We start from the raw sequence: 72,089 nt of genomic DNA, 5'->3' as shown, positions 1-72,089 counted from the left end.
GATCGAACATCTCTGGAGAGATCTAAAAATAGCCGTGCAGTGACGCTCCCCATCCAACCAGACAGAGCTTGAGCGGATCTGCAGAAAATAATGGGAGAAAAAAACTCCCCAAATACAGGTATGCCAAGCTTGTAGCATCATACCCAAGAAGACTTGAGGCTGTAATCGCTGCCAAAGGTGCTTCAACATAGAACTGAGTAAAGGGTCTGAATACTTATCTAAATGTGATATTTCTATTTTTTATTTTTTTGGCTTCATTTGCAAAAAACATAATCAACTGTCTTTGCTTTGTAATTATGAGATATTGTGTGTAGATTGATGTTGAGAAAAAAACTATTTAATAGATTTTAGAATAAGGCTGTAACGTAACAATGTGGAAAAAGTCAAGGGATCTGAAAACTTTCCGAATACACTGTATATACAGACATTTCAATGTGGTTTATCTGAGGATCTCAGCTCTCTCCTGGATATGATAATTCTGGAGTACATTTACATTCATTAAGCGAGACAAAGTAATTACCTAAGGCAAGGGACATTTAGTACACAATATCATATCTGCTTTGTCCTGAATATATAGGAACAAACAAAGTTCTATTTTGAAAAATGCATGTGACGGAAAAAAGTATTTGATCCCCTGCTGATTTTGTACGTTTTCCCTCTGACAAAGAAATGATCAGTCTGTATTTTTAATGGTAGGTTTATTTGAACAGTGAGAGACAGAATAACAACAACAAAATCCAGAAAAACGCATGTCAAAAATGTTATAAAATGATTTGCATTTTAATGAGGGAAATAAGTATTTGACCCCTCTGCAAAACATGACTTAGTACTTGGTGGCAAAACCCTTGTTGGCAATCAGAGGTTAGACATTTCTTGTAGATTGCCACCAGGTTTGCACACATCTCAGGAGGGATTTTGTCCCACTCCTCTTTGCAGATCTTCTCCAAGTCATTAAGGTTTTGAGGCTGATGTTTGGCAACTCGAACCTTCAGCTCCCTCCACAGATTTTCTATGGGATTAATGTCTGGAGACTGGCTAGGCCACTCCAGGACCTTAATGTGCTTCTTCTTGAGCCACTCCTTTGTTGCCTTGGCCGTGTGTTTTGGGTCATTGTCATGCTGGAATACCCATCCACGACCCATTTTCAATGCCCTGGCTGAGGGAAAGAGGTTCTCACCCAAGATTTGATGGTACATGGCCCCGTCCATCGTCCCTTTGATGCGGTGAAGTTGTCCTGTCCCCTTAGCAGAAAAACACCCCCAAAGCATAATGTTTCCACCTCCATGTTTGATGGTGAGGATGGTGTTCTTGGGGTCATAGGCAGCATTCCTCCTCCTCCAAACACAGCGAGTTGAGTTGATGCCAAAGAGCTCAATTTTGGTCTCATCTGACCACAAAACTTTCACCAAGTTGTCCTCTGAATCATTCAGATGTTCATTGGCAAACTTCAGACGGGCATGTATATGTGCTTTCTTGAGCAGGGGGACCTTGCGGGCGCTGCAGGATTTCAGTCCTTCACGGCGTAGTGTGTTACCAATTGTTTTCTTGGTGACTATGATCCCAGCTGCCTTGAGATCATTGACAAGATCCTCCCGAGTAGTTCTGGGCTGATTCCTCACCGTTCTCATGATCATTGCAACTCCACGAGGTGAGATCTTGCATGGAGCCCCAGGCCGAGGGAGATTGACAGTTCTTTTGTGTTTTTTTCATTTGCGAATAATCGCACCAACTGTTGTCACCTTCTCACCAAGCTGCTTGGCGATGGTCGTGTAGCCCAATCCAGCCTTGTGTAGGTCTACAATCTTGTCCCTGACATCCTTGGAGAGCTCTTTGGTCTTGGCCATGGTGGAGAGTTTGGAATCTGATTGATTGCTTCTGTGGACAGGTGTCTTTTATACAGGTAACAAACTGAGATTAGGAGCACTCCCTTTAAGAGTGTGCTCTTAATCTCAGCTCGTTACCTGTATAAAAGATACCTGGGAGCCATAAATCTTTCTGATTGAGAGGGGTCAAATACTTATTTCCCTCATTAAAATGCAAATCAATTTATAACATTTTTGCCATGCGTTTTTCTGGATTCTTTTGTTGTTATTCTGTCTCTCACTGTTCAAATAAACCTACCATTAAAATTATAGACTGATCATTTCTTTGTCAGTGGGCAAACGTTGAAAATCAGCAGGGGATCAAATACTTTTTTCCCTCACTGTATATACATGCACACACTTAGCATGGTGCTTGCCTGGATCATAGGTTCGATTCTTCCATTGACCAACCTTCCACCAGACACTGACCTCCCTCCCTCCCTCTCTCACCCCCCCAGGACAGATCACCATCCGTGTAGACGAGTCAGACTGCCTATCGGCCGCAAGCTCCCACGTGGACATGGAGACAGAGCGCTTCCTGTCCACAGGCACCCAGGGTGGCCGCCGCGTCTCTTTCAATGAGGTGGCACTCTTCGACCACGGCAAGAAGGCCCAGGAGAAAGGCCGTAGGTCAGACAGATTCCTCCGCCAGACACCCACTCACTCCCCCGCAGTAGACTACTCTGAATACGCTCATATTCTACAATATAATACAACGATGGCCTTAGCAACAAGCTGTTTGTGTGTTTATAACCGGTGAAAAGATTGGCTCTTACTTTGTTACATTAGAAGACATTATGGAGACACTTTGTAAGAGCCATCTGTGTAATACATTATAAAGGCAGTTGGAAGAGCTGTTATGATGCTTTATTATAGGATAATAATAGGGACTGATGCTCTGAAAATGCATCATACACACATTAATCATAGAAAGGATTTCCAAAATGCAGACATACTTGCATAACATAATTTTGCGGTGTAGCCTACTTTCATAATGTATTATGTATGGTATGGTAACAAAGCTCTGTATGATCCAATGACTGAATATATGAATGGACAAAGCCATTGATCACATGACACCATTCATTCCTATGTGAAGCCTCAATAGCGCATTGAAGCCAAATGTCGGTTATGATGGCTTCTCAGGGAGAAATAAAATCAGAGAGGAAGAGGTGAAGCGAGAGGTTTTACTCAGCCCAAAATCTGTCCACGAAATAAGCCCACGAAGATTCGTTTTTTTTTTTTTTTTTTATGGAGGTGGGATGACTTGGGAGCAATCAGCCAATGAAAAATAAGAAGGCCTGAATGGCACTGTCACAGATGCTATAATGGTGCAGTTACAAAGATGACTCATATATCTATCTCTATGTCCTGCTGTTCATACGCATATCTACCCTGTCATTGGTTAGAATGGTCCCACCTGATCTTGCCTCCTCCTGCTTGCCTTCCATCTTTGAGGACATGTATTTCCATTCTTAGATCGGTCACTTGACTATCTTGTCAATATAATAGACAATCTTTGATAACGTGCAGTTTGAGCTACTCCAGGAAGTGACGTTGCAGGCTAGCACAGTGCTACCCCCTCTCAATGAGTAAATCAAGTTGAAGGGCGACCGGAGTACTACAGGCTGCCATTAGCAAATAAATTATCCTTATTACTACTTCTCTATGCAATTTTTAATTAATTGGTTTAAAGACATACACTACATGACCAGAAGTATGTGGACACCTGCTCGTCAAACATCTCATTCCACAATTATGGGCATTAATATGGAGTTGGTCCCCCCTTTGCCTCCACTCTTCTGGGAAGGCTTTCCACTAAATGTTGGAACATTGCTGCGGGGACTTGCTTCCAGTCAGCCACGTGCATTAGTGAAGTTGGGCTCTGATGTTGGGCAATGAAGCTTGGCTCGCAGTCGGCGTTCCAATTCATCCCAAAGGTGTTCGATGGAGCTGAGGTCAGGGCTCTGTGCAGGCCAGTCAAATTCTTCCACACTGATGTCAACAAACCATTTCTGTATGGATCTCGCTTTGTGCACAGGGGGCATAGTCATGCTTAAACTGGAATGGGCCTTCCTCAAACTGTTGCGACAAAGTTGGAAGCACAGAATTGTCTAGAATGTCATTGTATGCTGTAGCGTTAAGATGTCCCTTCACTGGAACTAAGGGGCCTAGCCCGAACCATGAAAAACAGCCCCAGACCATTATTCCTTTTCCACCAAATTTTACAGTTGGCACTATGCATTGGGGCAGGTAGCGTTTTCCTGGCATCCACCAAACCCAGATTTGTCCATCGGACTGCCAGATGGTGAAGAGTAATTCATCACTCCAGTGAACGTGTTTCCACTGCTCCAGAGTCCAATGGTGGCAAGCTTTACACCACTCCAACCGACGCTTGGCATTGTGCATGGTGATCTTAAGCTTGTGTGCGGCTGCTCGGCCATGGAAACCCATTTCACGGAGCTTGCAATGAACAGTTCTTGTGCTGATGTTGCTTCCAGAGACAGTTTTGAAATTGGTAGTGACTGCTGCAACCGAGGACAGACAATTTTTACACACTTCAGCACTCCGCTGTCCCGTTCTGTGAGCTTGTGTGGCCTACCACGTTGCGTCTGAGCCGTTGTTGCTCCTAGATGTTTCCACTTCACAATAACAGCACTTACAGTTGACCGGGTCAGCTCTAGCAGGGCAGAAATTTTAGGAACTGACTTGTTGGAAAGGTGGCATCCTATGACGGTGATATTTTGAAAGTCACTGAGCTCTTCAGTAAGGCCATTCTACTGTAAATGTTTGTCTATGGAGATTGCATGGCTGTGTGCTCGATTTTATACACCTGTCAGCAACGGGTGTGGCTGAAATAACCAAATCCACTAATGAATGGGTGTCCACATACTTGTGTGTATGTAGTTTATATCTGTTTTTTTAGAAGCAATTATTGGTACCATGATTGTCTTTGAATTTTTATTTATTTACGTACACAAACATTGACCATGAAGATTGCTATTTTTCCATTCACTATAATGGGGGATCCTGTTTTCTGCTAACCATGCCTACGGTACCGAGGTCGGCCTTGAATTTCCGTGGCTTCATTGAGAGGAGGCGGTCCTTCTCCACTCATGTGCTGTCTCTCTCTCCCGCTCTCTAAATCTTTCTCTCTCTCTCTCGCTCTCACTCTCTCTGACTGTCCGAATTCTTTGCTTGAGCCCCACCTCATTCTGATGTGCAAATGAGGTTGAGACAAATTCTGTAGGGCAAAATACACAATACAGCTGAGTCTTGAGTTTGAAGTGAGAATTCCTCAGTGTGTTCCTGCCCAGTACTAAAAGGCTTGATCCAACAAATGAAACACTTGATGATTAGTGAAATCAGGTGTAGTGATAGTTGAGAAGAAAACCCTTCACTCCCTGCAGGTCCCAAGGAGTAGGATAGAATAACATTCCTTGAAAGTGACAGCAGCACTTCTATTGTGTCAGCCTCTAACTCTCTGAACTGTTTGTCATGTTTCTCAACCCCTTTCCACCTCAGGTTTACGTTGACCGAGGGTGACTTCCACCACCTGAAGAATGCGCGACTCACACACCTCCACATTCCGCCACTGGCCCTCAAGATTGTCACCATCCACGAGTGTGAGTCATCCGAGAACAGCATCGCCATGACGACCCGCCCCGCCGCCAAGTCCAGCCTCTCCATCTTCCAGGTGACAGCCGGTCTACTGTGCTGCTATTAGCAGTGATACATCATTAGTCATGACTGGGCCCATTAGGCCATCCATCAATGTGGGGCCCACAACATGTATCAAGCCTATCAAATGCAGCCCATGGATAATTCTGCTTCCTCATTCCAATGGGCCATATACATTGATTTTGCAATTATCTGAGGTTTCTCAGTCATTTTGCAATGGACTTGCTTGAACTTGATTTGTCACTAGCTAGTAGGCTAACGTCCTCTTCCAGTCTCAATATAGAATTCAGTCTGTGTATTTGTATCCTCCTGGCTGTGCCTTGATGGTGTATATTCTGTGTATGTGCATGTGTTTGCGCGTCTGTTTGCATTTGTGTGTGTTGGCGCGTGTGTGTAGCCGGCTTTGTGTGCCCGACGGCCCCTGTGTCCCCTGCCCCAGACAGCATTGACCAGTCTGAGTGTCAGCCCCAGCTCAGCCCTCCCTGGGGACACCCTTAACTCGGTGGTGGACACCAGCTTCAGTGAGGGTCCCCTGGCCCCGGGTCCCAAGGAGCCCAGCACCAGCAGCGTGAGTCACTTACCCCTATCTGTCAATCAACCCAATAATCAACCAATCACATTTTATATTATGTGCAATATTGAACACTACGTTAAGGGACTCGGTTAATCATTCATCATCACATACAAAGTGTCTACCTACATATGACAGGGCTGAATGGCAGTGTTGTTGGGTTGAATCTAAACCTTTATGTTTTAATTAACATTTTACTATGGAATACAGTTAGCCACTAGTCATGTGTATGATGGGTCTGAATAGAGAATATCATTTTTATTTGATTAATTTCTTGGATCAGCTTTGAAATGTGCATATAGAATTGGAGTTAGATCATTTAAATGGAGATTTGACATAATTGCAAATATACAAATGTGTTGCACACACACAATAGCACACACTAAGCTTGAGTGAACATTGAAGCCGAGAGGTTATTATGAAGCCTCTGATGTGTGAGAGGAGAAGTAAGGAGTGTGGATCCACAGTGTCCCTAGTCTCTCTGTCTTAATGACAACAGTGGTGGAGGATGATGGATAAATAAGGGAGAGCCTCTGGAACAGCCTTGTCAAGGGAGATTACAGACACCGCTGCTCCCCACATTTGCTCATCGCTCCTGGCTGCTCACTGGCCCCACTCTCCCTCTCCGTGGTAGATAGAAGAAAGTTAACAGTTGCATGGAAAATTGTATAATTTTTGTTTTTCTTAACCTTGGGAGGAAGGAGAGAGAGATTAAAATCACATATTTATATCAACTTCTATTTGTTCTTAGAGTATCTGTCATATTTTGTTGTCCACACAATATGGACAACTCCCTTATATCCCCTCCCTCTCTCTCCCCCAGATTGAGGTGATGGTGTCTGGCTCCAGGAATGGGGGAAGTCCGTCTTTGAGTGAAGGGGCGTCGGTGACGTCTGTGACGGGTGCATCTCCTGGCGCAGGGGTGAGGCAGGGCCCTGTGCTGCAGTTCTTCACCAAGCTGAGGCGCCATGCCAGCCTGGAGGGAGCCAGCCCATACTTCAAGATCAAGAAGTGGAAGCTAGACAGCAGCCAGCGGGCCTCCAGTCTGGACACCAGAGGTACAGGACACTTGGCTTTTAATATCTATTATTATGTTATGATGATATGCTTATGTACATATTGATGGAGCATCAGCTTGGATTTACATGATCGTTTGTTTTTTGGATTTAGTGTACAAATTCTATTTTGATCTGGGCCTGGTTTAACAAAAGCATCTTAAGGCTAAGTTCATCATTAGAACGACAATGAACTTAACCTTAAGATGCTTTTGGGAAACCGGCTCCTGTTCCCTTGTGGAAAAAGACAATGCCTCCTAAGAATGAGGTCCCACTTTAAGAGGCTTCACCATACTGGCAAGGTGCATAGTGCACAATAACACACAAACATGTACACAGGGCTCTCACACTGTGCTCACACGCTAACAGATGGTTTTATGACGTAGGGCTCTTCTCTTCCAAGGCATTGTGAGTCTAACTGAAGCCTCCCCACAGATCCCCTCATACACAAACACACATACCACTCCCTTTCCCGCTTCCCCTATACTCAGGGAACAACAGAGCACACAGGACTAACACCCCCAAAATATCTCAAAGCCTGCTGGGATCTCTTCATGACATCATTGTGACACATATGTCACCTCCAGATCAATTTTGATGCTGTCTTCAGATATGCTGAACATTCACTATGGTGAATGTTTGTGCCAACGTCCTTTTCCATCCCATGTCCCTCTGTACCCTCGGACTAATGTGTAAGGTCCTCTGTCTCTGTGTGTCAGGGTCCCCTAAGAGGAGGCAGTTCCAGCGGCAGCGCGCTGCCAGCGAGAGCATGGACCAGGAGGATAGCGACGCCCACCACATTGACCTCATCCAGTACATTGCCAGCACCCAGGACGCCACCTATCACCCCTGCCGCCCCTCAGCCTCGGCCTGCCTCCTGCCCCCCTCGTACCCCCCCACGCCACCACCCTCCCTCGGCAGGTATCTTTAATTCCCTCACCATCCTTCCACCCCACTGCTTTGCCTCCGTCATCACTACAGTAGATAGTGCCTCTCTCCTTAACGGAAGAATTAGTCACAGTTGCCTCTAGACACTGATAGAAGGTCAGTTTTGCATATTTTTTCCTGTTAAGGTCAGGATTTGGGGAGAGTAAGCTGATCCTAGATCTGTGCCTAATGGCAACTTTTACCCACAGCTGCTTAACAAGCTAGCCCATTCCATCGCTGACTCAGAGTGATGGACAGGAATAGTTGTCAGGGTCAATGGCTGCGTTTCAACTCATGAAAGACACACCCTTGTCCGCTTACACTCGCTTATGCCCTTGGGGGAATCCCCGCGCCATATCTGTCGTCGGTCCAAATGATTAGCCAAGCAAGGGAAGTTTGCAACGTAAGCCCCTCAGCCCTTGTTTTTAATGGAGTTTGCGAATGTACAATTATGTTCACTTTGGGGCCTGAAATGCCTCATAATTCAATTTGCGATGATTGTACATCCTCTAAGAAAAGTCAGTCAAAACTTAAAACCTCAACGTCAATATGGAGTCAACATACAAGTGTAGGTAAAAACGAATGTAAATAAGTTAAATTGTGCTACTAATGCACATGGCGGAACAAACACATCTCGTAAAAGTAATGATGTTTTTGTTTGGTTATCTTTCGGAAATTGTACAAATAAAACATTTTCCTCCTAAATAACCGTGACCAGAAAGATCACAATGTAGGGAAGTTCAACACATTTGCAAAGCACATGACATTGGTGCATTGCAATTCAGTGGTTCGTGGACAACATGCTAATACCATTGCAAGTCATGGTGACCACTTGTAATCACAGCGGCTGCAAACATCAGACATCAGATGTGTGTATGGGCGTCATGAGAGTGCTCTGTGTCTGACTCTTGTACTGTGTGTGTGCGTGTGTGCGTGTGTGCGTGTGTGCGTGTGTGCGTGGTGCGTGCGTGCGTGCGTGCGCCTGTCTTCGTACTTGTGTGTGTCACCACAGGTTAGAGGTAGAGGTGGTGGTGGAACCCAGCTGCAGCAGGGGCCAGGGGCTGGAGGTGATCGGCTTGTCCCCGGAGCCCCAGGACGAGGCAGCGAGCCTGGGGGACTGTAGACAGGAAAGCTCGGCATCAGACCACCAGGCCCTGTACAGAGACATCTGGACGCTCCGGGCCTCCCTGGAGCAGTACGGCTCCTCAGACCAGATCAACAACAACGACAGGGACTCTGTCCGCAGCGATGCTGACAGTGTCTGCTCTCTGAGGGGGCAGACCAAGAGGGGGGGGCTGCCCAGTTACCTCTTCCAGGACATCGGGGATGGGCCCGAGGGGGATGTGGAGCTGCCCATGGATGAAGGGATGGGAGAGAAGGAGAAAGGGGGGAAGCAGGACAGTGTGAAGTCAGAGAGGGGCAGTGACGGGGAGTCAGGGAACCGTAAGTTAATGCAGATGGACAGTGGCTATATGTCTATAGAGGCTCCATCACGGGCGCCAGAGGAGCTGAGACTGTTTGGCAGTAGTGGCAGCAGTGGCAGTATAGACAGGTCGGCCTTGGAGAAGAGACACTACTTCACCAGTGCAGGGCGCACTGGCACGGTGGTCGAGAGCTTCGAGGCCCGCATCTTCGAGGAAGAGCCAGACGAGGAGACGCCGGCGGGTGCAATGGGCGGCATGACCATAGAAACGGCCAGGTCTCCCCTGGGCTGGTCTCCGTACGGTCAGATGTTCACCCCGCGAGAGGTGCAGCCACACCCCCACCCCCCCTTATCAATTCACCACCGTGACTACAGCATCGACGAGAAGACAGACGCGCTCTTCCACGAGTTCCTCCGCCACGACCCCCAGTTTGACCAGCAGGAGACGCCGAAGAAACATCGCTCGCGCATCCACCTCCGCAAGCAGTGGCAGCGCCACAAGCAGTACAGTGACCCAGGCGTTCGCTACCAGTACCACTCCTTTGAGAGGCAGCGGAACCCCCTCCGACGAGGCGATAGCGTCAACTACCCGCTGGACACAGGCTACCACAGCACGCTTCCACGCATCATCAGTGCGCCTGACGAGGAGGCCAGCGAGGGGACCCCCAGCACCCCCCAGACGCCCAAGGCTGAGGCAGTGGTGGCGGGAGGGGCAGAAAGTGCTGAGGCGGAGGAAGGAGACAGGAGAGAGAGTCCCAGCAGTAGCTGTGGCAGTAGCACCGTGACCATCACAGACGACAAAGGGATGGCGTCCTGTTCCCCTCCCCCTGTCCCGGAGAGAGATGGTCTGCTAGGGGAGCAGCCCGACCCCCAGGAGGACACTAGGCAGGCAGAACACCCCCTTGAGCCACCTGATGAGCCCCCCCAGCCCCCTGAGAAGGGCTACGGCCCACAGACCATCACAGCCGAGCTGACGGACAAGCTGAGCGCCACCCTGGACGAGCGGCTGTACACGGGCCTGCGACGGACAAAGGACCCGACTGAGTGTATGGTGACAGTCACTCACGCCTCCCCCGACCACAGCCCAGTGTAGCATGTCTCCAGTCCTCCACCACTCCTCCCTGATCTTTGTGTTTGATTTGATTTCAGTCTGCGCCAGGTAACTGCGATGTCTCTGTATCTGTCTGAATTAGCATGTTCCAGACCCGTAACATGAAAACAGGCTACACTATACAGTATCATGTAGACTAGCTGAAGAATCCACCCCTAGATAGTGTCTACAGTACCGTGGTGTCTCTGACTGCTATGATTCCTTTCTCCTCTGAGAGAAGTGACGATGTTAAAGGGACACGCCACTCAAACTATCTTTTGGTAATTTTTTTTCATTAGTCCACTGTTGATACAGTACCAAAATGTTTAGCATGTCAGCAGTCAGGTTTCCAAGATATTAGACTTTCAAGAAGCAAAGTGTCACTGGCCACATCATCATGATGACACTTTGCTTCTTGAAAGGCCAATAACATTTTGGGACTGTATAAATCATGAATCAGTCGATTAATGGAAAAAAGTTGAATAATTATGGATTCTTTTGGGGGGGGGGGTGGATTTTCCCTTTAAGAGCCAGTATGCCCACTGCTCTAGTCTATCCACTGTGAAACCAGGTGCTATTAAACATCTAAAGATCTGGATACAAACTTTACCTGGGCCCTATAGACCAGTCCTGGCTGAATATCAAAATAGGTTTATCTATGTTTCCATGACTTTTTCATCACTTAATTTGTTACATATGGCTCCGGATATATGTTGTCTTTGGCCATTGACATATGTCATATTCTTTCCATGTGGCATTTTGACTCTTGAAGTCATCATAATTGTTTTACAAATGATTAGGTATCCCTGATATTTTTTTGAAGCCACATTTCACATTGTCCACATATTAGTTTGAACATGTTTCTCGGGACATATGAATATAGTAATCTACTACTTCAGTACCGTATTGGTCATTAATTGAAGCAATTCCGTAAATTGTAATGTATGATTGAATGTTTTCGTACAGATTTCTGTTGAATCTTGATGTAATTGAATCAGAATCTATGGTACTAGGAACAGATGACAGTCCACCATGAATTTGATGGAGAAGATGAATTGTTTCTCATACGCTGTCATTAAATGGATATGACGCGGGCCGAGGCTCTCCTAATTTGGACACTGACTATATTACAGCATTTATATAATTACAGCCTCATCATATCCACTCTGGATCAGAGCATTATCCTTCATCAAATGTCCCTGTCGCTGAATGTCTGGACTCATGTTTCTATTCAAAGATGTTCTTAAAGGGGAAAACTGCTTTCCAGAAAAGTTATGGTTGTTAGGACATGTTGTTCAATGCCATTGTATTTATTGTTGACAGATTTGATTTAAATGTGTCTATGCTCGTTTTATATTTCCTCTGCTTGTGACAATAAGTGGCTTACAGGAGGCCAGGGTGAGAGTTAAATTCCAGGTTTTTGACTAATTTCTGTGTCAGAAAAACCTAGTCTGCAAATAGAGGGATCGCAGTAGTGTTACTGACAACTCTGTTAGGAGCACATATGAAAGGCAGGCTCCCTTGGCCTCCCCCAACAGTGTTGGTTAGTGCAGGTCTATAGCTGTAACAGTTTAAATTAAGGCTTTGAATGGGGCCAATGTTGCTCTCGCAGACATTTGCGTTAATTGAATTTCTTCATGCTTTCTCGTGCATGGGTTCACCGAACAGGCTTTTTTTGTTTGCTTATATTCTGTTGTTTCCCCCTCCTTCTCCTGTGAAAGTAGACAACGCAGCAGCGATCCCCCTGGGCTATAAGGACTGCACTTCCAAACCAGAACAAATTCCACATTTTCTCCTCTGACTTCCTCTGTATAGACTTTGCCACCCAATGCTGCCATTCAAGTATAACTGCATTATCAGATTATGTTTTATGGGCCAAAAGAAGGCAAGGAATGGCATGCCCATTCCAGAATTACCTTGGAAACTATTTTGCACTTAGCTGTGTAATGGCTGGGAGTGTGCTACTTCTCCCACATGCTACAGTCAGCAGCAGCAGCTCTGGCTCCCAGCTCTCTGACCCAAACTGTAAAAAAATCCAGTTGTTTTTACGGTAACTTACTGGCAGCCAGTTACCTGTAAGTTACTGTAATAAAAGGTACAGTATGTTATCGTAAATTCAAAAGAAACTTTGGTTTAACAGTACTGTAAACTTTATCCCCAGTTTCCTCAGAAGCTAGTTATTGCTTTACGTTCAGAGGAAAATGCTGCAGGAAAAGGTGCTGAATATGAATCAAAAAACGAAGGGGAGTCCCCCTCCCTTAGTAGTCCTCTCTGCTTGGTCTCTGGCTGAGGGTGTAACACAATTAAGATTAAGATCGCTTTATTGGTCAATTGTACACAAGGTCCAACCGAAATTTGACTTCTGATTTATCCCAACCCCTCCGAAAGATACGCATACAGATAACTGCCAAAATGATGGATTCAATGTATATTGAAAGCAGGTGCTTCTGAGTTAAACGATTAACATCCAAGCATGCTTAGGGTCATTTATCTGACTTGCCTAGTTAAATAAAGGTTAAATAACAATTTCAAATAAATAAATGTATAAAAGTGCTGGGGAGGCCATTATTTTGGCTACCATGGAAACGCTCCCATAGAATGACAATGCCCCCATCCACAGGGCACGAGTGGTCACTGAATGGTTTGATGAGCAGGAAAACAATGTAAACCATATGCCATGGCCATCTCAGTCACTAGATCTCAACCCAATTTAACTCTTACAGTATGGGAGATTCTGGAGCAGCGCACGAAACAGTGTTTTCCACCACCATCAACAAAACACCAAATGGTGGTATTTCTCATGGAAGAATGGTGTCACATCCCTCCAATAGAGTTTCAGACACTTATAGAATCTATTCCAAGGTGCATTGAAGCTGTTCTGCCTCATGGTGGCCCAACGCCTTATTAAGACACTTTATGTTGGTGTTTCCTATGTTTTGGCAGTTACCTGTACACACACCCATACATACACACACACACACACATATATACATACATATGAATACATATATATATATATATATACACACACACACACAGGTTGGAGCAGGGGGCTGCCACACTGGGCACCTGTGGAGCAGTTGTTGTGGGGGAGTTAAGTGCCTTGGTCAAGGGCACAACGGCAGGCAATGGCATCTAGGATTTGATATTAGCAACCCTTCAGTTGCTAACTCCGTTCCTGACAGATTTTTCCCAGCAGACCTGGGACTCAAACTGGCAACCCTCCAGATGCTGGCTCGCCTCTCTAACGGCTAGGCTACCTGCCATTGCAATAAAGATAGACATTTATGTAATTAGAAAAGAGGGAGATATTTCTAGCTGTCATTTCCCTATGTTTGGGTGTGATTGTGCTACTTCACAGCCCTGGGGAATCAGATCTGTTTCCTCTAACATGGAGATCAGACAGCTCCTTGTTATAGCAGAGTGGACTCACAGGCAGAAGGCACCTTCCCTCATTAGACAAACAATGGTCAAGATGAAAGGTGGTGAGAGGGCTTGAATTTGTCTTCTAGTGTGGAGAGGCTAGTGACTCCTTCACTTAGCCCACACATCAGTGCACATTACGTCACCATGGGAAACCCAGGGGCTTCACGTTTCAGCACCATTTTGTGTCATTACCAGGTGCCTTTATGGAGGTGTTGGAACATCATCAAGGAAGGAAAAAGGCCAATCCTTCAGCCAGTCACCTTAGGAACAAACAAGATCAGATGCCTTTGAGGTTACTGGTTACTTAGCATTCTCTGATTATTGTCAGAAATTAGAGGAATAGTGCATAATTTCTGCCATTTAGTTGAATTGATGGAAGAAAGGGGGTGAAAACTCCAACTTAATGAAAAAGACTAGAGGGGCGAACAAATTAGTACATTTGTACAAAAATTTACTTTGTTGTGAGATACAAGCACAATGTTGGAGGAGCTAATGTAGTCTATGCCTTTTATTAGGTGTAGACGTAACTGGAGGAGATAATGTAGTCTATGTCTTTTATTAGGTGTAGACATAACTGGAGGAGATAATGTAGTCTATGTCTTTTATTAGGTGTAGACGTAACTGGGGACACTGGTCAAATACTTTTTGTATACTAACAAGTAGCCTGTCCAATGCATTGGTGCATAGGTTTGCATGACAATTAACCATTTTAATACATATCGCCATGTTTCTCAGAACTACTGTACCAAATGATTCCATGGTTGTTGGTCGACACTTTGTTTGAGGCAGAACATAGACATTTAAATCAGCACTGGTACTTCTAGAGGTTTTGTATTCTATGACATCTACCTTTGTTTAGGAGTCATGCAATGCTAACTGATATGCTATGATTGTGAGATTTATTTCCATGAAAGAAAAATATATTTCTGTATTCCTGCTTGTTAGTTATTACTGCTCAATTTCTCAAAGAACTAGTTAAAAAAGTAGAGCTTTATAAACAACTTAGCCTTTGTTGACCCAGACCTATTTGAGCCTTGAGGGACCAAACAATTTAAAATGTTATTTTGGGGTTTTCCAATCAGTAAATAAATGAATGAAGCATTAATGATTGTGGTTTGTCTCATTTCAACCTTTTAATGGTACTCAGAGGAAAAAGAAGAGGAGGACGAGAAGAGGAGAAAGGCAAAATGACTGCAACGCTTTCCTTTAACCTCCCTCACTTCTTTCTCCCATCTTTCCTTCCCACTCCAGTGTGTTGTTCCCTCCAGGTGTTGAGGGTCGACACATGTTGTTACGTTACAGCCTTATTGTAAAATTGATTAAAATATCATGTTCTCATCAATCTACACACAATACCCCATAATGACAAAGAGAAAACAGTTTTTTTAGAAATTTCAGCAAATTTAAAAAACAGAAATACCTTATTTACCTAAGTATTCAGACCCTTTGCTATGAGACTCGAAATTGAGCTCAGGTGCATCCTGTTTCCATTGATCATCCATTGAGATGTTTCTACAACTTGGAGTCCACTTGTGGTAAATTCAATTGATTTGACATGATTTGGAAAGGCACACGCCTGTCTATGTAAGGTCCCACAGTTGACAGTGCATGTCAGAGCAAAAACCAAGCCATGAGGTTGAATTGTTCGTAGAGCTCCGAGACAGGATTGTGTCGAGGTACAGATCTGCAACATTGAAGGTCCCCAAGAACACAGTGGCCTCCATCATTCTTCAATGGAAGGAGTTTGGAACCACCAAGAAGACTCTTCCTAGAGCTGGCCACCCGGCCTAACTGAGAAATCGGGGGAGAAGGGCCTTGGTCAGGGAGGTGACCAAGAACCCGATGGTCACTCTGACAGAACTCCAGAGTTCCTATGTGGAGATGGGAGAACCTTCCAGAAGGACAACCATCTCTGCAGCATTCCAACAATCAGGTCTTTATGGTAGAGTGGCCAAACGGAAGCCACCCCTCAGTAAAATGCACATGACAGCCGGCTTGGAGTTTGCCAAAAGGCACCTAAAGGACTCTCAGACCATGAGAAACAAGATTCTCTGGTCTGATGAAACCATGATACAGAGTACAGAGATCCTTGATGAGAACCTATTCCAGAGTGCTCAGGACCTCAGACTGAGCACTCCAACAGGACAATGACCCTAACAGCCAAGATAATGCAGAAGTGGCTTCAGGACAAGTCTCTGAATGTCCTTGAGTGGCCCAGCCAGAGCCTGGACTTGAACCCAACCGAACATCTCTGGAGAGACCTTAAAATAGCTGTGCAGCGACGCTCCCCATCCAATCTTCCAGAGCTTGCGAGGATCTGCAGAAAATAATGGGAGAACCTCCCCAAATACAGGTGTGCCAAGCTTGTAGCGTCATACCCAAGAATACTTGAGGCTGTAATCGCTGCCAAAGGTGCAAAGTACTGAGTAAAGGGTCTGAATACTTATGTAAATGTGTTATTTCATTTTTTTATTTTTTTGTTGACATTTGCAAAAATGTCTAAACCTGTGTTTGGTTTGTCATTATGGGGTATTGTGTGTAGATTGATGAGGAAAAAAAACGATTTAATACATTTTAGAATAAGGGTGTAACGTAACAAAATGTGGAAAAAGTCAAGGGATCTGAAAACTTTCCGAATGCACTGTATGCACCAGAGCCAAAGCACATCAATTAATGATGATTCCACAGTGATAAGGATTCCCTGTCTATAGCAGAGCGGAGGGAAAGTATGGTAGCAGTCTCAGGCAATCAAATTCAGATTTATTTCTCACTAATTGGTCTTTTAACCAATCAGATCAGCTCTGGAAAAGAGCTGATGTGAAAACATCTGATGTGATTGGTCAAAAGACCAATTAGTGGAAAAAAATTGGGCTGCTTGTTTAAACCCAGCCCATAAGAACCTTATAACCATCAATATCAGCAAATATGACAGAATGATAAATGCCAGCATTCAATCAGATTCCCTGATAGGTTATTTTAATCAATGGAGTAAATCTTAGTCACATTATCACTATAATAAATAATAAACCACTAGCACTAGGGTTGCTAAACTACTGGTAATTTACCAATTTACCATTTACCGGAATCTTCAGTAATTAATAGAATCTATGGTAACTTTTAAAACATGTATTCATATATACTATTCATTTATTATATCTGTTTATATTGTCCATGAGTTTCTAGTAGATAAACCATACTGTATGATTTAAGAAAAATAGCCAAATTAATTTAAAAAGCATCTAGTCAACAATGGCATTATTTAAAATTAACACTGGAACTCTTGCAACGGTTGACTTTTTTCACAACTGCCACCAATTTGGCGCCAAAACATTTCAAACAAAGACATATTTCTATAAATAAATAAAAGTGCACAAAAAAAAGGATATTTCATGCTGAGACCCTCATATTTAAACACCAATGGTATTCACTAAGTTGATGGTTTATATTTAGGATAATATTTTACAGCTTTGACATTCTATTTTTTTTTAATTTTAGAATCATCTTATTTGATTATTTTATATATTCTATATTTGATAGAGCCACAGAGGGCCAGAGATAATTACACCACACCTGTTATAATCTGAATAACCCAAAAAGGCCTCTAGATATCTGATAAAATTCCCCAAAAACTTTAAAGTTACCAAAATGATGGTCGTTTACTGGTAAACTTAGAAAGATTTCAGTAATAAACCCTCCCTTTGCAACCCTAGACTAGCACTAATGTGTGGATTTATTTACCACCCTACAGCAAAGCTATAACTTCTGTTCTTTCCATTTTGCTCTTAGTTTTATTGAAAATCTATTGTTGCATAGTTTGAGAAGCATGTTGGGTCTGTGTGAAGATTCCTCTGTTGTGCTCCAGTTCAGGATAAAGTAACACCCTGGATCAATACCTTGGCCAGGCCAGTTCTACTAAAACAAGCCCGTCACAGCAGGAGCCACATATCATCTTATCAAAGTAGGCTGCAGCCAACCCTCCCACCAGCCAATAGACCAGTAAGAATAATACATCAAAGTCAAGGTGAAGCGATCTGCAGTACAGTGCTGTGCCTCTAGAGCAGCCTGCAGGGTTGACTGCAACAGCACACTCATGTAACCAATTACAGCTGTTCTTTAAAGAAGCTGGAGAAGTGAAAAGCAGACCAAATGAATTTATGTCAGTGAAATGTCATAAGGTTTGTAATCTCGCCCATCAGTCAGCTCTCTTTCTCTCTCTCTCTGAACCTAGAAATTGAGCCTGGGGACTAAAGTTTCAAACTGCCTATTGTTTGATTGACCAGATACATTTATAATACAGCCACAAATAAAGAGAAATCACTGAAGAAACACAGCTGGTGAGGTTGGGGTGCGTTTTATATAAATAATAATGATAAACATATTGTGGGGAATAAAACCCTGAAACAAAACCCAGACGCAAAATTAAAAACCAAGCCAAGACATTCCTGAATAGTTATGTATGCTTGGAGTATCTATAGATCCCTTTCTTTTATCCTGCATAGCATGCAGTTTATGCATTTTATATCAATTATCATTATTATTACCAATATTGTAATTTATTGAAATGATCAATGTCATTCAATACACATCACGATGTGCGCTTTAATACAGAGTAACTGTAGGATAAACAGTGTAGTAGTCTAAAACGAGCTACATTAATACAGAGGGATCCCAGAATATGATTTGCAGAGAGGGGGAAGACCTAGTCCTCCTACCCTCTTCTTCATTTCTTTCTGGTGCTTCACTCTTGGATCATCATCATCATCGTTATGTTGTCAGTCTTCAGACAGGCAGATCATGTGAAACAAACCACTGTAGTGCAGCATGTCCTGCTATCGCATCCTGTAGGCCAGGCTGTCAAAACATGAATCTCCCCAACATCAGGGAGCAGGGAATTAGAGACCTACGAGGGAATCAAAACACACAATTAGCTCAAGACTTTTACAGTATTACTCAGTCAGTCATTTAACATTTACACAATACAGTTAGAGATGTCTGAATAATGGAGGATTCACATAGTATTACAGTCTATGACACCAATGGAACCAAGGTTTTATGAATAGTGTCCTGCATCTGTATCTGTCAGCCATTCAGTTGGCGCTGTAAGCCTCCCTGTGGCCACTCTCAGTGAGTGGGATGCCGCCCACACAGAATCAGCCAGCGTGACACGCAGAGACGGATGTGGAGGATTTCCCTCTGTGAACCAACCAGGCAGCAGGCTGTTACCGCTGGACTTTCTGTCAGGCAGCAGGCTGTTACTGCTGGAATCTGCTGGACGTTCTGTCAGGCAGCAGGCTGTTACTGCTGGACCTTTCTGTCAGGCAGCAGGCTGTTACTGCTGGACCTTTCTGTCAGGCAGCAGGCTGTTACTGCTGGACCTTTCTGTCAGGCAGCAGGCTGTTACTGCTGGACCTTTCTGTCAGGCAGCAGGCTGTTACTGCTGGACTTTGTCAGGCAGCAGGCTGTTACTGCTGGACTTTGTCAGGCAGCAGGCTGTTACTGCTGGACTTTGTCAGGCAGCAGGCTGTTACTGCTGGACTTTGTCAGGCAGCAGGCTGTTACTGCTGGAATCTGCTGGACTTTGTCAGAAAGTAAGCTCCAGACTGCAGCCAGGACCTCGATCAGTCCGACTTTTACCAAACACAATATCCTGTCCAGTCCATTACGCCCAGTCTCAGCCGGGCTGTGAGTCATTCATTGCACAAACTAATATAGATTGGATGGTGTCCCCCTCCTCCCCCACGTCCTCCATTCCACCCTTCTCTCCCTTATTGTGAAAAGGCTTCTCAGTATTCTCGGATGTCTCTTGGATGATGCTGTGGAGGAGTGATCACCCTCTCCCCCTCGGCAGACTGCGTGGGAGATGCCTGCATGCCGATGACTCAGAAAGGATGCCGCTCGGCTCGTTGCTGCTATTGGACAGCTATTCCATTTCTCACTGATTAGCTGTGGTCCCAGATCCATCCATGTGACTGACGGCAAAAAACAAGTTGGAGATGATGTCATCTTATCAGTCACACTCAATTACATACAGTACTGTAGATGATGTGGCATTTCAAATATGACAATACAATTAGTTCTCCGGTCTATTTGATTTTAACTCATTATTTTTGAACAAATAGTCAGACAAATCGTTTTTTTCCATATAGCACCATCACAATGTTGTAAACTATGATAAAATGGCCAAAAACATGTGGGTTAGGAAGGAATATTCTTGTCAGAAGTATTCTTCAATCAGCATCAGAATCCCCTATTGGTTCGGGTGATGGTGTGAGGGTATTTGTGTTGGAACACAATGCATTTGTATGATCCTGTTAACCAGGCAGGGGTACAGCAGCACATTTGATGGGATCCTTAATTTCTCCTTCAGAAAGAGGAATGTGAGGCGTGAGGCAGGGGGAGCTTGTTAAAGAGTCAGAGCGCGTACTCAGGAATGACTCATAGAAAGACACTGAGGGAGAGAAAGAAAGGAGTGAGAGAGGAAGAAAGAGAGGAACCCACATGAATAAGCAGGTACCACAGGGAGAACACGGAGAGAGGGAAAGAGAAAAAATAAAAAGGGCCGACAGAGAGAGAAAAATGTATAGAAAAAGAGGGAGAGAAGAGAAAACCCTCGAAAAAGCTGATTATGCTACATCTCCTTTCCACACAGTCCGCCCACACACTCCTCCTCTCCTCTTCGACTCCTCTGCATCCATACAGAGCATCAGCGTCAGTCAGGGCTCTTCCTGCCTCCCCCACCCCTCTCAGTACCCTAAACTGCGTCATCCAGCCCCCATTCAGGCTCTCCACCAAACCAGCCTGCCTCTCCTCTTCTCTCTCCCTGGAGACACCCAGGCAGCACCACTCCACTGTTCTATTTGGCTCCATAATTACACTCACACTCTTCTGGCCTGTTGTTTACATTGAGCGGCTGAGAAGAAAGAAATCAAGGCACTGATGGATAATTACTCCAGGCAGACTAAATCAGAATCTTATTTCCCTGATATGTTGGGTGGGGGCATACATTTTCAATTAGCTGTATGTTTCAGTAGGGGATCAAGGGATCAGTTCATCCTTGTATTTGTATTTATTGAGGATCTCAGAGAAGAGAACATCTCAGATAAGACAACATCTTAGTTGGATTAAGTAGCATCATCATCTCAAGGTCACTGTCACGCCCTGACCATAGAGAGCCCTCGGTTCTCTATGGTGTTTAGGACAGAGCATGACTAGGGGGGTGTTCTAGTCATTCATTTTCTATGTTGCTGGTTTGTATGGTTCCCAATTAGAGGCAGCTGGTAATCGTTGCCTCTAATTGGGGATCATATATAGGAAGCCCTTTCTCCCACCTGCTTTGTGGGATATCGTTTTGTTTAGTGCATTGTGTGCTACGAACGGCACATTCATTTTGGTCTTTGTTGTTTCACTTTGAAATAGAATATGTGGAATACGCTGCGCTTTGGTCCCGTCCTTCCGACGAGCGTGACAGAATATCCCACCAACGCAGGACCAAGCAGCGTGTTATGGAGGTTAAGGAGTTTTGGACATGGGAGGAAATCATGTCCGGATGTGAGACCCTTCCTTGGAAGGAGACACCAAGGAAGGTGGAAAGACAGCGACGATGCTGGGGAGGGGGGGCACGAGGGGTGGTCGGTGGAGCAGCGGAGAGTGGAAGAGCGGGTCATCAGTCCGGTGCCATCTGTGCCAGCTCCCCGCACCCGCCCTGAGGTGCGTGTCACCAGTAAGGTGCCACCTGTGCCGGCTACACGCACCAGGCCTCCAGTGCGCCTCCCCAGTCCCGCTCCAAGGCCGGAGCCTTCCTCTGCGCCGGTGCCCAGTCCAGGCACGGCGTTCAGCCCGGCGCCATGGCCGGATCCGGGACGGCGACCCGCACCGGAGTCACCACCGACACTAGTCACCCCCCCTACCCTCCCCATTTGGTTTCAGGTTTTGCGGCCGGAGTCCGCACCTTTGGGGGGGGTTCTCTATGGTGTTGTAGGTCTGGCCGTGACTAGGGGGTGTTCTAGTCAATTATATTTCTATGTTTGGGTTTGAGTATGGTTCCCAATAGAGGCAGCTGATTATCGTTGTCTCTAATTGGGGATCATACTTAAGGAGTCCCTGTTCACACCTGCATTGTGGGATATTGTTTTTGTGTTAGTGTGTTGAGCGCTACGACTTCACGTTCATTGCATGTTTGTTATTTTCTTAGTTTCACTGTATATTAAAGAACTCAACTCACGCTGCGCCTTGGTCCGTCCTTTCCGACGAGCGTGACAGTCACAGAATCAGTCCCAAAGGGTGTCTCCATACCCTTAAGTAATAAGGCACGAGGGGGTGTGATATATGGCCAATATACCACGGCTAAGGGCTGTTCTTATGCACAACACGGAGTGCGTGGATATATTGGCCATATACCACAAACCCCCGAGGTGCCTTATTGCTATTATAAACTGGTTACCAACAATTAGAGCAGTAACAAGAAATGTTTTGTCACACCTGTGGTATACGCGCTGATATACCACGGTTGTCAGCCAATCAGCATTCAGGGCTCGAACCACCCAATTTATAATTAGATGTAGACCACAACATTGTACAGGTGTCCTGTATGACTACTCCTTCTCCTCACCTGTCCAGTGTGTGTTCAGGGCTGGGGGTCTCGGGGCTGCTCTCACTGCTGCTTACAGTTGGACAGCTTGCGGATGTGGCTGTAGGTGGACACTCCTTTGCGTGAGGGGTTGGAGGAGGAGCTGGAGAGGCGTTCTGATCGGGACCTGGTTCTGCTGGTGGTTGGGTAGTGGTCCTGGTCTGTCTCTGTGCCGCTCACACACAGGGTCCTGAGCCCCAGGCCCGGCCCCACACACCCACCCTGGTACCCGTTCTGCTCCAGCCCGTCCTCATGCACCCGTCCTGGGGAGAAGACACAGAGAGGCAGGGGTTAGAGGTCAGCGGTCTGAGATGGCTCACTAGAGAAACATACAGTATGCTGTCAGCCATCTTGTTAAGACTCCGGGTAGAAGTCGGCTTTATGCACAAATCTAGGATCAGCTTACTCCCCCAAACCATTAGGGGGAAATGACAAATTGACATTAGATCTGTGTCAGATACTGTAAGTGTCTAGTAGGAGAAACTTTTCCTTCTCACCTCCACACACTGTTAGAAACAGGTCAGAGTAATCAAGATAATGTGGGAGGTGAGCACAGAGCAGCATTGAACAACAGTTTGTAGACAGACAGAAAGTCCTGGGAGACTTGCTAAATGTAAGCCTATTTTTACTGTGTGCTTTTACAAAATGTAGGCTTATTTTTAACTTGTGCTTCTGTGGTTTGCATTTTTACAGAGATGGTTGATGACAGGCACTTTTGACTAACTGGCTAATTTCTAAGATTCTTTTATTAGGACATTTTGCATACAGATAAAACGCTGCATTCACAAACACAAGAAAAAGCACATTCACACATTAACTGTCGATGAAAATTAAAATGTCTCGCCTACAGAGAATATATTTAATTTCAAAGTGTTTCATGCTATTTTTGTGCTCTTCACTGTGTGAAAGCACAACCCAAAACAGCCCGCTTCATTTACAGCTGATATAGTTCTTCTGGAGTAAAAAAACTAAATAAAAACCCACTTGCCAAATCAAACCCTCCAGTAGCAAACAGTTTTTCCACTAGCACAGAGCACAGCTATCTACATATAGGGCCAGTTTCTCCTGACACAGATTAACACTAGTCCTAAACTAAAAATCATGTTCAATTGAGATTTTTCATTGAAAAAGTGTTTTATTGGCCAAGACTAGACTTGTGTCCTAGTAAACCGTCCCCTAGTGTAGAGTAGCTGATCCAAACTGAAGTTGTTCAACAACAGAACTTCAGACAGGAAACCCACGTATTAGATGACAATACATGTGGTCTTGGCATTAGGCTCTGCTCCTTCAGGGGAGCTTACTGCCAGAGCAATGCATCAATTATTACCATTATTAATCAACTACAGGCAGTGATTGAGATATATACCAATCCCCCTCTGAGAAGAAAAGCAGCCAAACAGGAGCAGGCTGGGGTACAGGTGAGCTAACAGAAAACAGACTAGTATAGAGAGTAGCAGTAGTTAACAGCAGCAGCAATAAGCAGCTGGTTTCACTTCATTATAGAGAGCAGAACATGTTACATCTGTCAGTCATCTGTTGCTTGAGGAACCAAGATTACAAAGTGTCTAACAGGTAAGTAAAATATGCCAAGTAGAAATAGGAAAATAAAACTCAAACTACATGACATTAATAATGATGAGTCATGATTTTTCATGAATTGGGCGATGAGTTGGCCTGATGTGAACACAAAGCACCAGATGACTAAAGCCACACGCATAACAACAATCATCCCCTTAATTAATCAAAATGTACATCCACACATTATTAGACTTGTTCAATCAGAAATCCAAGCACTCTGGGCATTCTCAGCAAATGAAGACCAGCTAAATGAAGTCAGTCTGGGCGCGCTCTCTCTTCCTTTATCCCCGTGAAGCTGTCGACACTGGGATTACTGATTAGCCTGGGCCATAAATAAGTAATCAAAGGCAGCACAGTGACACTCGGGTTGTCCTCATCAAACTCCCCGTCACAGCGCCTCTCTACCATCCTTGACTCACGACTCTAACAGTGGCTGACCTGTAAAGACCTGCATCTGCCACCCCCTCTTTGACGACAGCAAAGGTGACAAAAGAAAAGGTAGAATCATACAGTGTCAGAGCGAGAGGGAGGAAAGGAGGGAGAGAAGGAAGAGGGAGGGATATACAGTGCAAGTGTGACTAAACTGACCGCAGCGGGATGACTCACCCAGTTGCCATGGCAACTTAAACACTTGCTACTCTCTAATCGGCAATTTCAAACTGCTGCTTCTGGAGCCGGCGAGCGGAGGGAGGAGGGGGGGTGTATGTTTGCGGAAATCATTGAAATAAGTGGTGGTGGTGTTGTGTGTGGGCACAAACTGAGCAAGAAAGGCTTATACGGGGGTCACAAACCAGGACGTTTGACGTCAAATACACCACAGGCCATATGCACACCTCCCTCTCTTTCTCAAAAACACCTCACCGCTCTAATGTAGTCAAGCTATGGCTCCCTCTATAGTGGGATGCATTGTTGCACAGTAAGAGTTGGTGTTCCTGGGGTGGTTTTTAGTCTCTAGATAAGCAGCGGTGGTATACTGAGCTTCCCTACACACATATAAACCCCTTAGGAATTCTAAAACCTCTTAATGCTTCAGCCTTCAGCGGAATGACAAAGAGAGAGAGAGCGAGAGAGAGATACAGAGATAGACAGATATGGATTAATGGAGGAATGATGAAGAATACTGTGTGTTGTGCAGTATAGGAGGCTCAGACTGGGGAGGAGTTGGGCTGGAAAATAGATTACTATATGAACAAATTTAAACTCAATTGAATTTGCACATTTCTATCACACTTCTACATACTCACATTGTAGTTCTTCTTTCTCCCAAATCAGCCTCCCAACAGGCATTGCCCTACAAAGCCACGCTAGTACAAATTATTGTGATTCCAGTTATTTTTAAGCTCTATTCTACATGTTTTAACAGCCACAGCATGGCACAGAGAGCAAACACAACAGACTGACGGCAGCAAGGGAAAATGAAAGTATAGTGGGTATAATTTCACAAATACCTTCCACAGGCCGGCCAACAGCGGAAGCAGCGGTGAATCAAATCGAAAATACAAATAATCTTTTTGTGCTTCCCTTTGAAGGGGAGAGGTGGGAATGACATTTTCCCCCAACATAAACAAGATTCAGGTTTAAATGGGCTTAACTTTGAATAATTGGCAACACATAATGCACAAGAAACCCCAGCAGACAAATGACAAAATAAAAGACTGCTGTGTAGGGGAGGAAAGGTAATTGAGGGAAAGAAGAAATACGTGATGGATAGTCTCTCTCCATGTTGTCCTCATGTAATTGGGTAAGGCCAGATTGGACACGTTATCACAGTTCAAACAAGCTCATAAAACTCTATTGTGGAAAGATGAATAATGTCATCTACTTGAAAGCTAATATAATAAAACAATTTCCATCACTTCTTATCTCTAATATAAGACAAGAAAGAAAAACTAGGAATGATTGAATGAGTTTTGATTTTGAAATTCACTGTTATCAGAGAGGAGGCAGTTTGGGCAGTCTTTTATATGGTTTGGGCAGTCTTTTATATGGTTTGGGCAGTCTTTTACTTTTATGGGTGACAGCGTAGCCTAGTGGTTAGAGCATTGGACTCGTAACCGAAAGGTTGCAAGTTCAAATCCCCGAGCTGACAAGTTACAAATCTGTCATTCTGCCCCTGAACAAGGCAGTTAACCCACTGTTACTAGGCTGTCATTGAAAATAAGAATTTGTTCTTAACTGACTTGCCTAGTTAAATAAAGGTTAAAAAAAAAAGATGACTCAGGTAGGCTAAATCACTGCAGTCAATAGGAAAAATTAGCGAATGAACCCAAAACTAACACACTAGCATGAGTCATTAAAACAGGCAAGTAGCTGTATGGTCTTATGGCATCTATCAAATGTACTGCTATCAGTGAAAAATCTGAAGATTCCTGGGACAAAGGAAGAATTAGATTGTATGGCATCTAGGAATCTCCATTGTATCTTTTGATGTCAAATGCCTGATGTGCTTTTTGTATTCATTCAATACTGGATCCCTCCCGTTTTGAGGTTCTGAAACGCATAGAAATACATTGTTTTGTGTGTAGTGTGCCCTAAAACACAGCCAGTGCCTAGGGCTTTAGCAGTGGGCCAATAATGACTATACTGTGTCTCTAACCAGAGCCATGACACCAACAACATGCAGTAATTAGCCAAGGCAGGCGAGGACATATTGAGTGCTTCTAGCACCTTATGTTACAAAACAAGTACAAGACAGCAACATAAGTCTACCTTCAGGCCACAACTACTGCTATACCAGCCTGTCACATTCAACAATGTTAGTGCCAATGTCATCAAATATAATGAATCAGATATCATGTGAAAGTCCAGGCGAGCACATCACAGCATCTGCCTTGTGTTACTAAGAGAGAAGTTGACTGAGTGATTAGAGAAAGAAATGAGCTCTACCATGGAAAGTGGAAATGAACCCCATGACCACGTCCATGGACATTCTCTGAACCTGACGTAGTCAACTTTACCTGCTCTACTCCCTCCTCCATGGACATTCTGAGCCTGACGTAGTCAACTTCACCTGCTCTGCTCTCCCATGGACATTCTCTGAGCCTGACGTAGTCAACTTCACCTGCTCTGCTCCCTCCTCCTCCAGAATCCTCTCCTATCAGCTCTGACCTTGTTCAATCACTAGTCTCAGCCTGGGCAAAGTGAATCACTGGTCCATAGTGGCTACCAGCCCACATACGCACTAGGCTGACGCAATCACAGACAGACTGACAGACAGCAGCTTGAGCAGATCCTCTGCAGAGATGGACACACCAGAACACACACACAGTGAGATAACAATCCAATCCATACGAAGGAAAAAAGTTTAGTGAGAAGCGAGTAAAACTTTGATTTGAGGATGTGGGCATGACATAACTGTCGTGTTAATGGCACCACTACAGAAGGCTAACTGACAAAGGATTGTGCATCCATGCCAAACAGTGCTTTTGTCATTAAAAAAAATAAATAATAATAGGAGAAAAAACAAGCAACAAACAAAGAAGATAGGCTTTTGAAAAATAACTATTTTTCATAAAATTGTAGTTATCTTAGCTAGCTGAATTGTATACCAGTTGCTAAGCAGTTGCTAGGGACTCTTTTGGAAGAAGCTAGCTAGCTAACGAAGAACAACAAAGAATATCTAGTTAACAGAAGAAAAGAAAGAGAAAATCAGGACAGAAGAAAAAGGATATCAAAGTGAAACAGTTCTCTAAAGACACAGGAGACAATAATACAAGAAACAACACTTCTGTAGCTTGTCAACTATGTGTCTGTCTATCCCTGTTCTCTCCTCTCTGCACAGGCCATACAAACGCTTCACACCGCGTGGCCGCTGCCACTCCAACCTGGTGGTCCCAGCGCGCACGACCCACGTGGAGTTCCAGGTCTCCGGCAGCCTCTGGAACTGCCGGTCTGCAGCCAACAAGGCTGAGTTCATCTCAGCCTATGCTACCCTCCAGTCCCTAGACTTCCTGGCGCTGACGGAAACATGGATTACCACAGATAACACTGCTACTCCTACTGCTCTCTCTTCGTCTGCCCACGTGTTCTCGCATACCCCTAGAGCATCGAGCCAGCGGGGTGGTGGCACTGGAATCCTCATCTCTCCCAAGTGGACATTCTCTCTTTCTCCCCTGACCCATCTGTCTATCTCCTCATTTGAATTCCATGCTGTCACAGTTACCAGCCCTTTCAAGCTTAACATCCTTATCATTTATCGCCCTCCAGGTTCCCTTGGAGAGTTCATCAATGAGCTTGACGCCTTGATAAGTTCCTTTCCTGAGGATGGCTCACCTCTCACAGTTCTGGGTGACTTTAACCTCCCCACGTCTACCTTTGACTCATTCCTCTCTGCCTCCTTCTTTCCACTCCTCTCCTCTTTTGACCTCACCCTCTCACCTTCCCCCCCTACTCACAAGGCAGGCAATACGCTTGACCTCATCTTTACTAGATGCTGTTCTTCCACTAATCTCATTGCAACTCCCCTCCAAATCTCCGACCACTACCTTGTATCCTTTTCCCTCTTGCTCTCATCCAACACTTCTCACTCTGCCCCTACTCGGATGGTATTGCGCCGTCCCAACCTTCGCTCTCTCTCTCCCGCTACTCTCTCCTCTTCCATCCTATCATCTCTTCCCTCTGCTCAAACCTTCTCCAACCTATCTCCTGATTCTGCCTCCTCAACCCTCCTCTCCTCCCTTTCTGCATCCTTTGATTTTCTCTGTCCCCTATCCTCCAGGCCGGCTCGGTCCTCCCCTCCTGCTCCGTGGCTCGACGACTCACTACGAGCTCACAGAACAGGGCTCCGGGCAGCCGAGCGGAAATGGAGGAAAACTCGCCTCCCTGCGGACCTGGCATCCTTTCACTCACTCCTCTCTACATTCTCCTCTTCTGTCTCTGCTGCTAAAGCCACTTTCTACCACTCTAAATTCCAAGCATCTGCCTCTAACCCTAGGAAGCTCTTTGCTACCTTCTCCTCCCTCCTGAATCCTCCTCCCCCTCCCCCCCCCCTCCTCCCTCTCTGCGGATGACTTCGTCAACCATTTTGAAAAGAAGGTTGACGATATCCGATCCTCGTTTGCAAAGTCAAACGACACCGCTGGTCCTGCTCACACTGCCCTACCCTGTGCTTTGACCTCTTTCTCCCCTCTCTCTCCAGATGAAATCTCGCGTCTTGTGACGGCCGGCCGCCCAACAACCTGCCCACTTGACCCTATCCCCTCCTCTCTTCTCCAGACCATTTCCGGAGACCTTCTCCCCTTCCTCACATCGCTCATCAACTCATCCTTGACCGCTGGCTATGTCCCTTCCGTCTTCAAGAGAGCGAGAGTTGCACCCCTTCTGAAAAAACCTACACTCGATCCCTCCGATGTCAACAACTACAGACCAGTATCCCTTCTTTCTTTTCTCTCCAAAACTCTTGAACGTGCCGTCCTTGGCCAGCTCTCCTGCTATCTCTCTCAGAATGACCTTCTTGATCCTAATCAGTCAGGTTTCAAGACTGGGCATTCAACTGAGACTGCTCTTCTCTGTGTCACGGAGGCTCTCCGCACTGCTAAAGCTAACTCTCTCTCCTCTGCTCTCATACTTCTAGACCTATCTGCTGCCTTTGATACTGTGAACCATCAGATCCTCCTCTCCACCCTCTCCGAGTTGGGCATCTCCGGCGCGGCCCACGCTTGGATTGCGTCCTACCTGACAGGTCGCTCCTACCAGGTGGCGTGGCGAGAATCTGTCTCCGCACCATGCGCTCTCACCACTGGTGTCCCCCAGGGCTCTGTTCTAGGCCCTCTCCTATTCTCGCTATACACCAAGTCACTTGGCTCTGTCATATCCTCACATGGTCTCTCCTATCATTGCTATGCAGACGACACACAATTAATCTTCTCCTTTCCCCCTTCTGATAACCAGGCGGCGAATCGCATCTCTGCATGTCTGTCAGACATATCAGTGTGGATGACGGATCACCAGCTCAAGCTGAACCTCGGCAAGACGGAGCTGCTCTTCCTCCCAGGGAAGGACTGCCCGTTCCATGATCTCGCCATCACGGTTGACAACTCCCTTGTGTCCTCCTCCCAGAGTGCTAAGAACCTTGGCGTGATCCTGGACAACACCCTGTCGTTCTCCACTAACATCAAGGCGGTGACCCGATCCTGTAGGTTCATGCTCTACAACATTCGCAGAGTACGACCCTGCCTCACACAGGAAGCGGCGCAGGTCCTAATCCAGGCACTTGTCATCTCCCGTCTGGATTACTGCAACTCGCTGTTGGCTGGGCTCCCTGCCTGTGCCATTAAACCCCTACAACTCATCCAGAACGCCGCAGCCCGTCTGGTGTTCAACCTTCCCAAGTTCTCTCACGTCACCCCGCTCCTCCGCTCTCTCCACTGGCTTCCAGTTGAAGCTCGCATCCGCTACAAGACCATGGTGATTGCCTACGGAGTTGTGAAGGGAACGGCACCTCCATACCTTCAGGCTCTGATCAGGCCCTACACCCAAACAAGGGCACTGCGTTCATCCACCACTGGCCTGCTGGCCCCCCTACCTCTGAGGAAGCACAGTTCCCGCTCAGCCCAGTCAAAACTGTTCGCTGCTCTGGCACCCCAATGGTGGAACAAGCTCCCTCACGACGCCAGGACAGCGGAGTCAATCACCACCTTCCGGAGACACCTGAAACCCCACCTCTTTAAGGAATACCTAGGATAGGATAAAGTAATCCTTCTAACCCCCCCCCCCCCCCTTAAAATATTTAGATGCACTATTGTAAAGTGGTTGCTCCACTGGATATCATAAGGTGAATGCACCATTTTGTAAGTCGCTCTGGATAAGAGCGTCTGCTAAATGACTTAAATGTAATGTAAATGTAAATAATAATCCAAAAGAAAACACTGACATTTGTCTTCGTGTGGGTCCCCAAGTAGGTCCTAGTGCTGCACAATATCAGCAGCATCTGGTTGGCTCCACCAGGCCTGGCTGTCTCCTCTCCTGCACTAGATAAGGCTCTGGCTATTGGCAACATCACATTATTATGACAAAGACAAAGAGGAGAGGGGGTGGAGGGACTTCATTAACTCCATTCCTCCCTTAAGGTGAAACATTTTGGGAAACTAATAGGTCTAGCAGGTCTAGACTGAAGTAAGAACTGGCTGACACAACACTGCTGTTTGATGTGTTGCTCATATTTGAAACATCCTTCAAATAAAAAAAATGTGCTTTGATGTGAATATGGCATTTTAACAATCATATCCTAAAAACAGGACAGGTCAAAGTAAAATGGACCACATGTAATGGCGTTTGTATCCGTACATTTATGACGAGATGATCATAGGGAAAAACACAATACTTCTGAATTACCCGCTGTGTAAACACATTGATTCTCATTGCAAACAGGCTCAGGATAACTCCTGATACAGTTGGATAGCTGACATTCAGAGCTTAAAGCTGCAATATGTAACTTTTTGGGTGATTCACATAGAAAATATGAGTTACAGATCTGCCATTCTCATTGAAAGCCAGCCTAAGAAGCGGTAGATCTGTTCTATGTGCTCAATTTTACTGCTGCCCGTTCTTAAATTCTGTTTCGGAGTCTTTTACTTTCGGGTTTTGTACACCAATTTCAAACAGCTAAAATACAATATTTTCATTTATGGAAAATATATTTCACAGCGGTTTAGATGTTACAATGATTCTCCACACAATGACTGCTTGTTTTGTCACATACAGTAAACTGAAATTTGGCGCACTACTGGAATTTTAACAACCAGGAAATGGAGAGATTTCTGCATATTGTATCTTTAAATAGCCAAATCGATTAGTCACAGGAATCAGGACTAATAAAGCCAATGCAACCATTCCACAAACGTTAGGCCTACCACATGGATGGCCATTCATAAAATTCAATTGTGGTTCGACACTGTAGGCTACACCACAGTAAGCCCGAACCGACGCCGACATCTTTTGGACGTAAAAAAATTAATAAATGGTGCGGTCTAGACCTTCCTTGAGTTCAACAGTCAGACCGGACCAAATCTGAACCAATCATAGACATCCACATTGATTGAACTGGCCAGATATTAAAATACATTTTTTAGGCTATATTATTATCTTATTATTTCAAGGCTATAGCCTACAAATAAATAAACTGAAGCATTTGCGAGTGCGACACACTAGGCTGGCAGGAACATTATAGTGCTCAGCATTTAAACATTGTATTAAATCATTATAGTCCATAAATTGCGCATATAGGCTGTGACTTAGACTTAAATCAAAATGAAACGAAAAACGCTTTATTAGGCATGATTTTAGTCACAGTCTGTAGCTTCAGACTCATGTGATGGTGCCTGGAGAGTAGTCCAGCAGCAGAGAATACCCTCTCTGCACTTGCAAAGCCACTGGGGATGCTAAATACCCTTCGGGCCACTCTTGCCAGGCTGGGGAGGGATGCGGAGTTGTATGTTTTTTTCTATAGGTAGGCCTAAAAAAAGGTATTTAGGCCAAATAACCCTAATAAAACAGGAAGCTCCTTGAAAGAGGTCATATTTCAGGCCTACAGGGGCAAAATCAATGACAGCGTATTATATATACTGAAAAATATAAAATGCAACATGCAACAATTTCAAAGATTTGACTGAGTTACTGTTCATAAGGAAATCAGTCAATTGAAATAAATGAATTAGGCCCTAATCTATGGATTTCACATGACTGGGCAGGGGCACAGCCATGGGTGGGCCTGGGAAGGCATAGGCCCACCCATTTGGGATTTGGGTCCACCTACTTGGGAGCCAGGCCCAGCCAATCAGAATGAGGTTTTCCCCACAAAAGGGCTTTATTACAGACAGAAATACTCCTCAGCATCCCCCTCCCCCTCAGACGATCCCGCAGGTGAAGAAGCCGGATGTGGAGGTCCTGGGCTGGCGTGGTTACACATGGTCTGCGGTTGTGAGGCCGGTTGGACGTACTGACAAATTCTCTAAAATGACGTTGGAGGGGGCTTATGGAAGAGAAATTAACATTCAATTCTCTGGCAACAGCTCTGTTGGACAGTCCTGCAGTCAGCATGCCAATTGCACGATCCCTCAAAACTTGAGACATCTGTGGCATTGTGTTGTGTAACAAAACTGCACATTATAAAGTGGCCTTTTATTTCCCCCAGCACAAGGTGCACCTGTTTAATGAACATGCTGTTTAATCAGCTTCTTGTTATGCCACACCTGTCAGGTGGCTGGATTATCTTGGCAAAGGAGAAATGCTCACTAACAAGGATGTAAACAAATTTGTGCACAAAATTTGAGAGAAACATTTTTGTGCATATGGAACATATCTGGGATCTTATTTCAGCTCATGAAAAATGGGTTTACATGTTGCGTTTATATTTTTATTCAGTATATATAATAGAACGAAAATGAACACTTTTAAGAGATCTGATTTTTAGTTTAGAAATACTTTGCTCCAATGACACACTTAGCTAGCTAGCATTTACATTTTTTTTTTACATTTACGTCATTTAGCAGACACTCTTATCCAGAACGACTTACAAACTGGTGCATTCCCCTTATGATATCCAGTGGACATTTTTTTTTGGGGGGGGGGGGGGGGGTTAGAAGGATTACTTTATCCTATCCCAGGTATTCCTTAAAGAGGTGGGGTTTCAGGTGCCTCCGGAAGGTGGTGATTGACTCCGCTGTCCTGGCGTCGTGAGGGAGCTTGTTCCACCATGGGGGTGCCAGAGCAGCGAACAGTTTTGACTGGGCTGAGCAGGAACTGTGCTTCCGCAGAGGTAGGGGGGCCAGCAGGCCAGAGGTGGATGAACGCAGTGCCCTTGTTTGGGTGTAGGGACTGATCAGAGCCTGAAGGTACAGAGGTGCCGTTCCCCTCACAGCTCCGTAGGCAAGCACCATGGTCTTGTAGCAGATGCGAGCTTCAACTGGAAGCCAGTGGAGTGTGCGGAGGAGCGGGGTGACGTGAGAGAACTTGGGAAGGTTGAACACCAGACGGGCTGCGGCGTTCTGGATGAGTTGTAGGGGTTTAATGGCACAGGCAGGGAGCCCAGCGAGTTGCAGTAATCCATACGGGAGATGACAAGTGCCTGGAATAGGACCTGCGCCGCTTCCTGTGTAAGGCAGGGTCGTACTCTGCGAATGTTGTAGAGCATGAACCTACAGGATCGGGTCACCGCCTTGATGTTAGCGGAGAACGACAGGGTGTTGTCCAGGGTCACGCCAAGGCTCTTAGCACTCTGGGAGGTGGACACAATGGAGTTGCCAACCGTGATGGCGAGATCATGGAAAGGGCAGTCCTTCAACGGGAGGAAAAGCAGCTCCGTCTTGCCGAGGTTCAGCTTGAGGTGGTGATCAGTCATCCACACTGATATGCTAGCCACCTCCTTCCTTTCTGTTAGCATGGACACATAGTAAGTACCCATCATGCTTGCAGGATATGTGTCTTTTCAGATCTCACAATGATTATTTAGTGGTGGACACTACATCATTGCACTCCCTCTCTTGCTCTTGGTCCTCCTTATCTTTGTAAGTCACCTTGATTTTTAACCTGTTTGTTTCATCAGTTTATGAAAATATTTAGCGAAATCCATGACAGTAGCTAAGGGGCTATAGCAGCACACAAGTACCCTACAAATGCATGCTGGGCCGGGCATGCCCAGAGCTCGTGAAGTGAGCACTACCGGAGTGTGTAAGAAGGCCGACGGGCCAGTCTTTGGCAAACTCGCTCTGCGCTCCAGTCAAATTGGGCACACTCCACACCTCGCTCTACTCCAGCTCCGCTCACATACTCTGTCCAGGACCTCTACACCAAGCAGTGTCAGAGGAAGGCCCAATAAATTGTCAAAGACTCCAGTCACCCAAGCCATAGACTGTTCTCTCTGCTACCGCATGGCAAGCGGTACCAGTGCACCAAGTCTGCAACCAGCAGGACCCTGAAAAGCTTCTACCCCCAAGCCATAAACCTGCTAAACAAGACTGCTAAATAGCTAATCAAATGGCTACCCGGACAACCTGCATTGACACTTTTTGGACTAACTCTTGCACACACACACTGGACACACAGCTGCTACTGTCTATTATCTATCCTGTTGCCTAGTCACTTTACCCCTACCTACAGTACCAGTCGCAAGTTTGGACACACCTACTTATTCAAGGGATTTTCTTTATTTTTACATTGTAGAATAATAGTGAAGACATCAAAACTATGAAATAACACATATGAAATCATGTAATAACCAAATAAGTGTTAAACAAATCAAAATATATTTTATATTTGAAATTCTTCAAAGTAGCCACCCTTTGCCTTGATGACAGCTTTGCACACGCTTGGCATTCTCTCAACCAGATTCATGAGTTAGTCACCTGTAATGCATTTCAATTAACAGGTGTGCCTTGTTAAAAAGTTAATTTGTGAAATTTCTTTCCTTCGTAATGCGTTTGAGCCAATTAGTTGTGTTGGTAGGGGTGGTATACAGAAGATAGCCCTATTTGGTAAAATACCAAGTCCATATTATGGCAAGAACAGCTCAAATAATAAAGAGAAACGACAGTCCATCATTACTTTAAGACATGAAGGTCAGTCAATCTGGAACATTTCTATAACTTTAAAAGTTTCTTCAAGTGCAGTTGCAAAAACCATCAAGCGCTATAATGAAACAGGCTCTCCTGAGGACCGCCACAGGAAAGGATGACCCAGAGAAATTGCAGCCCAAATAAATGCTAGAGTTCAAGTAACAAACACATCTCAACATCAACTGTTCAGAAGAGACTGCGTGAATCAGGCCTTCATGGTCGAATTGCTGCAAAGAAACCACTACTAAAGGACACCAATAATAATAAGAGACTTGCTTGGGCCAAGAAACACGAGCAATGGACATTAGACCAGTGGAGAACTGTCATTTGGTCTAATGAGTCCAAATTTTTGATTTTTGGTTCCAACCGCCATGTCTTTGTGAGACGCAGAGTAGGTGAACGGATGATCTGGTTTTCACTTAGTGGGACTCTCATTTGTTTTTCAACAGGACAATGACCCAAAACACACCTCCAGGCTATGTAAGGGCTATTTGACCAAGGAGGAGAGTGATGGAGTGCTGCATCAGATGACATGGCCTCAACAATCACCCGACCTCAACCCAATTAAGATGGTTGGAGAGCAGCCAACAGTGTTCAGCATATGTGTGGAACTTTAAATAATGCCACTTTAATAATGTTTACATATCTTACATTACCGTAATTTCCGGACTATTGAGCGCACCTGAATATAAGCCGCACCCACTGAATTTTTTCAAAATTATTATTTTGAACATAAATAAGCCGCACATGTCTATAAGCCGCAGGTGCCTACCGGTACATTGAAACAAATGAACTTTACACAGGCTTTAACTAAACACGGCTTGTAACAAAATAAATAGGCTTTAACGAAGCACGGCTTGTAACAAAAAATTTGCAGTAAACAGTAGCCTACCAAGAAAGTCATTGGTCACTATCTTCCTCCTCCTGTGCACTGAAACCACTGAAGTCATCTCCTTCGGTGTCGGAGTTGAATAGCCTCAGAATTGCTTCATCCGATATTGGATCGTTTTCATTGTCGCTCTCATCACTGTTTGACCTTAACCGGTTCGGCAATTTCATTGGTCTAATGAAAGCTTCATGCTGCCAAAAAACTGAGCACGTCACAGAATGTGTTTTTTTGGAGAAAGTAAAAAATGAAAGCGGGAAAAATCCATATATTAGCCGTGTCATTGTTTAAGCCGCGAGGTTCAAAGCGTGGGAAAAAAGTTGCGGCTTATAGTCCGGAATTTACGGTACTCATATCATATGTATATACTGTATTTTATACCATATATTGCACCTTGCCATCACTCATCCATATATTTATATGTACATATTCTCATTCACCCCTTTCAGATGTGTGTATTAGGTAGTTGTTGGGGAATTGTTAGATTACTTGTTAGCTATTACTGCACTGTCGGAACCAGAAGCACAAGCATTTCGCTACACTCGCATTAACATCTGCTAACCATGTGTATGTGACCAATAAAATTTGATTTGAAACTCTGTTGGAAAAGCATTCCAGGTAAAGCTGGTTGAGAGAATGCCAAGAGTGTGCAAAGCTGTCATCAAGGCAAAGGGTGGCTACTTTGAAGAATCTCAAATAGACTATTTTGATTTGTTTAACACTTTTTTGGTTACTACATGATCTTTTAAATTGTATTTAACTAGGCATTTCATGTGTTATTTCATAGTTTTGATGTTTTCACTGTTACTCAACAATGTCGAAAAGAGTAAAATAATGAAAAACCCTTGAATGAGTAGGTGTGTCCAAACTTTGACTGATACCGTAAATGTACATAGCTACCTCAATTACCTCATACCCCTGCACATCAAACTCGGTACTGGTAATCCCTGTATAGAGCCATATTATTTTTACTCGTTATTGTTATCCGTTATTCACTGTGTATTTATTCCTGATGGCACTATTTAAAATGTATCTTTAACTCTGCATTGTTGGAAAAGGACCCGTACAGTAAGTAAGCATTTCACTTTTAGTCTACACCTGTTGTTTGTAAAGAATGTGACAAAAAAATGTTATTTATCACTCAAATTCTCTCTCCCAATAACCCTCACTCTCCACCTCAACATCTCTCCACCTCCCTCTATCCCGTGTCTCTCACCTTGCATAGCAAAACCCTGGTTGGAAATGTGGTTTTCTCCATAGAGCAGCTTGTCATTATCGTCCTAGTCCTTATAAACATCACTCTATTAAGTCATGTCTCCATCCTTCTCTCCCTCCATATCTCTGTATCTCACCTGGCATAGTGAAACCCTGAGAATAGATGTCTCCAGCGCCATAGAAGAGTTCATCATCATCCTGGTCGTCCTGGTCGGTGTAGCCGTGCAGGTTCTCCAGGTAAGGCAGTACAGTCATGCTACGCCATGCGTCCCTCCGGTCAGCACTGGGGGGCATTGGCACCAGAGGCTCCATGGCAGGGTGCTTCTTCCTCACCCAACTGAAACCACACAAAGATTGGTTTTAAGGTTATACAGTTGAAGTCGGAAGTTTACATACACCTTAGCCAAATACATAAAAACTCAGTTTTTCACAATTCCTGATATTTAATCCTAGTAAAGATTCCTTGTCTTAGATCAGTGAGGATCACCACTTTATTTTAAGAATGTGAAATGTCAGAATAATAGTAGAGAATGACTTATTTCAACTTTTATTCCTTTAAATCACATTCCCCAGTGAGACAGAAGTTTACATACACTTACCTAGTATTTGGTAGCATTGCCTTTAAATTGTTTAACTTGGGTCAAACGTTTCAGGTAGCCTTCCATAAGCTTCTCACAATTAGTTGGGTGAATTTTGGCCCATTCTTCCTGACAGAGTTGGTGTAACTGAGTCAGGTTTGTAGGCCTCCTTGCTCACACACACTTTTTCAGTTCTGCCCACAAATTATCTATGGGATTGAGGTCAGGGCTTTGTGATGGCCACTCCAATACCTTGACGGTGTTGTCCTTAAGCCATTCTGCCACAACTTTGGAAGTATGCTTGGGGTCATTGTCCATTTGGAAGACCCATTTGCGACTAAGCTTTAAACTTCCTGACTGATGTCTTGAGATGTTGCTTCAATATATCCACATAATTTTCCTCCCTCATGATGCCATCTATAGCACCAGTCTCTCCTGCAGAAAAGCACAACATGATGCTGCCTTTCAGGTTATGTCGATATAGGACTCGTTTTACTGTGGATATAGATACTTTTGTACCTGTTTCCTCAAGCATCTTCACAAGGTCCTTTGCTGTTGTTCTGGGATTGATTTGCACTTTTTCGCACCCCAGTACGTTCATCTCTAGGAGACAGAACGCGTCTCCTTCCTGAGCGGTATGACGGCTGCGTGGTCCCATTGCGTTTATACTTGCGTACGATTGATGGTACAGATGAACGTGGTACCTTCAGGCGTCTGGAAATTGCTCCCAAGGATGAACCAGACTTGTGGAGGTGTACAATTGCTTGTCTGAGGTCGATGGCTGATTTCTTTTGATTTTCCCATGATGTTAAGCAAAGAGGCACTGAATTTGAAGGTAGGCCTTGAAATACATCCACAGGTACACCTCCAATGGACTCAAATGATGTCAATTAGCCTATCAGAAGCTTCTAAAGCCATGACATCATTTTCTGGAATTTTCCAAGCTATTTAAAGGTACAGTCAACTTAGTGAACGTAAACTTCTGACCCACTGGAATTGTGATAGTGAATTATAAGTGAAATAATCTGTCTGTAAACAATTGTTGGAAAAATTACTTGTGTCATGCACAAAGACGATGTCCTAACCGACTTGCCAAAACTATAGTTTGTTAACAAGAAATTTGATGACTGGTTGAAAAATGAGTTTTAATGACTCCAACCTAAGTGTATGTAAACTTCCGACTTCAACTGTATATGTTGTATATACACTACCGTTCACAAGTTTGGGGTCACTTAGAAATGTCCTTGTTTTTGAAAGAAATGCACATTCTTTGTCCATTAAAATATCATCAAATTGATCAGAAATATAGTGTAGACATTGTTAATGTTGTAAATGACTATTGTAGCTGGAAATGGCAGATTTTTTATGGAATACCTACATAGGCGTACAAAGGCCCATTTTCAGCAACCATCACTCCTGTGCTCCAATGGCACGTTGTGTTAGCTAATCCAAGTTTATAATTTTAAAAGTCAGCATGCCAATTGCACGCTCCCTCAAAACTTGAGACATCTGTGGCATTGTGTTGTGTGACAAAACTGTACATTTTAGAGTGGCCTTTTATTGTCCCCAGCACAAGGTGCACCTGCATAATGATCATGCTGTTTAATCAGCTTCTTGATATGCCATACCTGTCAGGTGGATGGATTATCTTGGAAAAGGAGAAATGCTCACTAACAGGGATGTAAACAAATTTGTGTACAAAATTTGAGAGAAACATTTTTGTATGTATGGAACATTTCTCGAATCTTTTAATTTTAGCTAATGAAACATGGGACCACTTTACATGTTCCGTTATATTTGTGTTCAGTGTATAAAGAAGGCTAACCAATGGAATAAGCAGTTACTTAAAACAACTGATACGTATAATTGTGGTGTGCAGTTAAGAGATGGCCGGTCAAATGTGTCTGTAGGATAAGAAGCTGTGTGTAGGGTATAATAGTAAGTGGGTGTGTGTGTGTTTGATTGGACTGTCATTTCTCTTTGCTTATTTGAGTTCTTCTTGCCCTAATATGGACTTGGTTTTTTATCAAATAGGGCTACCTTGTCACAACACAACCGATTGGCTCAAACACATTAAGAACTAAATACATTTCACAAATGAACTTTTAACAAGGCACACCTGTTAATTGAAATGCATTCCAGGTGACTACCTCATGAAGCTGGTTAAGAGAATGCCAAGAGTGTGCAAAGCTGTCATCAAGGCAAAGGGAGGCTACTTTGAAGAATCTCAGATATAAAATATATTTTGATTTGTTTAACACATTTTTGGGTACTACATGATTCCATGTGTCATTTCATAGGTTTAATGTCTTCACTATTATTCTAATGTAGAAAATAGTAGAAATAAAGAAAAACCATTGAATGAGTAGGTGTGTCCAAACTTTTGACAGGTACTGTAGATAGTTTTTGTCATTTGTGGTTTTTGAACCCACAAGTCGTCGTGACATCGTCTGCCCTGTACGGACATTGCGCACGCCTAGTATCCAAACATGCAAAAACGCATGGCTTGAGATGCAGTCACTGGTCGAGTGTGTGTAGCTAGCTACCTAGTTTCAATATAAACAGTAGTGCCAAAGAAGCATAACGTTTGAGTAGCATTTAAAAACACCTGATTTAAATCATCATCATCAATATTTGATCTGGTTGGCTGAAATGCGCCGCAGAGAGAGGAGCAGCTGCATCAACGACCCTCCGACCCAACTTCATCCCTCCTTTAGTCAGGAGTTGCACGTGTGTGTCAGGGCAGCAGCAACACAGCTAGTCTAGACTCAAGCTAACCACCATACACTAAAATATCCACACAAGCCACTAGCCGGCCAGCCAGCGATATATCATGAGTTAGAAGATTATTAATAATAAGAAGTTATGTAAGAATTTTAAGAGCATTGCAGATAAATCACCCAAAAACAAAAATCTACAATCAGCTGATAGCCCAATCTCTTTCCCCAATGTCAGTCATGTCTTTAGGAGGCAATGTAACTAGCTTGCTTACAATTTGTGATGTGTGTTGTTGCAGAAATAAATAGGCCTACGTGCCAAATTTTATTTGCTACAGAGGCAGTTGGTAAGTTAGGAATTTAGATATACAGTATGAATTATGACAGTAATTTTCTTTCAAGCGCTGAGTGCGCCCTGTTTTCGTTTTGAGCACTTGATCCCGGTCTGTGCACGGCCTTGTGTGTGCGCACGGCCCTGTGTGTGTGTGTGTGTGTGTGTGTGTGTGTGGTGTGTGGGATAATACGTGATCAAGCCTCCATAATGCAGCCTAGTGAAGCTGCTACACCTTAAGAATAGGGTGCACCTCAGGAGCCGGGACATTAAAGTTGCATTGACTCAGCATGGCTACTCTACCCATTGTAATTCCCCTTAATGTTAATATTTGCAGAGCTTGGAAATGAATTTTAAAGACCCATCTGCCCTTTTGCCAGGTGAAATATTTATACAGCTCTTTTTTCCCCAGCTTCTATATACTCCTCCTTATCCTTCCTTTCGCCTTTTGGCATGACCACACGTGGAAGGACCACATGTTAAGGAGAGATTGATTCGATTCTGATTTATTAATTGTTATTACCTTTTGGTATTAACATGCACTAAAATAGGTTAGGTGACACAGGACGCACCACATTCTATCATGGTGTCTAATCTATACCTGCAAGTGAAATAAACTTGTTCAAGTTAAACTCATTACATTTTAGTCATTTAGCAGACGCTCTTATCCAGAGCAACTTACAGTTAGTGCATTCATCTTAAGATAGCTAAGTGGGACCATTACATATCACAGGCATAGTAAGTACACGTTTCCTCAAAAGGGGGGGGATTATTTAAGATACTCTTTGAAGAGGTAGGGTTTTCAGGTGCTTTTGGAAGATGGGCAGGAACTCTGCTGTCATAGCTTTAGGGGGAAGGTGGTTCCACCATTGGGGTGCCAGGACAGAGAAGAGCTTGGACTGGGCTGAGCGGGAGCTACCCTCCTGTAGGAGTGAGATGGCCAAGAGACCAGAGGTGGCAGAACAGAGTGCTCGGGTTGGGGTGTAGGGTTTGAGCATAGCCTGAAGGTAGAGAGTGGCTGCAGCGTTCTGGATAAGTTGCAGTGGTTTGATGGCACAAGCGGTGAGCCCAGCCAACAGCGAGTTGCAGTAGTCTAGAAGGGAGATGACAAGTGCCTGGATTAGAACCTTCGCCGCTTCCTGTGTGAGGTTGGGTCGTACTCTACGGATGTTGTAGAGCATGCTTTGATGTTTGCAGAGAATGACAGGGTGTTGTCCAGGGTCACGCCAAGGTTCTTTGCACTCTGGGAGGGCGACACTGTGGAGTTATCAACCGTGATGGAGAGGTCTTTGAGCGGGCAGGCCTTCCCCGGGAGGAAGAGCAGGTTGAGCTTGAGGAGATGGCCTGACATCCAAGCTGAGGTATCTGCCAGGCATGCAGAGATGCGTGTCGCCACCTGGGTGTCAGGTGGAAGGAGGAAAGTAGTTGAGTGTCATCCGCATAGCAATGATAGGAGAGACCATGTGAGGATATGACGCAGCCATCTGACTTGGTGTATAGAGAGAAGAGGGGAGGGCCTAGAACAGAGCCCTGGGGGACACCAGTAGTGAGAGTACGTAGTGCAGATACAGATCCTCGCCACGTCACCTGGTAGGAGCGACCTGCCAGGTAAGCTGCAATCCAAGAGTGTGCAGAGCCTGAGACACCCAGCCCTGAGAGAGTGGAGAGGAGGATCTGATGGTTCACGGTGCCGAAGGCAGCGGATAGATCTAGGAGGATGAGAACAGAGGAGCGAGAGTCAGCTTTGGCAGTGCAGAGCCTCCGTGACACAGAAGACCTGTCCTGGTTAGGGTAAAGAAGATCGTTCTGAGAGAGATAACAAGAGTTTATCAGAGACAGCACGCTTAAGTGTTTTGGAAATAAAAGAAAGGGATACAGGGCTACAGTTTGAGGTCAGATGAGTCATATTTGCTACCATGTTAAAAAAACATGAATAACCTATTTCAATAACTGATTATTCATAAAGCATATATTAGACATATCTAAACCATGAGAAACTTCCAATGTAAAAAGTAACTACAAATGTTTCTATAACTAGGCTATAACTCTTCAACATACACTACCATTCAAAAGTTTGGGGTCACTTAGAAATGTCCCTGTTTTTCAAAGAAAAGCAAAATAAAATTGTCCATTAAAATGACATCAAATTGATCAGAAATACAGTGTTAATATTGTAAATGACTATTGTAGCTGGAAACAGCAGATTTTTTATGGAATATCTGCATATAAACACTCAACTCCAAGATGGCATAGCAGTAGGACATGTGTGTTTGTCTTCGTCTTATACTGTGTCTTATCTGGTGTAAATATCCGGTCTTCTTCGTATACATCTTAATCTCACTTTCGATCTACGAACTAAATATACTTTCCTGCAACCCGCCTCACCCAATGTGGTACAGATCTGCTATTTTTATTCCTTATAACTGGAATTAACATCAGGAGCTAGCCAGCTAACTAGCTACTAGTTGTTGTTAGCAATGGCTAGCGGTCTTCACCTTTTTCTCGGTCACCCGCCAGCCTTAGCTCGGATAACACCTGCTAGACTGCACAGCGCGATATCAACCCAGAGCATATTGGACTGCTTCTCTCTACAACATCACCGGATTCCTGCTGCTCAGGATCATTACACCGGATCATCGCAGCTAGCTAGCTGTTACTGTTAGCTAACGCCTCTGTCCCGAAGCAAGCACCAGCTAGCCTTGAGCTAGGTCCATATACCAGCTATTTCTAGGGCTATAATACCTCCTTTGCCAATTGGCCTGTACCCTTTATTGTCGACACGGAGCCCCGCCGATCCATCACGACTGAACTGCTGATGTGATTGCTCGATGTGGTCGCAACAGGCTATTCTGTTACGATGTCGCCGAAGAACCATCTACTAGCCCCGGCCCGCTAGCTTTTCTGAACGCAGTGTCCCCTGCTCGCCTAGCGTATTAGTGACTACCGAACGGCACCCTGACTCACCTACTGCTCCTCTTTTGACCCTATGATCACTCGGCTACACAGCTGATGCCCCCTGGACTGTTTCAATAACACGGTACCTCATTTTGTTTACCTGTCGGCCCCAGCCTCAAACTCAGGTCCTGTATGTACCTAACTGACCCGCTCTGCCCATTCATCGCCTTTCACCCATTGTTGTCTTAGTTCTCCTGATCAACACTTGTGATGGCTTTATGCCTAACTCTAATGTCAATATGCCTTGTCTAACGCTGTCTTGGCTAGTTCTTATTGTTTTATTTCACTGCAGAGGCCTCAGTCCCGCTCAAAATGCCTTAGATCGCTCTTTTATCCCAACCTACACACATGCGGAGACCTCACCTGACTTAACTGGTGCCTACAGAGATGAAACCTTTCTCGTCACTCAATGCCTAGGTTTACCTCCACTGTACTCACATCCTACCATACCATTGCTGGACATTATGCCGTGAATCTATTCTACCACGCCCAGAAATCGGCTCCTTTTATTCTATGTCCCCAATGCACTAGACGACCAGTTCTTATAGCCTTTAGCCGTACCCTTATCCTACTCCTCCTCTGGTGATGTAGAGGTTAACTCAGGCCCTGTAGCCCCCAGTTCCACTCCTATTCCCAAGGCGCTATCATCTGTTGACTTCTGTAACTGTAAAAGCCTTGGTTTCATGCATGTTAACATCAGAAGCCTCCTCCATAAGTTTGTTTTATTCACTGCTTTAGCACACTCCGCCAACCCTGATGTCCTAGCCGTGTCTGAATCCTGGTTTAGGAAGGCCACCAAAAATTCAGAAGTTTCCATCGCCAACTACAACATTTTCCGCCAAGATAGAACTGCCAAAGGGGGTGGAGTTAGCCTGCAGAGTTCTGTCACGCTATCCAGGTCTGTGCCCAAACAGTTCGAGCTTCTACTTTTAAAAATCCACCTTTCCAGAAACAAGTCTCTCACTGTTGCCGCTTATTATAGACCCCCTCAGTACCCAGCTGTACCCTGGACACCATATGTTAATGAATTGCCCCCCATTTATCTTCAGAGTTTGTACTGTTAGGTGACCTAAACTGGGACATGCTTAACACACCGGTCGTTCTACAATCTAAGATAGATGCCCTCAATCTCACACAAATTATCAAGGAACCTACCAGGTACAACCCTAAATCCGTAAACATGGGCTCCCTCATAGATATAATCCTGACCAACCTGCCCTCTAAATACACCTCTGCTATCTTCAACCAGGATCTCAGCGATCACTGCCTCATTGGCTACGTCCGTAATGGGTCCGCGGTCAAATGACCACCCCTCATCACATACAAACGCTCCCTAAAACACTTCAGTGAGCAGGTCTTTCTAATCGACCTGGCCCAGGTATCCTGGAAGGATATTGATCTCATTCCGTCAGTAGAGGATGCCTGGTTATTCTTTAAAAGTGCTTTCCTCACCATCTTAAATAAGCATGCCCCATTCAAAAAATGTAGAACTAAGAACAGATATAGCCCTTGGTTAACTCCAGACTTGACTGCCCTCGACCAGCAAAAAAACATCCTGTGGCGTACTGCATTAGCATCGAATAGCCCCCGCAATATGCAACTTTTCAGGGAAGTTAGGAACCAACATACACAGGCAGTTAGGAAAGCAAAGGCTAGCTTTTTCAAACAGAAATTGCATCCTGAAGCACAAACTCCAAAAAGTTCTGGGACACTGTAAAGTCCATGGAGAATAAGAGCACCTTCTCCCAGCTGCGCACTGCACTGAAGCTAGGAAATACTGTCCCCACCGATAAATCTACGACAATCGAGAATTTCAATAAGCGTTGTTCTACGGCTGGCCATGCTTTCCACCTAGCGAGCCCTACCCCGGTAAACAGCTCTGCACTCCCCACAGCAACTTGCCCAAGCCCCCCCCCATTTCTCCTTCACCCAAATCCAGATAGCTGATGTTCTGAAAAAGCTGCAAAACCTGGACCCGTACAAAATCAGCCGGGCTAGACAATCTGGACCCTCTCTTTCTAAAATTATCCGCCGCAATTGTTACAACCCCTATTACTAGCCTGTTCAACCTCTCTTTCGTATTATCTGAAATCCCTAAAGATTGGAAAGCTGCCGCGGTGATCCCCCTCTTCAAAGGGTGACGCACTCTAGACCCAAACTGTTACAGACCTATATCTATCCTACCCTGCCTTTCTAAAGTCTTCAAAAGCCAAGTTAACAAACAGATCACCGAAGATTTCGAATCCCACCGTACCTTCTCCGCTATGCAATCTGGTTTCCGAGCTGGTCATGGATGCAGCTCAGCCAGGCTCAAGGTCCTAAACGATATCATAACCGACATCGATAAAAGACAATACTGTGCAGCTGTCTTCATCGACCTGGCCAAGGCTTTCGACTGTCAATCACAGCATTCTTATCGGCAGACTCAATGGCCTTGGTTTCTCTAATGACTGCCTCGCCTGGTTCACCAACTACTTCTCAGACAGAGTTCAGTATGTGAAATCGGAGGGCCTGTTGTACGGACCTCTGGGAGTCTCTATGGGGGTGCCACAGGGTTCAATTCTCGGGCCGACTCTTTCCTCTATGATGTCGCTCTTGCTGCTGGTGATTCTCTGATCCACCTCTATGCAGACGACACCATTCTGTATACTTCTGGCCCTTCTTTGGACACTGTGTTAACAAACCTCCAAACAAACTTTCATGCCATACAACACTCCTTCTGTGGCCTCCAACTGCTCTTAAATGCAAGTAAAACTAAATGCATGCTCTTCAACCGATCGCTGCCCGCACCTGCCTGCCCATCTAGCATCACTACTCTGGACGGTTCTGACTTAAAATAGGTGGACAACTACAAATACCTAGGTGTCTGGTCAGACTGTAAACTCTCCTTCCAAACTCCTATTAAGCATCTCCAATCCAAAATTCAATCTAAAATTGGCTTCCTATTTTGCAACAAAAAATCCTTCACTCATGCTGCCAAACATACCCTCGTAAAACTGACTATCCTACCGATCCTTGACTTCGGCGATGTCATTTACAAAATAGCCTCCAACACTCTTCTCAGCAAATTGTATGTATCGATCACAGTGCCATCCGTTTTGTCACCAAAGCCCCACATACTACCCACCACTGCGACCTGTATGCTCTCGTTGGCTGGCCCTCGCTTCATATTCGTCGCCAAACCCACTGGCTCCAGGTCATCTATAAGTCTTTGCTAGGTAAAGCCCCGCCTTATCTCAGCTCACTGGTCACCATAGCAGCACCCACCCGTAGCACGCACTCCAGCAGGTATATTTCACTGGTCATAACCAAAGCCAACTCCTCCTTTGGCCGCCTTTCCTTCCAGTTCTCTGCTGCTAATGACTGGAACGAATTGCAAAAATCAAAGCTGGAGACTTATATCTCCCTCACTAACTTTAAGCATCAGCTGTCAGAGCAGCTTACCGATCATTGCACCTGGACACAGTCCATCTGTAAATAGCCCACCCAACTACCTCATCCCCATGTTATTTTTTTGCTCCTTTGCACCCCAGTATCTCTACTTGCACATTCCTCTTCTGCACATCTATCACTCCAGTGTTTAATTGCTAAATTGTAAATAATTTTGCCACTATGGCCTATTTATTGCCTTACCTCCCTAATCTTACTACATTTGCACACACTGTATATAGATTTTTCTATTGTGTTATTGACTGTATGTTTGTTTATCCCATGTGAAACGCTGTGTTGTTTGTGTCGCACTGCTTTGCTTTATCTTGGCCTGGTCACAGTTGTAAATGAGAACTTGTTCCCAACTGGCCTACCTGGTTAAATAAAGGTGAAATAAAATAAAAATAGGAGTACAGAGGCCCATTATCAGCAACCATCACTCCTGTGTTCCAATGGCATGTTGTGTTAGCCTTTTAAAATGATAAACTTGGATTAGCTAACTGATCATTGGAAAACAGTGAAGAGGCGACTCCGGGATGCTGGCCTTCTTGGCAGAGTTGCAAAGGAAAAGCCATATCTCAGACTGGCCAATAAAAATAAAAGATTAAGATGGGCAAAAGAACACAGACACTGGATAGAGGAACTCTGCCTAGAAGGCCAGCATCCCGGAGTCGCCTCTTCATTGTTGACGTTGAGACTGGTGTTTTGTAGGTACTATTTATTGAAGCTGCCAATTGAGGACTTGTGAGGCATCTGTTTCTCAAACTAGACACTCTAATGTACTTGTCCTCTTGTTCAGTTGTGCACCGGGGCCTCCCACTCTTTCTATTCTGGTTACAGCCAGTTTGCGCTGTTCTGTGAAGGGAGTAGTATACAGCATTGTACCAGATCTTCACTTCCTTGGCAATTTCTCGCATGGAATAGCCTTCTGTTCTTAGAACAAGAATAGACTGATAGGTTTCAGAAGAAAGTTATTTGTTTCTGGCCATTTTGAGCCTGTAATCGAATACACAAATGCTGATGCGCCAGATACTCAACTAGTCTAAAGAAGGCCAGTTGTATTGCTTCTTTAAAATCAGCACAATGTCATGGATCCCTCTGGAACTTTCATTGCGCACACCTGGCCCCTATTTCCACTGATTGTATTTGTGTGTGTAAAAAGGGCATATATATATATGTGCCCTTTGTTCACCATGGTGCTGTCGATTATTGTTACAATGTCCATTGGTGCGTGTGAGTACCTGTGCTGTGCGTTTTGGGCTTTCGTGCCCTTGTGGATTGCGCAGATGATTACGGGTCTCACCCCGTGTGTTAATCATCGTGTGCATGTGTTATTTATTCGAGGTACTCCTCGCTCATTTGTTTGGGTTTCAACCCTGTATTTTGTGAACGTGTTTGTTTGGTCTTCGTTCCTGTGCCTTTACACACCACGCTGTAATTTTGGGTGTAATAAAAAAAAACGATTACGCATTCCTGCTTCTGTCTCCCGATCCTTCATGCCAACGTGACACACAACAGTTTTTAGCTGTGCTAACATAATTGCAAAAGGGTTTTCTAATGATCAATTAGCCTTTTAAAATTATAAACTTGGATAATCTAACACAACGTGCCATTGGAACACAGGAGTGAAGGTTGCTGATAATGGGCCTCTGTACACCTATATAGATATTCTATATAAAAAAAAGAAAATGTAGTTTCCAGCTACAATAGTCATTTACAACATTAATGTCTACACTGTATTTCTGATCAATGATGTTATTTTAATGGACAAAAAAAATATTTAAAAAAACAAGGACATTTCTAAGTGACCCCATACTTTTGAACGCTAGTGTAGTTCATTACAAGTGTGTGTGTGTGTGTGTGTGTGTGTGTGTGTGTGCATGTCTACACTCTACAAGAATCTGCCAGTTTTCATCATTTTCTCTCATTCCATTTAGCACCCAATACAGTGAGCCAAAATGAAATATGATTTTAAAGCAGTTTCGAGACGCCCACGGCCCCTCCCTCTCTGTTCTCTTTCAGTGGTCTAACATCACACCAGCACACAGATATGCTTCAGTCATTTGTTGCCATGGTAACTGCAGCCGACATTCGCCAAAGCAACAGCTCGTGTAGTCAAGAGTCTTTAAGGGTTGTAAAAAAAAGACTGGAAAGTTAGGAGAGAGAGAGGCAGCGATAAATAGGAAAAATTTCTCAGCCCAGCCAGTCTGACTGATGCCTTTTTAAAAGGTCCAATGCAGCAGTTCTCAAAATCCTTTATGGGTAACAATTAAGTACCTCAGTGTGATTGTTTTCATTCAAATGGTCAAAAAGAAACTAAATAGCTTCTTAGCAAAGGGCAATTTCTCAAGCAAGAATTCTGCTACAACTGCCTTGGAGTGGTCTGAGTGGGGAGAGGAAAACTGAAAATGAGCTGTTATTGGCAGAGAGGTTTGGAATTATCGTTCTTATTGGTCAATTAACTAATTTATCACATGGTGATCTCACCAGGGAAAGCCAAAACTCCATCCTACCAAAACAGGCTGAAGTTTCAGGTGGTCTTTTCAAACAGCTCTTACCCTAAAAAGGCATTATCATAACTTTTACAATATCATAGTACTATAGCAATCTCATAGTGTGAAAAAAGTATTTATACACACACACACACACGTCTTATTTGTACTTTTTTCTACATTGTAGAATGATAGTGAAGACATCAAAACTATGAAATAACACATGGAATCATGTAGTAACCCAAAAAAAGTATTCAACAAATCAAAATTCATTTTATATTTGAGATTCTTCAAATTAGCCACTTTGCACACTCTTGGCATTCTCTCAACCAGCGTCACCTGGAATGCGTTTCTAACAATCTCGAAGGAGTTCCCACATATGCTGAGCACTTGCTGGCTGCTTTTCCTTCACTCTGCGGTCCAACTCATCCCAAACCATCTCAATTGGGTTGAGGTCGGGTGATTGTGGAGGCCAGGCCATCTGATGCAGCACTCCATCACTCTCCTTCGTCAAATAGCCCTTACACAGCCCGGAGGTGTGTTTTGGGTCATTGTCCTGTTGAAAAACAAATGATAGTCCCACTAAGTGCAAACCAGATGGGATGGTGTATAGCTGCAGAATGCTGTGGTATCCATGCTTGTTATGTGTGCCTTGAATTCTAAATAAATCACTGACCGTGTCACCAGCAAAGCACCCCACACCATTACACCTCCTCCATGCTTCACGGTGGGAACCACACATGCGGAGCTCCGTTCACCTACTCTGCGTCTCACAAAGACATGGCGGTTGCAACCAAAAATCTCAAATTTGGACTCAACAGATCAAAGGACAGATTTCCACCGGTCTAATGTCCATTGCTCGTGTTTCTTGGTCCAAGCAAGTCTCTTCTTCTTATTGGTGTCCTTTAGTAGTGGTTTCTTTGCAGCAATCCGACCATGAAGGCCCGATTCACGCAGAACAGTTGATGTTGAGATGTGTCTGTTACTTGAACTCTGTGAAGCATTTATTTGGGTTGCAATCTGAGGTGCAGTTAACTTTAATGAACTTATCCTCTGCAGCAGAGGTAAGTATTGGTCTTCCTTTCCTGTGGCAGTCCTCATGAGAGCCAGTTTCATCATAGCTCTTGATGGTTTTTGCGACTGCACTTGAAGAAACTTTCAGAGTTCTTGAAATTTTCCAGATTGATTGACCTTCATGTCTTAAAGTAATGATGGAGTGTCGTTTCTCTTTGCTTATTTGAGCTGTTCTTGCCATAATATAGACTTGGTCTTTTACCAAATAGGGCTATCTTCTGTATACCACCCCTACCAACACAACTAATTGGCTCAAACGCATTACAAAGGAAAGAAATTCCACAAATTAACTTAACAAGGCACACCTGTTAATTGAAATGCATTCCAGGTGACTACCTCATGAATCTGGTTGAGAGAATGCCAAGGGTGTGCAAAGCGGTCATCAAGGCAAAGGGTGGCTACTTTGAAGAATCTCAAATATATTTTGATTTGTTTAACACTTTTTTGGTTACTACATGATTCCATATATGTTATTTCATAGGTTTGATGTCTTCACTAATATTCTACAATGTCGAAAATAGTAAAAATAAAGAAAAAACCTGGAATGAGTAGGTGTATCCAAACTTTTGACTGGTAATATATATCTTTTTTTAAGACAGGAAATCGTGTTTTTACTGCACTGGGCCTTTAACTACAGCTCATCAGAAGCCCTCACATCCCAAAAAATACTACCACATGAGTTCTCTGATGTTAGATAGAGGCGTACAAAAGGTTGGAAGATGAATTGGTTGTAACAAACTACAGCGTTTGTGCTAACTAGCAAATGTGAATATTTCCTTTTGGTGTGTAAATTAACACCACGTCATTCCCCATTTGTCCCCACAACATCACAGTATAGCCTAATGAAATTTGCCAAACTATTGTCTACTTGGTGTTCCAGACTAGAAAGTGCATTCCTTGGGCAAGGCCAAAGAAAAGTAAGGTTAACATCATGAAAAGAGATGAATATGTGAATCTGTAAGCAGCAGCAAGTCGTGACTGAGATTCAGAGAGGGGAAGGTTGTTGACCTTCTGTAGCTCCTATTTACCACTGGACAGGAGTCCGCCTCCACACTGAGCTGAGGGCTTGGTCAAGTGCACACACACATGCAGATAAAAGAGACAGAAAACAAACAGATATGCGCTAAATGATCATAAAAGCCTGTTCCAACACAATGGACCTCACATAAGAGCTGCAAATGATAGAGCGAGGAGATGCATTTTCTTTTTTCTCCTCCAGTCCCCTGTTACCCACCATTATCAAAATGAGACAATTTGGCATTCAGCGGAGCTCAGATGCAAATGACAACAAATCTATCACAGAAGAGATGCATATTACATTCATCAACGTGTGTTGAAAATAAATAGACTGGACATCGCTCATCATCGGACTGCTGTTTTCCCCAATTCATCTCCTGTTCAATTTGTACTTCTAGCACTCTCTTCAGCACATATTCTGCTTCAAAGACAAAGGGAGTATGATGACTTACTTGTGTTGTCTAATGTGTTGTATTGAGAACCTCTTCTCAGGGTCATACTCAAGCATTCCTGGAAGAAAAATACAAAATAAAATATTTTCTATCAACTGCATATTCATGAAACATCAAAATGATAATTGTTGTGCTGATGTAAAATTACCACAGTGCCATCTACAGCCCCTAAAGAAAAACCTCCAAGATTGAATCACCACTACTTACAATAAAGTACATCTGAGTGGACGAATTAAGTCCAATAAAGAGGAAAATCTATAATTCTGTGGTCATACCCTTCTTGTAATACTCATACTACTGCAACTAATGCTTTCATCTCTAATAAGGTTTAATACCATGAAATAGAATATCGGGAGTGCCAGTGTTAGTCAGTCTAGACTCTTACCTCTTAGCAGGCCAGAGAGCAGAGGGCCACACTCCTCTGGAACACTGTAGTGTCCCTTCCCAATGTTCTCAAACAGCTTATATATGTTATCCCCTTCAAAAGGGTACAGGCTGGTCGTTATGTTATATCTGAAAGGAAAAATCCAATACATTCCAAAAAAAATAAATCTGGCATGAAATAAATATGCCATCTGAAACCATTAATCTGCGAGTGGCCACTCACAGTGTGACACCAGCAGACCAGATGTCCACTTTGAAACCCGAGAAGGTGTCCAGGCCATTGGCAATCTCTGGGGGCTGGAAGGCCGGAGAGCCCTGGCTCGTACAACATGTGTCGTCCTCCGCAAACGGGTGCAGCGCCTGGGAGGGAGAACACCAGGGGGACACAGACATCATCAGAAGGGCTCAGAGCTTTTCTTGGGCAAGTCTCTTGTTTTGGAGTTTGCAAATGTAGCCCACTGATGTTGAACTATGCCCAAATTGAAATGCAATAAAGTTGACATCAACTATTAGAGAATATAATTACCTCCGCTACACCCAGGTCAGAGATTTTTAGTGCACCGTCCGTCGTCAGCAGTAGATTCCCTGGTTTAATATCTTTGTGAACTATTCCCTGGCTGTGCAAATATCCCATGCCATCTAGCAGCTGACAAAAGTACCTGGGTCAAAAGAGAAATGTATACAGTTCAAGTCGGAAGTTCACATACACCTTAGCCAAATACATTTAAACACAGTTTTCACAATTCCTGACATTTAATCTTAGTAAAAATCCCGTTTTAGGTCAGTTAGGATCACCACTTTATTTTAAGAACGTGAAATGTCAGAATAATAGTAGAGATAATTATTTATTTCAGCTTTTATTTCTTTCATCATATTTCCAGTGGGTCAGAAGTTTACATACACTCAATTAGTATTTAGAAGCATTGCCTTTAAATTGTTTAACTTGGGTCAAACGTTTTGGGTAGCCTTCCACAAGCTTCCCACAATAAGTTGGGTGAATTTTGGCCCATTCCGGCTGACCGAGCTGGTGTAACTGAGTCAGGTTTGTAGGCCTCCTTGCTCGCACAAACTTTTTCAGTTCTGCCCACAAATTTTCTATAGGATTGAGGTCAGGGCTTTGTGATGGCCACTCCAATACCTTGACTTTGTAGTCCTTAAGCCATTTTGCCACAACTTTGGAAGTATGCTTGGGGTCATTGTCCATTTGGAAGACCCATTTGCGACCAAGCTTTAACTTCCTGATTGATGTCTTGAGATGTTGCTTCAATATATCCACATAATTTATCCTCCTCATGATGCCATCTATTTTGTGAAGTGCACCAGTCCCTTCCTGCAGAAAAGCACCCCCACGCTTCATGGTTGGGACGGTATTCCTCGGCTTGCAAGCCTCCCCCTTTTGCCTCCAAACACAACGATGGTCATTATGACCAAAAAGTTATATTTTTGTTTCATCAGACCAGAGGACATTTATCCAAAAAGAACAATCTTTGTCCCCATGTGCAGTTGCAAACCGTAGTCTGGCTTTTTTATGGCGGTTTTGGAGAAGTGGCTTCTTCTTTGCTGAGCGATCTTTCAGGTTATGTCGATATAGGACTCGTTTTACTGTGGATATAGATACTTTTGTACCCGTTTCCTCCAGCATCTTCACAAGGTCCTTTGCTGTTGTTCTGGGATTGATTTGCACTTTTCGCACCAAAGTACGTTCATCTCTAGGAGACAGACCGTGTCTCCTTCCTGAGCGGTATGATGGCTGCGTAGTCACATGGTGTTTATACTTGCGTGCTATTCCTTGTACAGATTAACGTGGTACTTCCAGGCATTTGGAAATTGCTCCCAAGGACTTGTCTAGAATTTTTTTCTGAGGTCTTGGCTGATTTCTTTTGATTTTCCCATGATGTCAGTAAAGAGGCACTGAGTTTGAAGGTAGGCCTTGAAATACATCCACAGGTACGCCTCCAATTGACTCAAATTATGTCAATTAGCCTATCAGAAGCTTCTAAAGCCATGACATTATTTTCTGGAATTTTCAAAGCTGTTTAAAGGCACAGTCAATTTAGCATATGTAAACTTCTGACCTACTGGAATTGTGATACAGTGAATTATAAGTGAAATAATCTGTCTGTAAACAATTGTTGGAAAAATTACTTGTGTAGATGTCCTAACCGACTTGTCGACTTGTTAATAAAAATGTGTGGAGTGGTTGAAAAACTAGTTTTAATAACTCCAACCTAAGTGTATGTAAACTTCTGACTTCAACTGTATCTGTATTAACTTCGGTGTTTGGTCAGATATCTTCAAGACACATATCTACAATTATTGAATTGAGATTAAAGATAAACATACCCATGAGCTTGAAAAACTGGAAACCTTTTCTCATCAACACTGTCCAACATCTCCTGCATTCCACATACACAATATTCCATCACCATATACGTAAGCAGAGTCAAGGAAAAGAGACAAGGTGGCAATTGTTTCATACTGGTTACCTAGCAAGGTATCAAAACGAAAGTGCTATATCTTCATCACCAAAGGAGCTGTATTAATTCAACACAAATGACCTTGAATCCTGTCTACATTACTGATCACTATGTGGTTGACTGACTAGTCACTAATCCATCAAACTAGCTAGACACACAAAATATCGTCAATCCAAGACAACTCTGGAAAAATACAATTTGTCCTTGAGAATAAATTGATCTTCCTGAATGGACCGAAGATGAGACAATGAAAGTGTACAAATGGATTGTGAAATTGAATGTCAAAACAATACTAAATTCTGTATTCACAGTTCTCAGGGTCACTTATAGAAGGCACTTATCTCGCCAGCAGCCCCAGCCAGAGACAAAGGAGAGCAGGGAAAGGTGGGCATATTTCCATCCTGTTGGATTGGGGAGGGTTGGTTGGTTGGGTAAACAGGCAGGTCTATGACAGTAGGAGCCAGTTAGTCACGACTGCGTCAGTGTCCCTCTCTCCCAAGGAGGGGGCGGGAGCCCAGTCAGCCCACAGTATGAGCTTCACACCCATATTAGAACCCCCATTAACTAACCGCTGGAGGGACTTCACATGACCGGTGAGAAAGGCACAGGAAGGAGCGGGAGAGAGGAAAAGGGAAGGGAGAGGGGGGCTGCCCTCATTGCCGGTTCAATCAGTAACACACATTAGGAGTAAATTGAGTGAATAGATGATGCAGCTGGGCTGCAGTCAGACGAGGCTGAAGGAGCACTCACCACTGCTGGGCCCATCTGACGTAGGAGCAGACAGGGGGTGGGCGGGCGGGCGGGCGGAAAGAACATTTTTGAGAGGCAAATGATTTATGTTTTTAAAGGTAGAATTCTACGTATTCACACTTCTGGCTCTGTGCAAAAAGACAGGTAACAAAAACATATGGTTCAGTGTTGCTTTTAGAAACTGTGATGTTCAGTTTGCAACTATTCTCTGAGTTTTTTTTAAAGCAGAAGCCAGAGCTCTCATGCCCTTAACATATGTGTTCCACACAAATAACTCAGTCACGTTTTTCATCACTGCTCTTTTACAGCCGCAATGCAAAGTGACCTGTGAGCCACAATGTTCCAACAGAGCATGCCGCGGATGAACAGAACAGACCCCTTCACACTAAATTATAAACACAGAGCGTTCACAAACACGTGTCACTAGTCTAAGCGGAGAGATTCCATCAAGTCAATCTAGCTAGTATGACTCAGCAACTAAAATGAAAACCATGTCATAACTTCTTATAATATGTTCTCACCTCAACAATTACGTAGTCTAAAATGTAAATTGGGATTTTATTTTTTTTACCTGACTGAACATTTGCTGAATCATTCATGGTCTTAACTGTACTAAATCAATTGGGGAGACCCTTTTAATGTCAGACACAAAGGGTAATGAGTGTTTTATGTGGTGTAGTGCGGCAGACTTCTAAGGACAAGCCAGAGATTATTAGAATCAAAGAGTGAGTGAGTTGGGGGGAGGAAGAGAGCAGAAGGTAAAGGCCTTGTGAAGTTAGTTAGTCCATCTAATACTGAGCTTCATGTTGCGTATTCCCCCAACAGGCCAACAGAGACCTCGTGTGGTCATACCGCTGAATTACAGCATGATGACATTTCCGGTGAAAGTGACTATTGGTGCATTCAAACTCATTTGAAGGACAGTGCACACTTGTCTTTACAGTTGATCTGCATAGCGTACTCTACTGTTCCATGGGAAAACAATAATTCCCTAACTGTGAGAAAAGAAGCCCCAAAATAGACTAGCTTATCCCACTTTCCACACATTATTATGCTTGGACAAAATCTTATGCAGTGCTTTGAAGGCTTCGTTAGTACAATTTGTACAACTAGTGAGACTATGGTTTAGATAGACTCCTGCTAAAGAATAAAAACACATTCATCATTTTTAAAGGATATATCTTTTGCTTCTCCTCATTATACAAAACTTCGACCAACTGGATAATATTATTGTGCCTCAATCTTCTTAACAGCTGAATCTCTCTGTAAGGAAAAGTTTTTTCTCAACTGTTTAGATATATGGCATTGGGAAAACGGAATTAATTTCACTACGGAATAACTTTGCAGTTTCATCAGCACCGATAACAACAACAAAAAACACAGAGGGCCAAAGTAATTTGAATAACCTCAAAGTTGTTTTATCTTCTGACCTTTTAAAGGCAGGATTTAGTGAGAAAACCATAATTACTCTTAAAAAGCTCAACTTAATCACTTCAATTAATAGTGGTTAATATTACTCTCAGTGATTCTTAAAAGGCACAGTAACGCCTGAGGTACATGCACTGATTAGAAGCACATTCACACACCAAAAAAACACAACTAGTCTATTAGGCATCTATCAACACAAAAATTACTGTGAAGACCGTTGCAAAGCGTCTCACATACTTTTTGACATTTTGCTCCCCGTTTGGGATGCGTCTCAGTTTCTTCTTCTTCAGGATCTTGACAGCCCTCCTACAGAGTGTCTCAGAGTCCAGCATCTCCTTCACCTTCCCATAGGAGCCCTCTCCCAGCAGGTCTCCCATCAGGTACCTCCCAATCAGCTTGGCCCTCTTCCTCCGCGGCTCGTAGATTACTTCTGTGGAGTCGATGCGATGGATGAAGGTGTCCATGGTCAGGTGATTCTCCAAATAGTCCATGTGTTCATGGAAGTCCCCGTCTCTCATGGTTGCCCCTTTCAGCGATGTGACTGTTTTTAATACTTATGAATTGTATGTTCCTGGATATCCTGGGTCGGACAATACTCCAACACTGAATACGAATGCAGACTAATGTATTGAAATGTGGGATGCTGCAACTGCAGAAATGCAACAGAAGGTTCTCCTTAACCTGCTGACAATGTAGCACTGCTTGAGTATGTTGACCAGAGAGGTGAGTGGACTTGGTGTCCAATATTACAGGTCTACAGAGTTTGGCTCTGATAAGAGGGAATGTTTGGTTCTCTGTCTATGTTCTCAGATGATACAGGCTTATTTCATCCTTCTTAGCCATGTCCTTGTGACACCTGGAAACTGCTGTGATGTGTGCTTTGGTTGTTGGTTAATGTCATCATGTTTTGGGCAAACCATGTAATTACGTTCTGTTTGCATAATTGCTATTATTCAAGTGTAATAATGAATTGTGAATGTGGTGTACATGATAGATTTTCAATGAGGTCTTTTACAAAGCTTGGATAATCGAATGTTCTACTTCCATCCATGTTCTGAATAAATCCTGGGTACTTGCCAAGCCTGCACAACTGTCTGTCCAGTTTCAATGAATCATTGTAGGGATCCTCAGATCTGCAATACAAATGCACAATCACATGCAAAAGCATTTTGATGAAATTCACGAGACTGAAATGCATGGAAAGTGCAAATGCACTTGTACACCACCATGTCTATCCACACTACGATACTACCATGTCAATACACACGACCAATGATGAGGATGTGCTATCATAACGGTATACATTTAAATACTAGTTAACTAGCTCCTATCATTACAACAAACAATGCTGAATATTTTTATGAACATCACATCCACTCAACAACATAGCAGGCCATGAATAGCATAATCAGTGTCAGTGAGTGAGGTCAGAAAGTGCAAACCAGCGGTCTTTGTCTGTCGTGACTAGCTACAACATAGCTGATTAAACTCAATTTCACGATTTGAGCGGCGACAACAGTTAAAATTGGAGTTTCCGCGTCTCAAACAATCTAGTTTTTATCCCAAACTAGTGATTTCAGCACCCAAAGAATAGCCCACAATTACACACGACATTGTTCTGTGTAATTGCTGGCTATTCTTTGGGTGTTGAAATCAATAGTTTGGAGTAAAATCTTCATTGTAGATGTGACGTCGGAGCACCAGTCCGCCCACACTGGTTGCCGCTCAACTCCATCGTAAATCGTTGAGTTTAGTCGGCTAGCTACAACACAAAGCATATTGAAACAGCAAGGCTAGCAAACGTTAGCTAGATAACGTTTATTGTTTTGCTATAAGGGCACACATATAAATGAACAATAACAATTCTGAGAAGACTCATTGTAGCAGCCGACTCTTGTGCAATAAACATCTCCTCAACGAGCCTGCTTGCCAGCTAGCTATCTTATCTACTGCAGTCGCATCCACAAACCAAGCAATGTTACAGTATTAGTATTTCGCTATCTCTTAGTAAGCTATTAAGTTAGCTAACGCTACATTCATTTCCTGTCCTGTCATTTTGCATTACATTTTCAGGTATGGGGTATATTGTCTGTATGTTGAAAGAGGTCAACTGTACCTTGTATGCTCCTTTACCGGTGTCATCGATTGCCTATGAAGAAGTGTTGGCTGTCAGAAACGCCTCCATCTTGTTTACATTATCTATGCTCCAAACATAGACATTCACAATGCAGAAATCTATAAGGCTGCCTGCTACTAAGGTTGGTTATGGTAAAAAAAAAAAAAAAGATTTACAAAATGTGTAGTTTCTTGTAGAAACAGGACGGTTTCAGTGAGTTGACCTCAATGCAAACTTCTGTCTATGACCACAGGACCATTGAGGTTAAAATTTCACTCTGTGATTATTCAGTGTCTCAAAGCCACAAAAGGGTAGGACATATTTCAAACGTTGTTTATTAGGGGGAGATGGGCCCTGTCATGACATGGGCCCTGTCATGTCACTATCACAAGTGATTATTGTTTCTGAGGCTGTGTGAACGAATTATTGGATTATGCTAATAATTATAAAAACATTTTTATTCAGCCTTCCCTTATGTGGATGTGATGTTAACACTCACCAGTTGATGGCAGCACTGGTAAATTATATTTTTCTGGACCAAATGTATAGTCACAGCAATGATACAGTGGCACATTAAACAGAGAAAGACAGACAAATACAAACAGAATTATGATTGATAGAATATGTCCTTAAACTATAGTCATATAACTTTTAGAAAACCCTAGATTCTACACATGCTTCATAGTCATGTCGTTTTACAACATTTCTCCAACTTGAAAGGTCATAACAGTATTGCATTGCCATAGATACATAAATAATAGAGATAAGAAGTGGCTAGTCTGGGTTGCCAAACCGTAGCCTATTCATCTGCGTGGCCCAATGATCCAAACCATGTGAGCTGCTGCAGTGACCCAGTTCTCCAGCCCACCCACTGCACCACTCTGCAGGGTCAGCATTCCAGCTGTGCCCTGGGGATCTCTGTACAGCAACAGAAGGCAACATCATTCACCACGACTTACAGAAACAGCATATGCTACTTTCATTTTCTCCACCACCAAAGGGACTACAAGCCGGAGACAGACAGATGGGAAGATTGGCACAATTTTGGCTCCCAAGCAATATCATACTCCACAGAAGAGAGGCGGTGATAGGGGACAAGAGAAAGAAAGGGGATGAAAGATAGATGGAGGTCTACATGTAGATGAAATAACACTCAGGCTCACTCTGTCATTCTCACGTAGGGGTTCTATCAGTGAAATGAGTGCCTCCTAACCATCACAATCACCTGCCATCGCTCTCACTGATGCTTTGCATCTGCTTCTGCTTCTCTGTGTTGGTGGCCCTGCTGCTGTTGAAGACTGACTTGGGGCCACAAATGTATTTTATCACTTATTAGCTTTAATGTGTCCTCTCATAAAAATTGAAAATGTTGGTATTTATCTAACCACATCTAGCTTAGTGGTATTGAGACTGTCTATAGGCTGGATGTATCTTACTTCATATCTTAGTTGATGATATGGATTAACTTAGCATATTGTTAAGGTTCATCTACATTGCAATAATAGTGTGTATAGTTGAGGAAATTAGGCATGTCTGCACTGAGGGAAATTAAGAATGATTGATGTTTTGAATTCTTGAACTGTTCTTTATTTTTTGTTAATTAATCCATAAGAAAAGTCTAACACACATCCCCAAAGCACAATGTACTTATACAGCAACAGTCTCCCATAATCACATCTCACACTCTGTGGATTTCAATTAGGAGGAGAGGACATGCAACCTAAACCAGACAGCACCTAGACAACAGAGCCAGACAAGTTTAAAGAAAATATGATTTATAAGTCACTATGGTCACTACAGATTTAAAACAATCTAGGCTATAATCAAAGCTGCAAGTCATATATCCTGTTATCAGTTAAAAGATCAAAAATAAAAAAAACAGAATTGTGATATTGTTCTTTTTGATTATAGCCAACATTGTCTAGAGAGATAATTATTTCCTTGTAATACAATTGAAAGCTATATGATATGGACTGAAAAGTTCTGAAGTGGTTCTACATTATTTGAAATATTTGAATGAAAACATTGTTATTATCTATTCGCATATAATAATTTTAAATGATGTAAAACCATTTCGAAATATGCTAGGCCTACTCTACGTTCACAATACCACCGTAATCAGAAGACGCATGGTCCAGTTGCGTTTGTTGCACTCTGGTGAGGGGACGTCTCTTGTCTGGAAATTGAGTCCGAACGTAGAACACGTAGAACACTGTCCGTTCCAGCCCTGTTCCAGCATTATAACTGGCTGAGAGCATCGCCCATCCCAGCAGCATAATTTCGTCTGGGCAAAATATTTATATAGAGGGGAACGACCTTCATTTACAACACATTCATTCACGTGAGAGAACTCTGCGAACTTCATTGCGAAGTTAACATTATTTGAAAACATTTGGAAGAGTTTTGCCCAAAGTTTTATTTTACAATTATTTTTAATTTTTTTATCACCATGGGCTTTTTGATTGCTCTTTTCGCTGTGACAGTTGCTTTGAGTCAAATGTTTGGAAGATATACTGTAAATGGTGAGTAAAGTATAATTTTATTTTATTTATCAAAAATTGCGGTTTGATATGTAAACTAATTATGAAATAATTATGTAACCAAGTTTTGCTTTAAGAAGTCTAGCTTGATATCTTAATTTAAAACGCTTAAAACATTCGAAAGTACTTGATTGACAGGATTTGTGAATAATGACCATTAACTAAGTTAAACCATAGTTTTGCTGGCTTGATACTGAGAATTACATAGTGCAGGTGCGCATTGTGTTACTACGGCGTAATAACATATGTATTACGTGCAAACAGTTACTTAATCACTGGTTGGCATTAGTATGCAGAACTGCATGTTTATTCCAAAGTAACCTTATTCTCTCATTTAGGTACGTTAGAATACCTTATATATTACAAAGTAATATGTGAGCGTTTATGGGTTGTGGCAGTGATGCGTCCTAAAACCTTTAAACAAAACTCCACGATTGTGCAAAAGGTCTCTCTATTCTCCTGTATGAATTGGTGGATTAGATGCTGCTAAAGTGTATTGCGTGTGGACAGAGAGGTCAGCCAGGTCTGGCTACGGACTGGTCTGGTCCATTCAGCCCAGTTTGATGTAAAGTAAACAGAGTCCTGGCTATTGTACAAGTGGGCCAGAGCTATAAATCTATATTATGGCTCTGAAGAGGACTATTTGTATTTCCAGTAGGCCATTGTATCCATCAAAGTATATCTACTTTAAATATGTCAATCATGTATATCAATTATGTAGAAAAACTCCAACTATGCGTTGTTGTGTTTGTTGTGGTGTGTTCAGCGGGGATGTGTTGGCTGCAGCAGAGCCAAGAGCAGCGCTGTGACATGGTGCTGATGCGTGGGGTCAGCAGGGAGGAATGCTGCTCCGGAGGCCGTCTGGACACGGCCTGGTCCAACACTAGTCTGCCTATCAATGAGGTCAGCCTGCTGGGCTTCCTGGGAATCGTGTCCTGCAAACCCTGCAAAGGTAACAACGCAGTAGAACTTGCAGAATTACTTGCTGTGAACCAACTAACAAAATTACAGTATCATATCTCTATCATTAATACGGGTGTTTTGCTATTTCTCAAACCATTTGACTAACAGAAATAGATGCTGATTTCTTGACTCTTGTTATGGTAAACCACCATCGCTGGAAGTGTACCAAAGGTGCCTCAGACAAGTTAGATGGTTTTAGGTTCTCCATATGGTCCCCTCATAACTGGCAATGAATGAAGCAAAGACGTTAAGGGGTCACATTTTGATCATAGTTCCAAATGGCAGCTCATTTGACTATAACTAGACCACCTGTCTTCTTCTTGGGATAACTTTGATCCATATGGAATTTCCAAGTTAAGTTAGTTTCCAGAGGTTTCTAAATTTTGTGAAATGTGGATCTCGGCCAGTCATTCCATCTAACTCTGTCCAGCTGTTTTGAGTGGCTTCCACTATTGGAAGCCTTCACCATGGGTATTCAGGTTCACTCAAGGATATATTCCTGTTTTTATAAACTAAGGTTGCGGTGGCACTTTATTAACAAGTCCATGTGATCTCTTGCCAGGGTAGTGGATTATTTTAAACCGTGTGAGGATGATTAGTGTCAGCAAGGCTGAAGCCAGCATGTACCAAATAGCAATATAATTCTAGTTTCAAAATGTAGTAGCATTCCTGCTAACTACTGTATGATCGATCATGTTTTCACTTCTATGGAGCAGTCTTATTTTAAGGGATATAAAGGCTATTCCAGCATGCTGTTGATTACAAAAAGGTATAAACCAACTAGTTGAATTAACAAGCATAATTGTACGATGGCAGCAAAAGTAAATAATGAAATGTTCTCATCAAGTATGTGCTTAAATGATAAGTGGATAACCTCAAGTGATCTAGAATGACAAAAGTAACAAGACAAGTTGTAAAAGACAAGCTATACACTTCAATAATTTAGCTACATTCGTACAATGCCTTCGGAAAGTATTCAGACCCCTAAACTTTTTCTACTTTTTGTTACGTTACAGCCTTATTCTAAAATGGACTAAATAAGTAAACATCTCAGTAATCTACACACAATACCCCATAATGACAAAGCGAGAATAGGTTTGTAGAAAGTTTAGCAAATTTATTTAAAAAAAAACAAAAAAAACAGAAATATCTTATTTACATAAGTATTCAGACCCTTTGCTATGAGACTCGAAATTTGGCTCAAGTGCATCCTGTTTCCATTGATCATCCTTGAGATGTTTCTATAATTTGAGTCCACCTGTGGTAAATTCAATTGATTGGGCATGATTTGGAAAGGCACACACCTGTTTATATTAGGTCCCACAGTTGACAGTGCATGTCAGAGCAAAAACCAAGCCATGAGGTCGAAGGAATTGTCCGTAGAGCTCCGAGACAGGATTGTGTCGAGGCACAGATCTGGGGAAGGGTACCAAAAAATGTCTGCAGCATTGAAGGTCCCCAAGAACACAGTGGCCTCCATCATTCTTAAATGGAAGAAGTTTGGAACCACCAAGACTCTTCCTAGAGCTGGCCGCCCGGCCAAATTGAGCAATCGGGGGGGAAGGGCCTTGGTCAGGGAGGTGACCAAGAACCCGATGGTCACTCTGACAGAGCTCTAGAGTTCCTCTGTGGAGATGGGAGAACCTTCCAGAAGGACAACCATCTCTGCAGCACCACCAATCAGACATTTATCGTAGAGTGGCCAGACTGAAGCCACTCCTCAGTAAAAGGCACAAAAGGCAAAAGGCACCTAAAGACACTCAGACCATGGGAAACAAGATTCTCTGGTCTGATGAAACCAAGATTGAACTCTTTGGCCTGAATGCCGAGCATCACATCTGCAGGAAACCTGGCACCATCCCTACGGTGAAGCATGGTGGTGGCAGCATTATGCTGTGGGGATGTATTTCAGCGGCAGAGACTGGGAGAGTAGTCAGGTTTGAGGGAAAGATGAACAGAGCAAGGTACAGAGAGATCCAGAGCAGGTTCACCTTTCAACAGGACAATGACCCTAAGCACACAGCCAAAACAACGCAGTAGTGGCTTCGGGACAAGTCTCTGAATGTCCTTGAGTAACATAGCCAGAGTCCGGACTTGAACCCAATCGAACATCTCTGGAGAGAGCTGAAAATAGCTGTGCATCAACCTGACAGAGCTTCAGAGGATCTGCAGAGAAGAATGGGAGAAACTCCCCAAATACAGGTGTGCCAAGCTTGTAGCGTCATACCCAAGAAGACTCGGTGTTGTAATCGCTGCCAAAGGTGCTTCAATAAAGTACTGAGTAAAGGGTCTGAATACTTATGAAAATGTGATATTTCAGTTTTGTATTTGTAATAAATTAGCAAAAATTCCTAGAACACTGTTTTTGCTTTGTCATTATGGGGTATTATGTGTAGATTGATGAGGGAAAAAAACGATTTAATCAATTTTAGAATAAGGCTGTAAAGTAACAAAATGTGGAAAATGTCAAGAGGTATGAATACATTCTGAAGGCACTGTATATCCCTATCGAGATGTGTGTCCATCCCACCTTGGAACTGGTCCCCAATATGTCCCTGCAAGTTGCAGTGCAATTGAATAAAATCGAAATAATCAAATAAATGGACAATAATCCTCCTCCTTCTCCTCCTCCCTCTTCTCATTCACTCTGCATTAATTATTTCCCAATGCTGGCTGAGACACAGGCCTGGCTGCCTCCCCTCAGAGAATAAAAAAATGAATTCCTGTTTACCACAGGAGAAATGTTTGCCACATGCCCAGACGTCTGTTTCTCATAATGTGGAGCACTATCTGGATCATTAAGCAGACTGAAAGAACAAAACTACAGCATCAATGTACATGTGATACTGTGGGGAAGTGCTGGTCTATTATCATAGTACTGCCTGTCAGAGTCAGACTGGGCCCAACAGTTGATCCTCCCCATTGGGGCTACTGATTTCCAGTGCTTCAAAGCATTCCTGGGTGTTGACTAGTGCTCCATGTCTGACCTATATTTAAATCTGCATTGATTTGTGAAAACGTATATGAATTGCAACGAGCTGCCAGTGAACCGGAGAAAAACATAACAGAAAAAGGGATTTTCTTGGATTTCCCTGGGAGGAATGGGGACAAATCTGATACTCGTTTGAGAAATCCAGAAGTATCAGAGTTGGCCTCTCTGGAGATGGAGAATAACAGGATATTAAAGCAAGCGCTCGCAGAGAAAGGCAATAAAGTCCTGCTTTTTACAGGATCAGGTCTGAATATCACTCTCTATTAGGATCAAACAGGTCCTGAGAAGCCTGTTGAAAGGTGGCGATGGTTTATCTGTGTTGTTTTAGGGTTACAGTACTGGGTGACTTCCTATTGACCTGGCTGGGCCTTGGAGAGTCAACTAAAGTCAGTTGATCCTGCGTTTCCTCCTGCCACATCTCTCAGCCTGTAAAACCAAGTGACAGGCCTTTGAACTGGTTGGTCTGCTCAAACACCCTTCCATCCATCTAAGACTTAGCCCTGCTTTCATCATTACAGGGATCCTACAGTCATGGAAACAGGCACAACCTCAGACACATTCTTACACACTTGACATCCTTGTGTATGACCATAAACAAAGTATGCGTTTATTGTAAATGTTTTTCTGGATAAATCATGCTGCGGTTAAAGACAACAGTTTTCAGCAATTTGTTCTGTTTTGTTGAGAATGAATCTTAAGCAGCAGTGGATATGGATCACTTAATGACAGACCATTTAAGATGAGTAAATGCTTCGACAGTAATACTGACTTTTTACTCTATGTTTTGCAGAGACCTGTGATGGTGTGAACTGCGGCCCAGGGAAGGTGTGTACGTTGAAGGCTGGACGTCCTCAGTGTGCGTGCTCTCCCGACTGCACTAACATCTCCAAAAAGCATGCTGTGTGTGGCAGCGATGGGAACTCCTATCGTGACGAGTGTGCCCTCCTGATGGCCCGCTGTAAGGGACACCCTGATCTGGAGGTCATGTACCAGGGAGAATGCAAAAGTGAGGACACGCCTGTACTTCAAGAGTTATCTTGCATGTCAGCAGTTTGGTTATTTCAAATACTAATTGTGCTACTGCAGCAATATTACACACATTCTTGGATTCAAATCAGTATTCCTTTGTAGCGATACTATATTACTAATGCTCTATGTTCATGTTCTGTCCAGAGTCTTGCTCCAATGTGGTGTGCCCAGGTACCCACACCTGTGTGACAGATCAGACTAACAGTGCCCACTGTGTCATGTGCCGCACAACCCCCTGCCCAATACCGCTGAAGTCCGAGGTGCCTATCTGTGGCAACGACAACATCACCTACCCCAGCGCCTGCCACCTCCGCAGAGCCACCTGCTTCCTGGGGCGCTCCATAGGAGTGCGTCACTATGGCAACTGCTCTAGTAAATCCCCTTCACCGTTCCTGATCTGTCAACACATAGCCTAAGTATAATCAATAAATTAATAAACAACCTAAATTGAATGGATTTTCGAACTTTAGATATTTTGGCATGTGTTGGATGTGTTTTGTCTTGTGTCCTCTCTCTCAGGTGTTCCAAGAAACACTCTGGCTTTGGAGGGCAGTGAGGAGAATTCACTCTAAAGGGACAGTTCTTGTGTGGTCCAACTGGTTCTTCAGTCCACCTGGCACTAGACTTAGCTTAGTCCAACCGGTATGAAGATTTCCAAGAGATCACCTTCGAAACGTGAACCAACATTGTCCCGATGTTCACTCACCAAGTTCTGATTTATGTTGACTACTTTTTTTACAATCACTTATCCCCTCCATCCCTACCCCCTGTACATAGAACAATGATACATTTGATGTGGGGGAACCCATTGGAAGTAGCAGTTTGTTCTTCCAAAAGGAAACCAATACTGTATTTGTTGATGCATGCAATGTATGTTAAATAGGATGATTTGCTCATGAAACTGTGGAGAAATATGTAGGGGGCTTTAAGTATAGGAAAATATGTGTATATTGTAAATAAATACTGCTACTATTTATTGAAGAAGGTATCAAATCTGTTCTATTTATGTTTTGACCCTGTATACAAATCCATATATCAATAGGTCAGCTGTATTTATTGTATTTTGTTTTAAGGCACATGCATTTGGTTTTAAGGTACATGTATTTGAATGGCCACTGCCATTCTTTTATTTTGGCAAGTTGTTTTTATTTTTGTGTATTTTTCATATCCCTAAATAAAGTGCTTTGTCCCTTTAAAAGCAGCATGACAAAAAAACTAAATTTGTTTGGATACTGGATACCACATTTAGAGGATGACAATATATATGGTTTCAATTCACTCTAAGCAAAACAGGGTAACTGCTGTCTGTATTTCGGTGTTTGTTTGGAGGTGATGAGAGACTTACCCAAAACAAAAGTGCACAGTATGTCTCCTCTCACTCTGCTTGCACAGAGTACGAAACTGTTTACGCTGGAGCCCAATCAAATTTATAAGCCTCCCACTGATCACTCAAATTAACAGTTTAGATCAGTGTGCAGCAATTTTATTAGACTGTTGGTTCAACTCCAAGCCTTTACAATACCTCCACTGTTGAAGTCTTGGCTTTGTTTATTTTGTATGTTTGTGGGTAATATGAGTCCAATATAATGCCATTTGGGTTGTTGAATACACCTGTGTAACTGAAAAATCTGACAAATGTTGTTAGCCTTATCAAATTGAAAACATGATAATGCCAAATTACATTAATTTACTCAAAGTTAACTCACCGGATCCCCAGACTGTGCAGCCTAATGTATCTGTTCAACGTTTAAGTACTAGTGGCCATTTGAACCAAATGGGCATATAGCTATTTGCAAATAGCTATTGGTTATTGTGATGTGAATGAATAGTGCTGCACACCCATTTATTCTAGATGATTTAAGAGATTTTTTATTAAAACAAATACTGTTTTTGAACAATTTACACTAGTTTCTTGTAAATAGAACTCAATTTCATGTACCTGTGTTCCTACTGTGAAATTTGAATGACAAATGTATCTACTTATTTTTGTATTTTTGTACTGCCATTTTATCTCAACATAAACTATAGTATTTGTCATGATGCCTCTTTCATTTCTGGTGCGACTTCGACAGTCATTAAATTCATGTTATACTAGTCAGAATAGTCTCTCTAGTCTAGTGCATAATTCCAGATAGGCTTTGTCCTACCCTCTGTTATTAATTCTTTATCATACAAAATATCACTTACAGTACAAACATACACAGTAATTGCCATACTAGATTCTAGACATTTACATTTTTTTACATTTTAGTAGACGCTCTTATCCAGAGCAACTTACAGTAGTGAATGCATGCATTTCATACATTTTTTTCTCCATACTGGTCCGCCATGGGAAGCAAACCCACAACCTTGGCGTTGCAAACACCACGCTCTACCAACTGAGCCACACAGGACTTTTGTCAGTCTAAAAATACACACAATAGTAAAGGCATTTATCAATGGAGTAATTTCAAGCCTCAAGGGGCTGTCGTGACAAGCTTATATGCACATCGTCTATCCCTTACTGCCTAAAGAAGATCATGGCCATGGTTATGAAATTTAGTGAACTGTCTACCTTAACTACCCACATAGAGGAGCAGCAGGTGGGCTAGAGTGATGGACGTCTTTTACTATGCTGCAACCTCTGTGCGTGCAATGGCCTTGGCGACTGACATCCAACTGACAATCCTCAGAGGAGGGGAGAGGAGACCAGTGAAGAGGGGCGGTGGAGCATTAAAGCAAGTCACCCCATCTCCTGTCCCTGAGGAGCCCACTCTGGAGGAGAGGAGATGGGTGAGGTAAGCGACAGAGGGCCACTGACTGACTCACTTTCCTATATGAAATATTGTCCTTATTTTCCCTGCTCTGACTGAGAACCACTCCTAGACTGACTGGGCCAGCATCTGGCCTGACTGGGTCAGCATCTGGCCTGACTGGGCCAGCATCTGGCCTGACTTGGCCAGCATCTGGTTTAACTTTGGGATATGTTTATATTGTGATCCAAGCACCCTTTTAATACATTGGGAATGGAATTAAAGGTTTGCTCGAACAGGCAATAACAATGCTATTGAAAAGTGATTGTTTTTCTGATATGCATGCATCTTATTTCTGCTTTCTGATTCTACCATTTCTCTATTGTAAATGCTGTTGTTTTGTTTTCTGTTTTGTAATTAAATGCTACATTATCAGATGGCATAGAGGGAACCCACCCATTCCCTAGTTTATAGAGTTCTGGTACAAACTGTAATGGTCTGATGATCTCGTCAAACATGACCTCAATGTGGTCCAATGGCATGCACTACTCTTTTCTTTTTATCTAATTGCTCCAATTCTTAGGAAGAAGGAGCTCCCATGCCAGCTCAGTTTTTCATATAGTGATAATCGGCATATAAAAGTACAGTATATGAAAGATCCTCCCTAAAATGTAAGGAATTTAAATTAAAGTTTCATTATGGAGAATGCGTGGGAAAATTAAATGTTTAAGGCATGGTTCCCAGACCATTTTGGGGATATGAGTAACCCATGTAAAGCCTTTTCAATTGTCTTGTGACCCACCCAATAAACAAAACCAATGTTTAACCATTCTAGACTAAACTGTGACCCAAAGGAATATCTGTGACCCAACAGTAGTATAGAATACAACTTTATTGTAACTTGGTTAGAACTTAAATGTTAATTCTGCCTTTCCCAACACCCCTAGATACAAACAAACACACACACACACACACACACACCCACACACACACATTGAGAGGCACAGGGTCAACAGCAGTACAGCACCCCCTGGATGGAGAGCAATTGTGGGGGGGTGAGTGCCTTGCTCAAGGACACAAAGGCAGGAAATGTTACATGGGATCAGAGACCAGCAGCCTTCCAAATGCCAGTTCATGTCCATTCCCATTTTTGTGTTGCCCGGCCCGGGGCTTGAACCATGGTCCGCCTCTCTAACTTCAAGTCTACTGCCATCTCCGGTCCCCCAGTAACAGCTTTAAAGGGATAGTTTGAGATTTTGGCAATGAAGCCCTTTATCGGTTACATGTGTAAGTCTTCATAAACCATTGTGGGCCACCATAACAGCCATCCCTGTTTTGTAATATACATTCAGGAAGAACAACCTAATCCCCAACACAGTGTATTATTACAGCTAATGTCTTCTGAGTCACAACGGAAATGATGTTCCCCAATCCCAAAGTGGAGGTATAACTTCAGGGTGCACAGACCATATGAGGCATTTCAAAGCAATTGTAATTAGGTTTAGCGTGAGACTTCTGAGATTCGTAGCACACTATGATCAGAAGGTCCACAGTGTCATCTGTTTTCAACACGTAAGGGGGCAGTTCTGAAGGCCATTAAGTATTCCCTTCACTTCCTGAATTGAAGGAGTCTGTAATCCTGCTCTAGATTGTGTCATGCACTGCCGTGGGTTTTACCAGAACACACTGATTTGTTGCTCTGAATCCAACAGATGCACACTGCACAAACCTGTCTGTCATGACT

General features: G+C 43.4%; 2 protein-coding genes across 4 annotated transcripts; one reads left to right on the top strand and one right to left on the bottom strand.

The window, feature by feature from the left end:
* Window positions 1-18,370: 18,370 nt before the first annotated feature.
* LOC106573605 (serine/threonine-protein kinase STK11) lies at window positions 18,371-60,380 on the bottom strand. 2 transcript variants are annotated; one of them, XM_014148796.3, is made up of 11 exons: window positions 60,090-60,380; window positions 58,211-59,106; window positions 57,725-57,808; window positions 55,662-55,751; window positions 53,845-53,977; window positions 53,542-53,678; window positions 53,320-53,447; window positions 52,935-52,992; window positions 38,027-38,226; window positions 22,644-22,924; window positions 18,371-18,935 (listed from the first exon to the last, which is right to left on the bottom strand). In XM_014148796.3, exons 2-10 carry the CDS (start codon window positions 58,489-58,491, stop codon window positions 22,686-22,688), a joined length of 1,350 nt encoding a protein of 449 aa, XP_014004271.1. In that variant the 5' UTR covers window positions 58,492-59,106; window positions 60,090-60,380; the 3' UTR covers window positions 18,371-18,935; window positions 22,644-22,685. The 2 variants fall into 2 exon arrangements, with proteins under 2 accessions (XP_014004271.1, XP_014004272.1); XM_014148797.3 differs by lacking the exons at window positions 55,662-55,751; window positions 57,725-57,808.
* A 1,989-nt stretch (window positions 60,381-62,369) lies between these two features.
* LOC106573607 (follistatin-related protein 3) lies at window positions 62,370-69,650 on the top strand. 2 transcript variants are annotated; one of them, XM_014148799.3, is made up of 5 exons: window positions 62,370-62,611; window positions 63,396-63,581; window positions 67,375-67,590; window positions 67,758-68,029; window positions 68,133-69,650. In XM_014148799.3, exons 1-4 carry the CDS (start codon window positions 62,539-62,541, stop codon window positions 68,027-68,029), a joined length of 747 nt encoding a protein of 248 aa, XP_014004274.1. In that variant the 5' UTR covers window positions 62,370-62,538; the 3' UTR covers window positions 68,133-69,650. The 2 variants fall into 2 exon arrangements, with proteins under 2 accessions (XP_014004274.1, XP_014004273.1); XM_014148798.3 differs by having other exon boundaries at window positions 62,373-62,611; window positions 67,758-67,985.
* The last annotated feature ends 2,439 nt before the right edge of the window (window positions 69,651-72,089 follow it).

This window comes from Salmo salar, chromosome 16 (genome assembly GCF_965601325.2).
Source record: "Salmo salar chromosome 16, fSalSal1, whole genome shotgun sequence".
Taxonomy (NCBI): Eukaryota; Metazoa; Chordata; class Actinopteri; order Salmoniformes; family Salmonidae; genus Salmo; species Salmo salar.
This window is presented reverse-complemented; position numbering and strand designations above follow the sequence as displayed.

Bases quoted from the DNA above. Each gene is read 5' to 3' on its own strand.
- LOC106573605 (XM_014148796.3), bottom strand. From the start codon at position 58,491: ATGAGAGACGGGGACTTCCATGAACACATGGACTATTTGGAGAATCAC. The intron at 55,752-57,724 runs ATATCCTTTAAA...GACTCTGCTTAC, and splicing joins AATGAGGAGAAGCAAAAGAT to GTATATGGTGATGGAATATT. The intron at 38,227-52,934 runs GTAAGTCATCAT...GTGTGGTTTCAG, and splicing joins CAACACATTAGACAACACAA to TTGGGTGAGGAAGAAGCACC.
- LOC106573607 (XM_014148798.3), top strand. From the start codon at position 62,539: ATGGGCTTTTTGATTGCTCTTTTCGCTGTGACAGTTGCTTTGAGTCAA. The intron at 67,591-67,757 runs GTGAGGACACGC...TGTTCTGTCCAG, and splicing joins GTACCAGGGAGAATGCAAAA to AGTCTTGCTCCAATGTGGTG. The intron at 67,986-68,132 runs GTAAATCCCCTT...CCTCTCTCTCAG, and splicing joins TCACTATGGCAACTGCTCTA to GTGTTCCAAGAAACACTCTG.